General features: G+C 36.4%; 6 protein-coding genes and 1 pseudogene across 29 annotated transcripts; 4 read left to right on the forward strand and 3 right to left on the reverse strand.

Annotated features, from left to right (window-relative positions):
• Positions 1–3,005: 3,005 nt before the first annotated feature.
• On the forward strand, positions 3,006–8,446 carry LOC110708826. 11 transcript variants are annotated; one of them, XR_002508807.1, is made up of 7 exons: positions 3,006–3,685; positions 4,390–4,468; positions 4,631–4,800; positions 4,950–5,066; positions 6,234–6,325; positions 7,760–7,861; positions 8,048–8,446. XR_002508807.1 is itself a non-coding variant. In XM_021887058.1 (7 exons), the coding sequence occupies exons 3-7, from the start codon at positions 4,779–4,781 to the stop codon at positions 8,276–8,278; spliced, it is 546 nt and encodes a 181-aa protein (XP_021742750.1). In that variant the 5' UTR covers positions 3,040–3,685; positions 4,390–4,477; positions 4,631–4,778; the 3' UTR covers positions 8,279–8,446. The 11 variants fall into 11 exon arrangements, 5 of the variants coding, with proteins under 5 accessions (XP_021742750.1, XP_021742745.1, XP_021742755.1 ...); XR_002508805.1 differs by having other exon boundaries at positions 3,007–3,685; positions 4,950–5,070; XR_002508809.1 differs by having other exon boundaries at positions 3,008–3,685; positions 4,950–5,070; positions 6,234–6,278.
• A 4,900-nt stretch (positions 8,447–13,346) lies between these two features.
• LOC110707847 lies at positions 13,347–16,094 on the forward strand (annotated as a pseudogene).
• Positions 16,095–18,158: 2,064 nt separating this feature from the next.
• LOC110708874 (probable polygalacturonase At1g80170) lies at positions 18,159–29,067 on the reverse strand. 3 transcript variants are annotated; one of them, XM_021887109.1, is made up of 10 exons: positions 26,045–26,133; positions 24,933–25,111; positions 24,698–24,826; positions 24,388–24,558; positions 24,255–24,275; positions 23,781–23,988; positions 23,437–23,518; positions 23,211–23,319; positions 22,628–22,744; positions 18,161–18,943 (listed from the first exon to the last, which is right to left on the reverse strand). In XM_021887109.1, exons 2-10 carry the CDS (start codon positions 25,083–25,085, stop codon positions 18,629–18,631), a joined length of 1,305 nt encoding a protein of 434 aa, XP_021742801.1. In that variant the 5' UTR covers positions 25,086–25,111; positions 26,045–26,133; the 3' UTR covers positions 18,161–18,628. The 3 variants fall into 3 exon arrangements, with proteins under 3 accessions (XP_021742796.1, XP_021742801.1, XP_021742790.1); XM_021887104.1 differs by lacking the exon at positions 26,045–26,133 and having other exon boundaries at positions 18,159–18,943; positions 24,933–26,023; XM_021887098.1 differs by lacking the exons at positions 18,161–18,943; positions 22,628–22,744; positions 23,211–23,319; ... (3 more) ...; positions 24,388–24,558; positions 24,698–24,826 and having other exon boundaries at positions 24,995–25,111; positions 26,045–29,067.
• On the forward strand, positions 19,181–22,613 carry LOC110708868 (FT-interacting protein 1-like). The gene has a single exon (XM_021887094.1). The coding sequence runs from the start codon at positions 19,836–19,838 to the stop codon at positions 22,284–22,286; it is 2,451 nt and encodes an 816-aa protein (XP_021742786.1). The 5' UTR covers positions 19,181–19,835; the 3' UTR covers positions 22,287–22,613.
• A 783-nt stretch (positions 29,068–29,850) lies between the features above and the next one.
• On the reverse strand, positions 29,851–34,409 carry LOC110708890 (pyrrolidone-carboxylate peptidase 1-like). Of its 5 annotated transcripts, none has more exons than XM_021887129.1 (6): positions 34,069–34,404; positions 33,543–33,638; positions 32,393–32,720; positions 31,540–31,644; positions 31,373–31,420; positions 29,851–30,320 (listed from the first exon to the last, which is right to left on the reverse strand). In XM_021887129.1, the coding sequence occupies exons 3-6, from the start codon at positions 32,642–32,644 to the stop codon at positions 30,081–30,083; spliced, it is 645 nt and encodes a 214-aa protein (XP_021742821.1). In that variant the 5' UTR covers positions 32,645–32,720; positions 33,543–33,638; positions 34,069–34,404; the 3' UTR covers positions 29,851–30,080. The 5 variants fall into 5 exon arrangements, with proteins under 5 accessions (XP_021742821.1, XP_021742814.1, XP_021742827.1 ...); XM_021887122.1 differs by having other exon boundaries at positions 32,393–32,737; XM_021887135.1 differs by lacking the exon at positions 33,543–33,638 and having other exon boundaries at positions 32,393–32,650; positions 34,069–34,409.
• Positions 34,410–35,865: 1,456 nt separating this feature from the next.
• On the forward strand, positions 35,866–52,395 carry LOC110707857 (DNA (cytosine-5)-methyltransferase DRM1-like). The gene is made up of 8 exons (XM_021885922.1): positions 35,866–35,977; positions 41,900–42,639; positions 48,011–48,106; positions 48,328–48,450; positions 48,945–49,067; positions 49,654–49,753; positions 50,604–51,397; positions 51,686–52,395. Exons 1-8 carry the CDS (start codon positions 35,866–35,868, stop codon positions 52,127–52,129), a joined length of 2,532 nt encoding a protein of 843 aa, XP_021741614.1. The 3' UTR covers positions 52,130–52,395.
• Positions 52,396–61,757: 9,362 nt separating this feature from the next.
• On the reverse strand, positions 61,758–66,426 carry LOC110708941 (RNA-binding protein 48-like). 8 transcript variants are annotated; one of them, XM_021887203.1, is made up of 9 exons: positions 65,026–66,426; positions 64,740–64,795; positions 64,521–64,604; positions 63,312–63,392; positions 62,960–63,099; positions 62,725–62,833; positions 62,572–62,641; positions 62,112–62,174; positions 61,758–62,029 (listed from the first exon to the last, which is right to left on the reverse strand). In XM_021887203.1, the coding sequence occupies exons 2-9, from the start codon at positions 64,766–64,768 to the stop codon at positions 61,952–61,954; spliced, it is 654 nt and encodes a 217-aa protein (XP_021742895.1). In that variant the 5' UTR covers positions 64,769–64,795; positions 65,026–66,426; the 3' UTR covers positions 61,758–61,951. The 8 variants fall into 8 exon arrangements, with proteins under 8 accessions (XP_021742895.1, XP_021742899.1, XP_021742874.1 ...); XM_021887207.1 differs by having other exon boundaries at positions 65,099–66,425; XM_021887182.1 differs by having other exon boundaries at positions 64,723–64,795; positions 65,099–66,425.
• Between the last annotated feature and the right edge of the window lie 4,642 nt (positions 66,427–71,068).

Raw genomic sequence — 71,068 nt, forward strand, 5'->3', positions numbered from 1 at the left:
CACAGATTGGGTCACACGACGGGTGATTACCTTGCGGATCCGGAGCCATACCGTCAACTTATTCGCCGATTGGTATATCTTGCTGTGACACGGCCATATTTTACCTATTCCATGCACATTCTATCCCAGTTCATGTAGAGTCCGCGTACAGAGCATTGGGAGGCGGCCTTGCGTGTGGTACGATACTTGAAGGGTACACCCGGGCAAGGATTTTGCTACGGGCAGACAGTGATTTGACGCTTCAGGGGTGGTGTGACTCGGATTGGGCTGCTTGTCCACTCACTAGACGATCATTGATAGGTTGGCTAGTGTTCTTAGGCCAATCTCCTATTTCATGGAAGACAAAGAAGCAGCCTACAGTTTCTACGTCATCGTCAGAGGCTGAATATCGTTCTATGGCAGTAGTAACTTGTGAACTGAAGTGGTTAAAAGGTTTGTTATTGAGCTTGGGAGTACATTATCCCAAAGCTATACCATTATTTTGTGAGGGCACTTGGCAAGCGACAGTTTGATTTTCTATTGTCTTCTATCCCCACCATGCTCCAACTTTAGGGGGGGGGGGGGAGGGGTGTTATGATATATGTGAAAGATTTTATATGATTTGGTTAGGATACTTAGTTGGCAAAGATAAGTTATATGTTAAGCAGATAATATTCATAATATTCTTGCCATAATTATCTTGTACTCGATTATATATTTTGGCCAAGAGCCATGAATGAACGCTATGCAAATATTCTTGATTATTGTTTCACATCTTCCTTTTTCATAGACACGTACAGTTTCACATTTGTTTGAATAAAATGTTCTCTCTAACCTTAATCAACATACTTTGTATTATATTTTGAACTTGGTCTACTTGTACAAAGAAATATTTTCTCTAAACTTTTCTAAAATTATGTGTAAATAAATTTGTTGCAAGTTTCTAGAGGTGAGAAAATATAATATCATGCGGCGGCTGGTATTTGTAGGTCGTCATTGGGCAGAATTAAAGAGAAAACAAAGAGTGATCATTTTTTATTAAATTTGGCATTTTGTATAAATAAATACATGTTATGGAATCCTTCCAAATGGAACAGATTTTGATTTTAAAAAGAGTACGCAAATTATGATCCTACAAATTAATGAATACAGCTTTTACGTTCTGCTTTTGTAAGTTGTTTAGTTTTCAACTTTTTGTCCCAACTCTTGATCAGGGACAAAACTATACTCTGTTATCATTAGAGAAAATATAAATTTTGCTAACATATACTTAAGGTGTTGTTAATTCCATAATCTACGCATGAGTCATTAGATTTAATTTTTTTTTGCTTATTAAGAGTTGCAAAGAATAGTGATGTAGACAACGATTGTTTCATGGGCATTATCTATCTATTACGCCTCACTTGAGCTAGTTAGTTGACATCTACACTTTCAAGATTGTACTGTATGTTCGTTTTTTTTTTTGGGGTTCTATGAATTGACTTATTTATTGCAGTTATTATTTTTCTTATTGATAGGTATAACCCTCAACTTATTTTTATGACCCATCATTATAGCATCATAGTAATTGTGATTATAGTGAAATGGAAGTTGTTTTAAAGAGAACAACATGCATACATCATTGTTTTTGACTTTAGTTAACATTCTTATCTTAATACATCTCAGCTCAAACAGTAACAAAGAAACAAGAAAAGAAATAAAAACAAAGAGTGACAAAGTTAGTTCACGGATCATCGTTGAAATTGGAGTTTAGATTGTGTTAAAAAAGAGAAAGCACAAGTAAAAAGCTTCCAAGGGGGATTTATTCTAGCTTACTATTATTTGTTTTTGAGTGTTAGACATGTGAATATTCAGTACCAAAATCAAATAAGATAAATTTGTTTTCTCTCTTATAATTCTCTTTCATTTATTAATTTTATTACTTTTATTTATTTGCCTCCTTTTGTATGAATTCTATTGATGCACGTACAGTAATATAGAGAGACAAAGAGGTATTTGTCTGTTATTAATTATCTATTCTTTAGAACATAAAATCGAGGGACATTGACAGTGTTGAATGACCTACAAGTTATAGGCTGTTTTTTTCCTTAGAATTCACGGATCCAAGTTTGAGGTTCAGAAATATGTCATTCACATTCACATTTCACTAAATTTATGCTTTGAGAACATAATCTCTGTTACACTTTTGACTTGCATGATCTCTTTGCTTCTCCTGCCATAATATTTATGTGAATTTGAGCGAGGAACATCATTGGTTTTTTTGACCTTTTTTTAGGTGTAAACTGTATTTCTGATGCGCATATAGCCATATATACTTTATATGTAGTAATATGGTCCCAATCACTTGTGTTTTAAAATGAAGTCACTCTGTTTCTCATCGAAGGTCATTGATTTCAGTAAATGTATCAAGTGAAAAAGCTACATGTGAGTAGTCTAATGTATAAGGTTTGGTCGGCTACTCCACATATCAGCATTACACTTTAGCTATATGAAAAAAATGACGTCTTATATTGTTTGAATATACAGTATCATATACAATTTTTTTTGTATGTCAGTCATACGAACGATCAGATCTTTTACTTTGTTTGAAAGATAGAATGACCGTTTAGTAAAAGATAACATAATTAGGATATTATTTTAGCTCAAAATTATTACTTAGTATTTTGAGCTTAGCTTTGATTGCTTAACTCGTTACTTTTTCTAAGTTGACCTGGAGTATCATATGGGCTAATAAAGCTTATTATTACCCCTTATTTTCTACACCTATAACTAAAAAGATCACCCCATAGTGATATATCTTAGTTGATGACAATTGTGTGTGTGTGCGCGTGTGCACTTGTTTTACCTCAACTGATCAAGGATTGATTCTGGTGGTCTTAAGAACAAATTCTGTCACGAAAGTACAAAGTATAAACTACGGAGTATATGAAGTTACCTAAACCAGAAAAATGCCATGCGTTGACGTGTTTAGTACTTTAAAGTGTATGAGAATGACCTCAAAGAAAATTCAAGGTTGTACCAAAGAAATTTCGGAGTTCAAGCTCACATTGTAGCACACAAGTCATACTTGTAAAACTCTTTGTTTCAACTTGTGAACATAAAAAACTTAGCTAATTTATCTATATCTATCTATAACCTATATAAAAGTCCCAAGCACCAAGACGGTAGCAAATTTACTGTTCCTTATAAACAGCGAAATACCACATTTGCCCTCTGCTTCCTTGGCTGAATTTCCAATATCACCTGGGTTAGTTTTGTCTTTTTGGTTTTTAATGGCCTACCTCTTGCTTTGCAGCCCAGTTGCCCCTTGCCCCCATTTCTCTCTCTTTCCTGCTTTTGCTCCTCCTCATCCTCACATCTCCTGATTTTGCTTTATTTCATCTACATCCGCCATTGTTGAACAAGCTTCCAGAAATGAGTCTGCTTCTCCCTCCTCTTGGATTTTGTGCAATTTTAACAAAAAATTTCGGTTTCGATCTTGTTTTTGGGTAATTTATGAGAATTAGGGCTTTTTTATTTCGTTTTTGATCATTAGCGCATAATTAGGGTTTTTCAATTCTGTTTGCTCGAAATTGTCAACATTTTGAATAGAGAGAGAAGTTGGATGTTTTAATTCAAAGTAGCAGTTGATTCACAACATCACAAGGAATCGAACAGTCGAACTTCTTCTCTAATTGATTTTCGATCAAATTTTCCTTTTGTTAAGGTAATTAATTGAACAAAATCTTCGCTAAGCTGTTATTTTGATTAAAAAAAAAGGTAGAATTTTTGAATTTATGATAGCGATTGTTTCCAGAATTTGATCGTCTTCTACGAGAATGTTCAAGCTCAAATTATGTACAATTACGTATTTTTAGCTAGAAATTGCATAATTTTACCTCTTAATTTCACACCGAGCTGACTGATGGGTGACTGGGATAATGACTTGGGAGGAAAGTCGAACAGCTTCAGTCGCGGAGATTCATACCCGGAAGAGCATGACCGGTTCCATGGCCTCCACTCCCACTGTCTAAGCTCCACTGCTGAAGTTGAAGCTCCACACCCACACGTTTATTTCCTTGTGTGTGTTTGCCTTTTGCTCTCTTTTCTGAAAAATGTTGGCTATTGGCATAGTTCTTATCTAAGGCAGCTAAAAATGCTAGGCTTAATGCTTTCTTTTTAATATAAAATCTTGTTCAGATTTTGGTACCTGAAAACGCATGAGCAACAAATTGACTGAGAGACGTGATATGTCAAATGAAAATTGGACATTTGTTTCTGAATATTTTGAAATGAATCAGAATTTTTCGATACAGTGAATGTTCTTGTGACGGTTCTGAGTAATTTCACTAGGATTGTTTTCAATCATGTCGGTGAATAATGATTTTATTAATTATAGCCAGTTCTGAATATCAATGTGTATCATTGCAGATGAATTTTCAAGTCGTGTTGGGTTTCTTGGTCTGGGAATCATGGGTTCTCCAATGGCCCAAAATCTCATTAAGGCCGGGTGAGAATTGTATGAACTATTCCTGTATAAATTTGTCAGGGTAGAATGAAGTATTTTGTCCCCGAGCTCGAGTTTTGTAGATCAAAATGATGGATTTTATTCTTAAGTATGTAGTTATTTTGAAATGAAAATGATCTGTTTTTGTTGGTTGGCCTCCTTTAGATCATTCCAAAAAAACACGTTGGCCACCACTTCGAAGAACACTGATCCGCTTTTTGTCAAGGTTAGCATGGATGGTGCTCCCTAATTAAGGAAGGTTGATCTCAGAACTTATACCACTTATCAAGAACTTTTCTCTGGCCTTGAGAAGATGTTTAGTTGCTTCACACTAGGTTATTATCTGTTACTTGTGACAATGATCCTTATAGCTTTGCTACTGCGATTTAAAATTGCCTATGAATTAGTTTGTTTACAACATTCATTGTCTCTAAAGCCTCGTGGTATTATAAAGAAGATTTGATCGGATTTCAAATGCTTTCAGGTCAATGTGGATCAAACATGACAGAAACGAAATTGAGGGATCTCCTGCATGGATCAGAATATGTTCTCACCTACGAGGACAAGGATGGTGACTGGATGCTTGTTGGAGACGTCCCATGTGAGTAAGTTTCTTTATTTGAATTGTTCCTATACACTAATCATGACAGCATCCCAGCCACCTAAACTGAATGACTAGCTGCTAGATGAGAAGAATGTAACTTGATGATTATACTAGGGACTCAAATATTCGTTGAATGGATTATATATTTACAACTTCAAACTACTTATATAATTATTAATTAAGACTAAGCTTTAGAAAATCTGATGTTTGGTTGTAGATCTATCATATGTTACACTTGAGTCTTGAATTTATGTTGCTATCCCCGTGATTGATGTGTATTGGTTACTGTAAATGGATTTTTTGATGTAGTTATGTGGGCATGGTATAAGAGACCATGCAAATCTGTAAAAATCTAGGCATGTTTATGATGGATACCCAACCAGTTTGACACCTGTGAAGCTTGTGTAACATTTAGAGTTTGAATCCTGCTTAATCAAGTGAATCTCGAGGTCTAGCTTAAACCTCAATGGGTGCAGCAAGTGCAGATTTGTATCGAGTCCCTTCTGTAACATGTAACATGTGACACTGTACTACAATTGATTGATTACATGTTAAGTGGGTATCCCTAGAATCTGCATTCAAGATAGGTTTTTGATATGGAGTTGCATGTTTTATAACCAATCGAATGACCTCATGATTGATTCTAGCTTTCTAAGTTTTGTCATATATGTACGAATTGTTTGTATGATCAACATAAAAGTCTGCATTTGTCTTAATACGAAATCTCTAATACTAGCCTTGAAATTGGATATACTCATGCTAGATTAAATACTCATGTTATTTTATACAGTATTCTCAATAAGTATTTGTATTATTCTAAAACTAGGAGTCTAACACCTACTTGGCTAGGTTCATCTTAATTTGAGTGAGGGTGGGTATTCTATGTTAAACCGATGCGAGCAGCTTCCATTTTACCAATCCTCCAAATGCCCTGATCGCAACACCCAGTTTGTCAATCCTCCAATCGCCCTGATCGCAACACCAAGTTTGCCAATCCTCCAATCCCCTGATCACATCAAATTTAATAGCTTGGTAGCTATTGATTTGATTAGCTAGCATAAAATTTTGCTTTTCAAGTAGTTAAAACCTTGATGATTAGCTCAATTTCAAATTTAGATGAATGAATATATTTATATATTTATTGAATTTGATAATGTTATACAGGAGAATACTAAGACGAAGCATCTACAATTACAGTATAAGGCGAAGGTATACGACATTCTTCAAGGAGGAAGTACGTCACGATTTATAATCATGTATAGTGTTATTGCTACCATCATCTCCAACTTGAATTTGTGTGTTTTTATGTTGTTACTCAGCTATATGTTTAATTTTCTTTCCTGTGATATTGTGTCGTTTTAGGTGGAATTCCAAGTGTGAAGTGGTCTGGGGTTGATGGAAATGATAATGTCCTCGTTATTGATTTCTATGAATTTGGTGAATTTGAATTTTGGGATTTGGGTATTGTTTATTTATGCAATTCGACTGAGATTTTGTTGATGGGTACTGTTGGATTTCCATTTAGACGGGAAACAAATTGAATTTAGTTGTGCAATTTGATCCAAAAGTGGTCACCATGCTTAGATAATTGAATCTGGTACCCTTTTGATTTCTTAATATTTAACTTGAATTCAGCTCAATTTCCATACCATAAAAGGGGTTTCCATTTCATTGAAGGGAAGGGAGAGAGGAGGGGGGGGGGGGGGAGAGAAGCATAAGAAGCAAGAGAAAGGGGAAAGGGAGAGAATGAAGGAATGAAATTAAAGCTCTTTTAGGAGACCGTTAAAGAACATAATATCTTTTCAATGACATGACAAAAATATAAATTATTAAAAAGAGAATATCTTAATTATTAACCATGACCATATAAGACAAATGAGAGGAGCGACAGAAAAAAGGAGTGAGGGAGCAAGTAGGACGAACTGAATTATCAAGATCACAATAGAAGAGTTAGAGGGAACAAAAGGGTTAGAGTCTTAGAGAGAGATGGGGAAAATGTGTCGGTAACGATGCAAGAGAAAGAAGGGAAAGAGAGAAGGAGCACTGTCAGACCGAAATGTCACTAGCAAGTAGCAACGGCAAGCTCCATTTTCTTTCTTTTTTTTTTTTTAATTCATTTGGTTGCTTATTTTTGAGAAATTATATGATTTTTTATGTTAGAATTCCGAGTTTTCCTTTTTGAAAGTAAAATGTATACCTGTTTTGACTACCTGTCTTTAGTTCGTTTTCTCTCCTTTTTAATTGCTTTGATTTCTATGAATTTGCATCGTATGTGATTTATATTCTTAGTTTAATTAATTGGTGTAATTTACAGGATTGATTTAATTTTTCTGCTTTTCTAATTTTTTGGTGTTTATTCTGTTTTCTTTGTTTTGGTATTTATGAATTTGCATTGCTTGTGATTTATATTCTCAATTTATTAATTATTGTTAATTTATTGGATTGATTTTGTATTTATTCTTTTTGCTATTAGAATGAAAGCCATATGTTGACTTAAACCAATGTCCTATTACCAATAACAGTTTAATTGCTATTGCTGAAAACTGTCCGAATTTGACAGTCTTATTAATTGAAATGTGCCCTGAAATAGGTAATGACAGCATGCAAGCAATTACTCAGGGCTGCCCCAAACTGGAATCTATATAATGGTTCTAATTTCTGACTGAGATTCATTTTCTTATGTTGTGCAGCAAGTAGAACATAGTAATGTTAGCAAAATGGGGAAGAAAGGAAGCTGGTTTTCAGCAAGTAAGAGGGTCTTTGCTCATAGCTCTAAGGAGAATGTAGCTAATGTAAGTGAATTTCTTTCAGATTCGTTATTTGTTGTTTTTTGCAGACTCGAAACTTTTGAGTTCAGGCAATCTCTGCATTTTATTGTAAAAATAAGGGATTTAAAATTTACTCATATCAGATATAATAAAGTTAACAAAGACTAATTGCAAAATCTGGCTTGATACTTGTTCATGTTAAACTGATAGGGAATAGAGAAGAAAAATAAAGAAAGGGCTCGGGAATCTAAAATTCGAGATGGCCATTCGTTCTTGCCTTTTGTCAGAGACCCAGTAGCATTGAGAATACTTAGGTGGTTGAAAGGGGGCACCAAGTTACAAAACCTGAGCAACCAAAGGCAGAACTTCCGACTCCACCTGAGCAAAAGGCAGAACCTCCGGCTCCACCTCAGCAACCAAAGACAGAACCTCCTCATGTAACTCCAATTCGATATATTTATAGCTTCTCTGAGTTATAGAAATCCCTTCCTTTCAAATGCCAAATGACACTGATGTCTTTATAATTTTGTATTCTAATACTGTAGCTACAATCTTTTGTGGCTGAAACTATCTTGTCTAATAAACTTTTTTCACTTTGGATGATTTGCAGAATTCTCGTTTAAGTCACAAGAGCTTACACCTATCTTGTTAGCAGTCTTAGCACTTAGTAGTTAGCTTGATGCTTTAAATTGCTGCTGTTGTTGAATTGTTATGGGAGAGAGGGGGAATGAGGGGGATTGGAAAAAGGAGAAGGATAGAAAAAGAGGGTAAATGGGAGAGAGGGGGAATGAGTGAGAGAGAGGAGGGCAGAAGAAAGAAGGACCGGTAAAGAGAAGGGGGGCTAGGGAGAGAGAGTGGTCGGGAGAATGAGAATGGGCAAGCCAAAAGAGAAAGATGGCGAGCCAAGAGATGGGCTGTGACTCAGAAGAGAGTGAGGGAAAAGGGGATCGGGAGAGAGGAGCCGAAGAAGAGAACGGGAGAAAGAGGTTGGGCCAAGAGAGAGAGATAAGGGTCTAAAGAGATAGAAATAGAGAAATATATAGAGAGAGAGAGGCCGGGAGAGTGATATAGAGAGAGATAGGTTGAGGGAGAGAAACTGGGAAAAATAGAGGGGTCCGTATGTGGAAGAGAGTGAGGAGGAGATGACTGGGGGGAGAAGGAGTAAGTGCAACCTATAATTTCAAAGCCTTTTAGAGGATAGAATAGGTATAGGGACAAGGAGCAGGTTAAAAAGAAAGAGATCGAGTGAGAGAAAGCTAAGAGTTTGGACCAATAAAAGAAAGAAGGAAAAATAGGAGAACAGGTGCAACCTATAAATTTTGAAGCCATTATAAAAAAAGAGGGAGTAGATAGACAAGGTTGAAGGATAAAGGGAAAGAGAGAAATAAAGGTTTCAATGCAATAGAGGATAGAAGAGGTGAGAAACACTTAAAGAGACCATTTTTAATGTTTAATTGTGGAAAAGACTTAAAAGATATGGAGGAGGAAATGGAGAAAAATTAGGATTGTGAATTGAATAAAAAAAAATGGTGAGGGACTTTTAAGGAAGAAGAAAGAGATGCAGAACTCTTTAGAGAACCATCTTTAGTATGTAATCAAGGAGTAGTAAATAACACTTTGATTTTAAATTTTGCAAACCATAAAAGTCAATTGTTAAGATATATAAAATTTATTTTTTTTTTCTTTTTTTTTTTTGTAAAACCATAGTAATATATACCTTTAGAGAGAGACAGAGGATGGGGGGAGGAGGAGTGGGAGAGAGCAAGAGAGACTGGGGAAGGAAAGGGTGAGAAAGGGAGGAGGGTGAGAAAGGGAGGAGGGTGAGATATATAGAGAAATAAAAAGGATGGGAGAGAGAGAGGGGCCAGGAGAGAGACTGAGAGGAAATCAGGAAATGGCTAGATGAAAAAGAAAGAGGAACAATGAAAGATAGAGATGACAAGCTGTGAGAAAGAGAGGGGATGCTAGGAGAGGATAGGGCATGTCGAGAAAGGAAAGGGATCGAGAGAGAGAGATAGGCGGGGCCAGGAGAGAAAGTGAGAAAAAGAAGAAGGGTCGGGAAGGAGATGGAAGAAGAGAGGGGGAAGGGGTTGGGAGAAGAGAGAGAAAGAAAGAAAAAAGAGGGGGTTGGGAAGGAAAGAGAGTAAGAGAGAAGGAAAGAAAGAGAAATAGGGCCAAGAGAGAGAGAAGGGGGTTGAAAGAGAAAGAAATAGAGCAATAAAAAAGAAAGGGGCCGAGAGAGATAGAGTAATAAAAAGGGAGAGCGAGAGAGAGAGAGAAGGAGGTTGGAAGAAAGATGGAGATAGAAAGAATCTGGAACAGAGGGACGGGGGGGGGGGAAGAGAGGGGCTAGGGGAAAAAGAAACAGATGCAACCTATAATTTTCAAAGCTTTTTAGAGGATGTAACAGGGGCAAGAAGGAATAGGAAAGAAGAAGGAAAATGAGAGAAAGAGCTTGGGCCTATAAAAGAAGGATTAAGTAAGAGGGGAGCAAATGCGACCTAGAATTCTCAATTCCATTAAAAATGATAAGAGGGAGCAGGGGACAAGGCTAGGGGGGAGATAAAGGGAAAGAGAGAGAATATGTGTGTGTGTGTGTGTGTGTGTGAGAGAGAGAGAGAGAGAGAGAGAGAGAGAGAGAGAGAGATGTTTTAGGGCAATAGAAGAAGGAAGAGGTGAAAAGCACATTAAGAGACCATTCTTAGTGTTTAATTGTGAAAGAGACTCAGAAGCTATAGAGGAAGGGACTGGAGAGAAATTAGGAATGTGAAATGAAGAAATAAAAATCGTGAGGGACTTTTAAAAAAGAGAAAGAGATAGATGAATAACTCTTTAGAAGACCATCTTTAGTATGTAAATCAAAGATTAGTTAAATGGTACTTTTCAATAAGATTCTAAATATTATAAAACCATATATAAGTTAAGTGTTAAATGTAAAGGAAGATGGAAAGTGGTGAGGAGGGGAATTGAAAAGAGGGGGGTAGATAGCATGGATTAACTTTGTAAATTATACTATATCATTAGATAAGGAAGGAGAAGAAGCAAAGGAGGGAGAGTGATAATGGTTAGCTCTACCTTATAAACCAAGATTATACTGTTAGCTTAGCTCTCCCTTAATAAAACCAGATGAGTTAAGTGTAAAAATGTAAAGGAAGATGAAAATGGAGGGAATGGTGGGGGGTGTTTAAACACAAGTGAAGATTAACTTTATTAATTTTGCAAAATCATAAGATAGGGAAGGAGGGTGGGATGGAAGAAAGGCGAAAGAGAGCGTGATAGAGATGGTTACTTAATTGCCAATTTTATGTGCTCAGAATTCAATTAATATCATTAATGTGATACTTTGTATAAAAAGTCAAATTGATTAATAACTCATTTAGAACAAAAAAAATAACCATACTAGAGAGAGGTGAGAGAGTGAGAGAGAAAGAGAGAGAGTTTGGGAAATAAAAGTATGGAAGAGAATACTTTTTAGAGTATAATTGAGTAAGGAGATGACAATACTTTTTAGAAACTTTCAAAAATGTTCAAAATCATAAAAGATGAGTGCAAGAAAGAGAAAGCTAAATGAGATGTTTAATTGTGAGGGGCTTCTAGGAAAGAGAAAGAAATAGATGAAGAACTTTTTAGAGGATCATCTTTAGTGTGTCATTAAGGATTAGGTAAATGAGATGAAGAACTTTTTAGAAGATCTCTTTAGTATGTAATTAAGGATTAGATAAATGTTACTTTTCGAAAGGATTCTAAATATTGTAAAACCATATAAGTGAAATGATAAAATGTAAATGAAGATGGAAAATAGTGAGGAGGGTAACTCAGAATAGGGGGGTGGCAAGTATCGATTAACTTTGTAAATTTTGTTATAATATTAGATAAAGGAGGGACAAAGCAAAGGAGGGAGAGTAATAGTGATTATTTTTACAAGATCTTTTACTCCTAAACCTTTTTTAAAAATATTTGCAATCTATTTTATTTTCTTTTTCCAAAAAATTTAGTTACAAAATATCCAAAGATCTACAAGATGTCTGTTATTGTTAACACTTGGATAATTATACCTAGAAATATTTTACTTTTTTAAGGGTTTCTTTTGTTTACCTTTTTTTTTTTTTTTAATAAACCATTGTTTTTAACAAATTCCCAAACAATACTAAACAATTCTTTTACCCTTATTGTTAAGTATTAAATCATCATAACTATTAAAATGCTATTAGTCTTTTAAAACTATTTTCAATCAATTTAGCAACAATCAACTTTTATTATTGCCATTATTTATATAGTTATTATAATTAAAATATAAGAATCTACAACCTAATTAAATCTTTCCGTCACTTTAGTAATAATAATCAATTTATGTAATTATTACAAATTAAATATCACCAAATTGAGGGACAGCACACTACTATCAAGACAATGTTTTTGGGATTTTTTTTCCCCCGTTTTTTGTATGAGTTCAACTAATATATATGCTGAGTATTATTTGCTGAAGAAATGTATATGAGTATTGCCAATAAAGGATACTACAAATTACTAACACAAGTCGTGAGTAATTTGTTGAAGTTACCGTACTAATCACATATAAGGGGATTAAACAATAAAATAATAACTATCACAACTGTTTAGAAGTGATAAATCAACATATAATCAAACAATTTACAAAATAATAACAAATTACGATCACCAGAATCAAAATAATGCAATAATTTCAATTCAATCAACACACCTATATATTACATTAATTCCTTGGCAGCACAATCTATTCCATCATATTTCAACTTTGATCAACGCTAACAACTATACCTAACTTTGTTACAAATAAAACATTAGAAATAATTTGCACATATAACATCGAATAATTACACATTAATCACCGAGCATAGATCACCAAATTGGGGGACCGCGTGTGGGCCAACAACTAGTTAGACATAAATGCAAGATGAAAGTATTGAATGGTTCAAGTCTGGAGATTCTTAGATGGTCTAAAATCAATGTATAAGTTTGTGGTCAAAATGATAGACTAACAAGAAGGTTAACTGGTATTACAATAAGGGTGATAAACTGATTATTTGATGTGTTTAATGCTGAATAATCAGTAGAGATGTTGTGCAATTGGGGTTTGTAGTGCCTTTGAATTTGTTATAGTTAGAATAATCGTAAAAGGTGTGGTGGTCCTTAGTTATGTTTAGTTACTCATGTTGTCCGAAATTAGTAGTCACATTCTGATATAGTAATAATATGCGACTTTTTTGGGTTAGTGAGAGGAAGAAGATAGTATTGACCCATCTAATTAAAATAATCTTTCGTAAAATCATGTCATATCCTTGATTATGGGGATGGAGACATGTATTCAATACAGAAGGAGCTGGGTAATTTTTTCCGACAAAGGGATTGACTTCCTAGTTTCTAAGTCTCTAGTCTTATTTTTCATATGACTAAATTTCCTCTAGTTTGGCCTATAATGCATCATCATGTCCTTCATATTCTTCTATAAGACCAACAACCAAACATAGCAATGATGAAAACAATAGTTATCATCTTTGTAATCCTTCCCATTGCCCCTATCCTCATACTTGGTATAAATGGAAACTCTTTAAGTAAGGGTTCATTTCTTTCTGTAGAGAATCCAATTGATACATTAACCTCCCCAAACAGTGTTTTCTCTGCAGGGTTTTATCCTGTTGGTAACAATGCATTTTGCTTTGCTATCTGGTTCAAAAATTCTGTTGACAAAGCTGTAGTTTGGATGGCAAATCGAGATCAACCAGTGAACGGCAAATTTTCCAGGCTTAAGCTCTTGAAAGATGGCAATCTCAAACTCATGGATGCTGGCCGAATCACTTTATGGTCATCCAACACATTTGGAAGCTCAATTCTACAGCTTCTTGACACGAGTAACCTTGTTCTGAAAAACTCATCACAAGCCATCCTTTGGCAAAGCTTTAAATTTCCAACCAACACTTCACTTGCAAACCAATATCTCACCTGGGAGCTCACCTAGGTCTCCTATAGAAGCCAAACAAACTATTCTTCTGGTTTCTACAAACTTTACTTTGATAATGACAATGTTTTAAGGCTACTCTTTGATGACAGAATGGGAATATCTAGTGTTTATTGGCCTGATATTGGGCTTGTTAGCTGGGAGGCAGGTAGGATCACGTTCAATGATAGTCGAGTTGCTAATTTTGATTCCAATGGTCATTTTCAATCATTTGATGATCTGCAGTTCAATGCCATTGATTATGGGATGGGGCCTCAGAGAAGGCTCACTCTTGATTTTGATGGTAATTTGAGGATGTACAGTTTAGAAGACAATGGTCAATGGTTGGTTACATGGGAAGCTTTCATTAAGCAATGTAATGTGAATGGTTTGTGTGGACCTAACAACTTATGCAAGTATTCACCTTACTTTGGAAGGAAATGTACTTGTTTACCAGGTTTCAAGCTTAAAGATCATTCAAATTGGATGCATGGGTGTGAGCCAGAATTCGAAATTCCTAATAATATTAGCCCAGGTTGATTTCATTGGTTTCTCTAATGTAGAATTTTATGGCTATGATCTTCATCACCTACTTAACTACACGTTAGATGGCTGCCGAAACCTTTGTTTATAGTCACCGGACTGCAAGGCTTTCTTGCTCAAGTTTGATCACAACACGTTTAACTGTTACCCTAAGGTGCGTCTACTCAATGGATATAATGCACCTTATTTTCATGGCACTCTGTATCTCAAAGTTCCCAAGAACATTAGTGCTTCTATTATATCTCCAAATAGCACAACTGAAGATCAGCCAAAGCTCTATTGTGATGCAGGTGACACAACAATCCAGCTGCAAAGAGATTATCGGACAAAGGATGAAGGAGGGCTATTGAAATTCATGCTTTGGTTTGCTGTTGGAACTGTAATTGCATAAATAATTTGCGTTCTAATGGAGTGGTGCTTTCTATTTAAGGGTCAAAATGACTCAAGCAAGGTAACACAAGATTATGATGTCATATTTGGCTTCAAGAGGTTTTCCCATGATGAGTTAAGAAAGGCAACTAAAAATTTTCGAGAAGAGATTGGGAGAGGATCGTACGGAGTTGTTTACAAAGGTAAGTTGGAAGATGGAAGAGTCGCCGCAATCAAGAAGCTTGTAGATGGTAGTGATCAAGGCGTTGCAGAGTTATTAGCAGAGGTAAGCACCATAGGGAGACTCAACCACATGAACCTGATTGATATTTGGGGATATAGTGCTCAAGGAAGGCAAAGGTTGTTGGTGTTAGAGTACATGGAAAACAAATCACTAGCAGAGAAGCTATCCAAGACTTCATTGAGTTGGGAAAGGCGGTATGAGATTGCTCTGGGACTGCAAGAGGCTTAGCTTATCTGCACGAGGAATGCTTGGAGTGGATCCTACATTGCGACGTTAAGCCCCAAAACGTCTTGTTAGACGAAAATTTTCATCCAAAGGTTGCTGATTTCGGTTTGTCAAAGTTGATGAATCTAACTGGAGCAAGTCATTCTAGTTTCTCAAGGATTAGAGGAACAAGAGGGTACATGGCTCCAGAATGGATTACCAACCTATCTATAACTTCAAAGGTTGATGTTTACAGTTACGGGGTTGTTTTGTTAGAGATAGTAACAGGAGAAAATCCCGGTGTGGTTGATGTTGTGACATGGGTAAGGGAGAAAAAGATCGAGGTGCCAACGTTGGAGGCATGGGTTGAAGAAATCGCGGACCCAATGATGGAAGGCAACTACAATGCTGCTCAGATGCGAACCCTGATTTTAGTAGCTTTGCAGTGTGTTAAGGATGACAAAGATGCAAGGCCAACTATGAGTCAGGTGGTTGAGATTCTCCAAGGTGATCATTCCATACCCTAAACCTAATTATTATGTACTTAGCCATGTTATTAGTTTAGTCTATATATGTTGAGAATTTTAGTGCATCAATTTTTTTTTTTTTTGGGTTTTTGCTATGTTACATGTTAAATTATCATCACTATTACTTCTATATGAATAAGAGTTTCATTTTATAACTCTGATTATGTTTTGTCAATTAAAGGCCTAGGGTTCTAGATTAAGCCCTTAGACTCTTGCTTTGATGGCCTTACTATTAATTGAGTGTTGAGTAAAAACTATATATTGTATTCCCTCCGTCCCTTAAAGATTGTTTATCCCCAATTTTCAATTTATAAACTGATGAATGGAGTGAGTAGTAGAGTAGCTAATTGAGCAGAGCAACTCGCGAGCAGCTCGAACTCGACTCGGTCAAAGCTCGACTCGAGTAGGCTCGTGCTCGCTCGATTCAGCTCGAAACTCGATAATTGTACAAGAAAATTAATATTTTTATATTCTTCTATCTTTAAAAACAAACAATTTACCTTGAAACTTAATAAATTAAAATTAATACATTCTAGGAGAAAAATTTTATATAAAGAGAAGAAAATGTAATTAACAAACTTTTGAAATTCAAGAGACCTAAATTTTTAAACGAGTTGCTCGTGATCGACTCAGCTCGACTCGAAACTTAATGAGCACGAGTCGAGCAACTCTCTGCTCATGATCAACTCGCTCGATTATCACCCCTAGTGAGACAGTGAGTAGGTAAATTTGTTTAAGTATGTGGGGTAGTAAATAAAATATAAAATTAGTGGGTTCATTCTTACTAAAATGAAAATAGGTTAATTTTTTTTCCTATATCCAAAAAGGAATTGAAACAATCTTTAAGGAACAGATGGAGTATAAGATAAAATTATGAGTCTAACCTTATTTATAGTTTTAGTTTTGAATCCTTGCTTAGAGCGAGGCATCCATAAAAGTTGTTCTAGACACACACATGAAGATCAAGAAGAAGAGTTCAATTGCGTACTACAATAACAAGCTCAACTGATGATGGGAGTGTTAACTTCTTAAACTCATAATGTGTGACAATATGCTCTCATTTTCACCAATATAGACAACTCATATGCGCACAACATATTTGCAGCACAACAATAACAACATACGTAGTATTAGGATGTCGACTAGTATGTTAGGTAACAGTGAGCCAACTAGTAACCAAAATGAATTAGCATGGAGCCCTCTCTATGTAGGTGCTCCAAATTTCTAGGGTCCAGCATGGGCTCGGGGCTCCTCTCATTATCAATACCATACAAGAAGTAAGTAAAATACAAGCGAAGTTCTGTTTGCCTTTCTTACAAGAAATTGGTATTCTACACTTTATGGTAGGTTCTTCTTGCCAACTTGTCAATTGGAATTGACCAATTGAGGATGTAAATGCTTAGAGAGCGTTAGATGCATTCTCATTGGGGTAACAAGTGTTATATGGTTAAATCTATTAGTAATTTCGTATACAAAATTTTACTTTTGCAGTTCCTTTTGTTTTTAAGTATTCATAGTATAATTTTTTTTTTTAAAATAAAATCATTTGTGTTTTAGGGGATTTTTCTATGTGGCTCGTCACACCGTGTGGCCGGAGTTACTCGAGTTACTCGGTCAGGGGTTACTCAAGTTACTCCTGATCGAGTAACCCCCTCAAGTAACCCCTGACCGATTAACCCCTAACCGAATCCCTCAAGTAACCCCTGACCGAGTAACTCGAATAACCCCTGACTAAGTAACCCGCCACATAAAAATTTAACCTATCCAAGGGGGTAAATGTAAAATGATATAAAACTACACTTAGCGTTTTTGTCTTTAATATCAATTGTGTACAATGAACACTTTTCATTATCCTTGCATAAAGATACCAAGATGGGGGTTTCTCACTTTCTCTTTCACACTCCCAACCTCACCTAACTTCACAAGGTATATAAATTAAGAGTTTAAGTGAACTTTATTTATCATTATTTTGGAAAATATACCCCTTTTTAATAGTGTGGAAGAATGTTGGAAGTAATGAGTTTCCATTCTAATAAGTATTAAAAACTAGTTGTACTTTGCCTCCTCTTTAAGCAAAGGCATCCTACTTCACCTCCTACTCCTTTCAGTTAGACGGCCATTTTTGGCTCTTGTTAACCGAAATGAATAGCCTGACCCGACTAGCCTCGAGTCACATACCAAATGGGTGTTATCCGTTATGTGACACCATGTTTCCATACATTATGTTAAAGAATTACTAAGTATCTAGAATGCACTCCTACATTTAACATATATTTTTTGTAAAGTTGAAACTTTACATACAATACTTTATTAGACATGAATATTATCAATTACAAGTTTACAACTGTTACAACATGTATTGTTATAAGTTTATAACTCTCACAACCCTTGATAAATATAAGATAAATATAAGGGTTTTGTGTAGAGGTGTCAAAACCACACCCAATCCGACTTGATATGAAACCGACCGGAACAATTATCTGAATTAAATTTGAACTCGCGTGGACACAATAATTTAGCATGACTCAACTTTAAAAATTGACCCGACCCGACCTCATCAGACCCGATACGATCATCCGAATTGACACCTCCAGTTTTGTGAATTAATTTGGGGAAACATAGAAGGTTGTACATAAATTGTGCTACGGTTGCACAGGGTACTTCAAATTCTTAAGGAATAAAATACTTAAATTACACAATCTTTCTATAACAACAAATAATCATTTATCAATAAGATATTTCTATTGCATCATTACAATCCAAATTAGAAAAAAGAAAATAGGAAAAGTTAAAATTTTAGACCTGAAAACCAAGTCTGAAGTGACACCCTTCCCTAAAGTACGTATTCTACATCATTTAAAATTCCATTTGAGTATTTAATAAACTCAATACTTAAGTGTTATACTTTGTACCTATAATATGATGCAAAATCACAGCTCTGTATGAACTAAGTGATCTTCTATTGATTCCCCAAGATGGGAAATTCTCATGTCATCAGGACTGGAATAATCTTTGTCACTGGAGGTAAGGCAATCAGCAGGGGGGTTGATTGTTCCGAAGCCAAAACCAGTGACAGAGTTGCAATATGTCTCTGTTGTGCCTTCTGTCCGGTGCAAGTCAATGTTCGTGAGGACAATGTTCTTGCAAGGAACTGTGTCGCTGCAAGCAAACTTCATGGCTTGCTTGCTCTTCGTAGTTCCAGTAATATTCCGGTACATCACCTGACTTATTTGCACAGCAGTCGACTGAAAAGGAAGAAAAAGAGAAATCAAGAAAAGATTAGGTAATTGATAATGTGATCGCAATGAGAAAGGGGAAAGGTAAGAAAGAAAGACAGAAAGAAAGAAAGAAAAGGAAAGACACATCATTAGACTACTACTGCCATTGGAATGGCTACCTTTTTGCCCTTTAATAAAATGAAGAAAGAAGCAAACAAGCAAAATTTCCCATTCCCTGGAATAGCTAAAAAGGTTTTACCATTGTTAAATTAATCAATATCTAAGAGCTTAAATTAGTAGCACGTGGATTCTTGACCAAACCGCTGTTCTGTTCACTTATCAGAGCAGGACTGCTGTCTTAGTAGAGAGGGAAGGGTAACACTACAGCCCTTGAGATTCTTTGCTTAAGCTTGCCTTTTCTTAGGCATAACTTCCTTGCTTGTGAATTGAGTTACAGATTTCTTGGGCAGAACTGATTCCTTTATAGCTTCTTTCAGGTGCAACAAGAGAGTAAAAAGACCATGAAGCTGGAGCTTAGAATCATACACACCCATAATCTAACACACAAAGAACCAGCTAGAACACTACTAAAAGTTAGTTTTCATTGCCGGAGAAGCCAAACCAAATATCTCCCAGAATATACCAACCTCACTTACAGCCAGTTGCTACACTTCCATCTAAATGAAATCAAATCCCACTGCAAACCATCCATAGAAGACATCTACAAAAGAAGTAAACCCACAGCAGATAATAACTGTGTAGGGAAAAAAATCATCTTATGTTCCACAGTAGAAACTCATTCTAAATCGTTGCCTTTGTAAGACCATAAAAACCCATCCACTACTTCCTTTGTTTCAGAGTAAACTAACCTAACACCAAAAACAAACCATCTCCCAATCCCAAAAAACTTCCAACAGCTATGATCCGCATCAAACAACGAGGCTCTGTCGGCCACGAACAACGAGGATCCATCGGCCAAGAACAACGAGGATCCGTCAGCCATGACAATGACTACAAGCTAAAAGAAGCTAACCCTCAGCTGGGAGAGCGGTGGCCCAATGGAGGAGGCTATGGTGGACGAGCATGGATGAATAGTGGAGAGAGGTTCAGTAGTACTTATGATCTTGTTGAGCAAACATACTACCTTTATGTTCGAGTGGTGAAAGCAAAAGATCTTCCCCAGAGTGGTGTCACTGGAAGCTGTGATCCTTATGTAGAAGTCAAGCTAGGGAACTATAAAGGGCGAACCAAGCATTTAGAGAATAAAAGGAATCCAGAGTGGAATCAGGTTTTTGCTTTCTCAAAGGACCGCATCCAAGCATCTACATTGGAAGTCTTTTTAAAGGAGCGAGAGATGGTGGGGAGGGATGAGTACATAGGGAGGGTGGTGTTTGACCTAAGTGAGGTCCCAACCAGGGTCCCACCTGATAGCCCATTGGCACCTCAATGGTACAGGCTGGAAGATCGAAGAGGACAGGGGAAGGTAATGGGGGAGGTAATGCTGGCTGTTTGGATGGGCACGCAAGCTGATGAAGCCTTTCCAGAGGCATGGCACACAGAAACAGCTTTTGTTCAGGGAGAAGGGTTATTTAGCATTCGTTCAAAAGTTTACATGACCCCGAAATTATGGTACCTGAGAGTGAATGTGATTGAAGCTCAGGATGTGATTTCAAATGATAGAAGCAGAGCTCCAGAGCTTCTTGTGAAAATACAAGTTGGCAACCAAGTTTTGCGGACTAAGATAAGTCCACCAAACACCATGAATCCGCTTTGGAATGAGGATCTGGTTTTTGTAGTTGCCGAGCCCTTTGAGGAGCAGCTAGTCCTCACTGTTGAGGATCGTGTTCATCCAGCAAAAGATGATGTGCTAGGCAAGATAATACTACCAGTCAACATCTTTGAGAAGCGGCTAGACCACAGAACAGTTCATTCTCGTTGGTTCAACCTTGAGAAATTCGGATTTGGAGTCTTGGAATCTGACAGGAGGATGGAACAGAAATTTTCCAGCAGGATGCACCTCAGAGTCTGCCTTGAGGGTGGGTACCATGTATTGGATGAGTCAACAATGTATGTCAGTGACACGCGCCCAACATCACGTCAACTTTGGAAGCCACCAGTCGGAATTTTGGAAATGGGTCTTTTAGGTGCTCAAGGTCTTCTTCCCATGAAGACAAAGGATGGCAGAAGCACCACAGATGCATACTGTGTGGCAAAATATGGTCAGAAATGGGTTCGGACCAGAACGATTCTGGATTCTTTTGCTCCTAAATGGAATGAGCAATACACATGGGAAGTTTATGACCCATGTACAGTAATAACATTGGGAGTGTTTGACAATTGCCACTTAGGCGGATCTGAGAAGCAGGGTACTGCTGGTAGTTCAGTCAGAGATTCAAGAATTGGAAAGGTAAGAATCAGACTATCCACACTTGAGTCTCATCGTGTTTATGCAAATTCCTATCCTCTCCTTGTTCTGCATCCAGGTGGGGTGAAGAAGATGGGAGAACTCCAGCTAGCAGTTAGATTCACCAGCTTATCCTTGGCCAACATGATTTACATGTATGGCCATCCCTTACTCCCTAAAATGCATTACCTCCACCCTTTCACAGTAAACCAAATAGACAGCCTTAGATTCCAAGCCATGAACATAGTGGCAGCCAGACTAGGCAGAGCTGAACCGCCATTAAGAAAGGAGGTGGTGGAATACATGTTAGATGTGGATTCCCACCTGTGGAGTATGCGAAGAAGCAAAGCTAATTTCTTCAGAATTATGGCAATTTTGTCAGGCACAATATCAATAAGCCGGTGGTTTGGTGATGTTTGCCATTGGAAAAACCCTATTACTACAGTCCTAGTTCACATTCTCTTCTTAATATTGATATGGTACCCAGAGTTGATACTACCAACGATGTGCCTCTACATGTTTTTCATTGGTCTATGGAACTACAGGTTCCGCCCACGTAACCCACCACATATGGATATCAAACTTTCATGGGCAGAAGCAGTACATCCAGATGAACTTGATGAAGAATTTGACACATTTCCTACTTCAAGGCCACATGAAATCATTAGGATGAGGTATGATCGGCTTAGAAGTGTGGCTGGAAGAATTCAGACAGTGGTGGGTGACTTAGCGACTCAAGGGGAGAGATTCCAATCCCTGCTAAGCTGGCGGGATCCAAGAGCGACTAGCTTATATATAATGTTCTCCCTTTCTGCAGCTGTGCTTCTTTATGTGACTCCATTCAGAGTAATTGCTCTAGTAGCAGGACTGTACACCCTGAGGCACCCGAAGTTCAGAAGCAAGCTGCCTTCTGTTCCTAACAACTTTTTCAAGAGATTGCCTTCTCGAGCTGACAGCTTGCTCTAAGCAATAGGTGCTAGTCAATTGATTGACACATCTGTAGTTTCAATGTCTTTTTCATTTTTACTTCTTATCAAAGTTTTATATATTTTCCGAATATAAAAAGTATGTTTCACGTTTCTAAGTTATATTGCATATATTTTTTTTTCTCTTAACAAAAGAGGCAAAACCTTAGCCCTACTTCTGAAAATGACGTCTAGGATTATCTAATATTCTGTTTTTTAGACAAGAAACGAGGAAGAACTTTGTTTTTTGTATGGAAGACACTTGAGACCAGTTTACGTAAACAGGAAACACACCATATTTCTAACTGAACAGCAAATAAAAACTGGACACCTTAAATATACCTGGTTTCCACAAGGATTGGGAGAGTCACAATAGAATTGATCGATAATTATAGGATTTGCAACGTCTTCCATCATCACATTTTCAAAGCGTATTGCTTTGACATAACCAGATCCTCCCTGCATGAAGAAGGCAAGGAGAGAGATTCAAGTTCTGATAATTTAAACTCAAAGGAAGAATCAAAAAGTAGATTTAAAAAATAATAGTACCAGAGCTTGTACAAAAATTTTAATTTTAAAGTAAATTCAATTTTTAGAGCAAGGATTCATAAAACAATTAAAAACTTGAGAGAGAAGGAATGCATGCAGTCCTACTTCTACCGTGTACACGCAGCAATGTCATGTTACACCAACACAGTAAGTCAGCTCTTTGAGATGATCGTTTTCTTAATTATCTGTTCCATTATTCTGTTCTCAAATTTACCAGAAGGGATGGCACATCAAGAACTTACCTTGTTCCCCATCAAAGCCATTTCTTTTTTTTATTATTTGAGAAGGGAACTGGGAGGGGGGGGGGGGGGGGTGGGGGGGTTGGCGGTGGGGTGTGAAGGGAGTTGGAAATGACATCTGATTTTTAAATGCTTACCTGCCAAGTCTTAATTCTGAGTCCATTACTTGCACCCTTTATAAATGCACCACTCAGGACAACTTTTGTGACAATGCCAGTTGAATTATCCTTGCCCAGGCTTCCTATGCTGCAGTAGCAAATCAGATTAGTGAAATACAGAATATGCCAAGATTTAAGAGGTCACATCACAGAGGCAATGATTAACTTGTTAGAACTTAGAACATCTAATAATTGAAAGAAATACCTAATTCCATGTCCAGGACCGCAATAAATCTTCTTCATCTTGATAGCTGAACTGGCATTGACGATTGAAACACAATCATCCCCTAGTGTACAAGTGTCAGCGAAAATTTAGCTAGTTAGCAGTCTTAGCATGCCTGAATCAAATAACGTTTTTTGGTGCATATTTAACATAGTGCACACTTTCTTTTTTTTATTTAATGTAGGTTACAGAGCACTCTTTGAGTCTTAAACTAAAGGACACAATACAATATGATCCTCTTATTATCCCAAGTATTCATTTGTAAAAGGTTCAGATTATGTTAGCAGCAACATTTAAGGACGGAGCAGCTCAAAGTTGCAAAATACCTGTTCCGATTTTACAGTCGAGGAGAGCAACATTTGTTGATTCAGTGATATGTATTCCATCAGTGTTAGGACTGTCTTCTGGGGAAGAAACTAGCACATTGGATACTCGCACAGAATTGGAACGGGCAATAACAAAGTGCATTTGTTGGCTGTTCTGGATAGTCAGACCCTTTACCCTTATAGCAGAGCTTGAATCTATTGTCAGTGCCTTCAGCAGAAAAATAAAATAAAAAATACAAAAAACAAAAAACTTATCAGCTTGTTGCATCCTTTAGATTCCGATAATTATGATCTACAAATAACTTGCTTAACAAAACCGCAAGTTCAACAACCCCATCATACAACATGACAATCAAATCTAGATTTTTCCAGAATCACATAAATAGAGTATTGTAGAACCAACCCACAATCCGTGCAAAATAAATAATTAAATATGCATATAGTTCCAACATAAAGCCGATAAGGGATACGTACTGTTGGTGCTCCTTTGCATGGCTGCAGGATCAAGGAAAATTGACAAAACAGACAGATGGATTAGTACATACTTATCAATACAATCAAATTTATCAGTCGGTAATACAAAAATCAGATGATGACAACGAGTTACATTGGTCTTGTTCTTTTTGCAGGATGCAGACCACCATTTACTGCCAGATCCATCAATCACCCCTTTGCCTTGGAAAATAACACTTGTTAAGTTGTGAAAATTCAACCAAGTCCGGGAAAATTTTGGATCCCAGTCCTTGGGCTCTCCTGGTGCAACTATTGTACCATCAACCTGCACACCAAGTACACAACAGTAGCCAAAAAAAACTCTCATCAGAAATAGTTACATTCTATGGGGTTCACATCAACGTAGCAGATATCACAGCTAGATTGGAGCGTTGACATATTGACATTTCTGGATAAAAACTTACCTGGATAACTAATCTGCCTGCACACGGTCCTTCAAATTTTGTTGCGTTGACAAGATAACGACGCCCTTCAGGAACTAAGAGGACTGCTTTTTGTGAAGAACAAGCCTGCTTCCATGCACTAACAAAGGCCTGAAAATATTTTCATAGAAAATACAAGTTTAGCAGCATTGTCAGAACTTACACATGCAGGTATAAGATTTATTAATCAATAAAGTTCATGCTGCATCAGGATTACCTGGGTATCATCAGAATTTCCATCTCCATTAGCACCAAAGCTATCGACATTCACAAGAACATGTCCAGCATTCGTACTGGTCCATGAAGGCATTTCAAAAGCTTCTATCTCATCTTCTTCATATATGTCGAAGCTTTCGAGTTCTCCAAGCATAGCAATTTTGTCATGTACCTCATATTCTGCAGTCCCATGAGCTGTTATTAATAAGCTAAGGAAAAGAACATAGAATAATTCCATAATTTGTGAGTTTTTGCAGGATTAGAAAATTAGAGTAGAATAATTTAGGAGCAGACACTGGGTTTGCATTTATATGCAAGATTAGCATTCAAAATGAAGAGATTTATGAAAATCTGGCTTGGCTTGAAAGTAGATGAAGAGCCAACACTTTCTCCATGCCTACACTTCAAGTATAAGTGAAAAATCTTTTACATATCTTTGCTTTACTCTTAAACCAGTAGACCTTAGTTTCACCAGTCAAAAAAGCTCATGAACTCCTCCAACTAGCAGACTAGCACCATATATGCATTTCTATCATAGACCTTCCAATAATAGATTTAAAAATTGTAATTTCAAACTTTCCCATATTACCCGTAATAAAATCATTAGCTAATTTTTTAAGAAAGAGAACATTGGTGTAGTGGAAATGTATAACTATAAATAATAACAAAAAAAATTCATAAATAAAATAATAACAACAATGATGGTATTGTAGCTTGAATCCTTATAAATAACCCAATAAAATGAGGCCTATAAATTAGGGACGAAAGGAGAAATAGTTTTTGGCATCATCAAGCAGACCACCCAACAACTGTAAAGATCTGAGTGATACAAAAGGATCAGACACGCCATAAAACCAGAAATAGATAAATCAAGAATAAGTTATGGTCAACTATATAATTAATCTGAACTCTTCCGTACTAGAACAGCTTCTAGATGATACTTTCCAGGCTACCCAAGTCTTTCCCTTTCTAGAAGGATAGTTGGCCCAGGCTCATCAAAATGCAGGTAATTATTTCATATAAATGCAGCTCAAAAATAAAATATTCAAATCCTGTACTTTTTAAAATATGAACATCTTGCAATAAGATTCATGGCCTATTCTGTGACATTACCACAATTCAAACGATAAAGCTGTGACCAATCTCCCTAACCAAATGTCTTGCCATTCCAATCTCTCTGTATTGCATGGACAATTCAGAATCTCCAACTTCATGATAAAAGTTTGAAACTTGCAGACACGCTGCAGAATTTTCGGGTTCAAGCTCCATCAAACGTTTTGCAACCCTTTGTCCAACAACTTTATTCTTGTGCATCCTGCAACTTCTCAGCAGTGAACTCCACATGAAAGAATCATCCTTTACAAAAGACAACTTCAACAATTCTTCCGCTTCATATACCAACCCCGCACGTCCTAAGAGATCAACCATGCATGAATAATGCCTTTGATCTGGTTCAATACCATGGGGTGATTTCATGGACTCAAAAACCCGTCTTCCTTCCTCTACTAAACCTGAATGATTACACCCTGTCAAAACACACAAGAATGTCACCCTATCTGGTTCCAAACCCTTTCGGAACATCATTTTGAGCAATTTTAGGCATTCTCTTCCTAATCCATTCCGGGCATACCCATTTATAATTGATGTAAAGGAGACAACATTGGGTGAACGTAAACCCTCAAATATGCTGTGTGAATGATCAACCTGGCCTAATTTGGAATATACATCAATTAGTGAACATGAAACCACAATATGAGATTCTAATCCATTTTTTATAGCAAGAGAATGAAGCAATGTGCAGCTTGTTAAGCTCACAAAAGAAGATCCTGACAATGCTTTCAGTGCAGTGGACAAGGAGAATTCATCAAATTCAATCCCCTCATCAACCATGAATTTAAACAACTCGACCACCTCTTCAGCACAAGTACAATGTAACATAGATGTCAAAAGAGCATTGCAGCACTCCCTAGTTTTATAAAAGCATTCCTCATATATATTAAATGAACTCTCAATCTCGTAACATTTTCCATACATATCAATAAGAGCAGACTGAACATGGATGCTTCCACAATCAAAACCTAACTTTAGAGCAAAACAATGCAACTGTCTTCCCACAACGAGATTCCTACTTTTGCTGCACGAATTCAAGAGCGCAACAAGTGAACGAACAGATGGTTTCATACTCCAGTACTGCATCCGCACAAAACATTCAAGTGCATCAAACAACACCCCACTATTAGCATATGCAGAAACAATTGAATTCCACGAAATCACAGCATTATAAGGAATAACTTCAAATGATTTCAGAGCATCAATCAGAGTCCCACAAGCTGAGTAAAAATCCACCAATGCATTAGCAACAAACCGATTCGATTCAACCAGCCCAGCCTTGAGAGCATGACAGTGCAACTGTTCTCCTTGAATTACAAAGTTTCCATTACAACAGCCCTGAAGCAAATAACAAACCATAAGATCTTTCAACACAACCCCATCAAATTTCACTCTTGAATACTGCCTTATAACCTCATCCCACAAACCCAATTTACAAAATCCACGAAAAACCGAATTCCAAACACCATCATTCCTTTCAGGCATCTCATCCAAAAATTTCAACCCATCATCAACAAACCCTGATTGCATATATAGGTCCACAATTGAACCCCCAATATACAAATTCCCACAAAACCCAAGTGAAATCACTCTACAATGTACTTGAATTCCCTCAAAATAAAACCCATTATTGCTACAAATGCTCATGACAGAGGAACATGTTGATGGGCTTTCACTAAAACCCTGAAATACCATTTCAGAATACAATTCAAACGCTTTTACTGGCATTCCATAGCGTTTGTACCCAGAAATTAGCAAGTTCCAAGAAACAACATCTCTCAGAGACATTTCATCGAACAGTTGGTGAGCAGAGGCTAAAGACCCTGATCTGATGTGATTGTCAATAGCACGATTGTTTAAGAAGATAAGCTCAGAAATGTCAGTCTTATAGTAGGAATCAAGATGCAAGCGCCGGAAAATTGCAGGGACTTTCCGGCATAAAACTCCCAATAATTTGGGCATTTAATTTATAAAATTAACAGATATGAGTAACATGCGAACATGACACACCAATACACACGATAATAGCATTAACTTAAAAGGATTAGGAATTCTTTTTCCTTTTAAGGCTCTAAAACAATCTTTAATTAACCTCTTATTATCAAGAACTTATTAAAATGGAGGAAAACATGTGTACTTTTATTTTTTCTTGTTTAATTCCTAGTGGTAACAAGGTGTGAATATTACTACTCTGTATACAAAGTATCTCATTTTGTCCTAAAATACTTATAATGTTCCCTAGAAAAAAAATACTAGTAAAGTTGCTAGATCTAAATATTTTTTAGGGATGTTTTTACCATTATTATGTATAATTACGTATTTTAGTAAGGTACTATGGGTATGGTAAAACATACTTCGATTTTTCTTTTTTTTTTAAATAACGAAAATACATACTTCGTACTTTTTATTGGAACTAGAACAAGATGTCACTTAATACGTTTTTTGTTTTGGTACATTAGTCACATTTAATATTAAATACAATTATAACGAGATTTTGGGGGGCTAGTATTTTAGTTGATTGCCAAGTATATCATCATATATCGAACATTAAACATAAACCAAACTTTTTTAAGAAAATCGATTTGTAATTTTATCAAGCAATCCTATTTTGAAATAAATGATAGTATATTAATTCTCATTCTAAGGGTTTAATCAGTGGAACCCAACCAAAGAGTGTAAGGCACAATGAGGTACTTAAGTTCTAGGAGGAGGGCCCGTTTTTGTCTTCTTGGGTGCCTTAACTCTTTGTTTTAGAGCACTTAAATAGCCTCAATCTATCATTTACTCTCACAACATGTTTGGTGAGTGGTCATAAATTGTGAGAATGATAATGAGTTTGTATATGATTTTCCAAAGAAATTCTGCCAGAAAAATGTGCTTTTAGTCTTTTTTTTGTTTTTTTAACAAATTTTCATTACCACATAATACCACCTCTAAAATGCTTTATTAATGGATTGTATAGAATTTTGTGAAGGAAATGAGGTATTTGGGAAATGACAAGCATTAGCATAGATATTGACATGAAATCTTTTTCTTACTTATAAAATCATTAATATTATCACCAATTATTACCAATAACCAAACGAGTTGTCATTGTTTTCAAAATTTACCATGTAACCATATGCATTAGATTGAGCATGGAAAAACCTTAAAAGGTCCCCTACTCCCATGGTCACAATACTGACTATGACTATTGTATGTAGTTTATAAAACACAACAATGCCATAAAGGATAAAATTGCTTGTTTCGCTACAACGATTGATCTATTGATGTTGATTTCTTAAGAATTAAGTTAGGAATAAACATCACTTTCTTTTCTATAACTCCTAACACCATAGCACAAACACAAGCAACCTATTTGACCAACAAACCTTATCTTTCTATCTCTCAATTGGCCTTCCCCTTTATTTTTGGGTGCCGGTGCATTTGGATAACATCTTAAACTAGCCAAACATTAACAGTAGTGAAAGGTAATACACGCACGAAAACTTCTAATTAAGTCTTGTATTAAGGGTTAAAAACAAGTAAGATTAACAAGTCTTGTATTCAACAAGTGTATTTGTATGTGACAGGTTTTAGCACTGTGATGTCCGTGAACATTATTATTGCCATCCTTTTCACATAAAAGTCTCCCTTTAACGGAGTCCATTCATTTCACAATATGAGAACATTTGTGAATAAAATAAGCCCAATGTTCACAAATATGAGTAAATTTGCAATTCTGTATATGCAAGTTTTTTGCAAACTAAAACCTGTTCTAAGTGTTTGTGAAACAAAGAATGTTAACTTTTAAGGACAAATAGTTGCACTTTTGCCCATCAAGTAATTCAACTGATTTTGATGCAAGATCCTTTGATCAATGTAAAGAGGAACTTCAGTTCCATTGCTAACAAGCAGCAAGCGAGGCACAGAATAATTATCACATAGTATTACAGTTCTTTTGCTGAATCAACATGAACATGGGCACACTAGTATACAACATTAATCCAAGCCTAACTAAAAAAAAATCTCTTTTCTAGGAGCTTTTTATCAATGAGTATCAGCAAGTAGCGGCAATAGCCCCGAGGAGGGAGGTAATGAAACGCATCTGTGTTTCTTTATCGATCTTAGAGAAAAGGGGAACATGCACAAAAAGAGATTTGTGGCCTCTAGCTTCTGCAAACCGGAGAGAGTGATAGTACACGTAATTACATACAAAACAACCAGCATCATCTGAGTTCATTACGTTGAAGCCTTTCTTCTTTAGGAAACTAAGAATAGAATCCGCTGAGCATGTAGTCTTCATAGTAGTCATCATCCAATGCAAGGAAACAAATAAGACGTGTTAGGGGAAAGTTTTCATGCAACTTAAACTTTGATATAAATGGATTGTGTCAATCATATATCCTACGATATCGTACTATCTACCTTAGATAGTTAGCAAGTGGTACTTAAAGCATGTCTACATCATTTGCGTTTTGTGACTCTCTCTACAACTAAATAAAAAGTATAAATATCCAACAATATCCAATGTTGCTCAGCCCAGCATTTCTGTCCGCCCTGAGGACTGATCCATAGTACATGATGCATGGATTGACCATCTATACACAAGGGCACAAAGGCCACTATTTCTGAACTATGAAAAAAGGGCCTAAATTTAAGAGATCGTAAGGAGCCCCATTTATATTACCTGAACCCAAGGTTTTCATGTACCCACATACCATGTTCCCCTCCTGCAGTCCTCTGTGATTCAAAGGGTGATCACAAGGCAAGGTCAAGTTCTAGTAATAGATCAATACTTAAAAGTATCTTCATCTTTCACATTGCAACAGTAATTTTTAATAATAAACCTGATAAACAAGCTTTGAAGCTTTCACATAGCAATATGAAATCAAACTGCCTAGGATGAAAAAAAGTTAGCTCATCTTTTTCCAGCTAATCCTTAAAACAACCTTTTTCTTTCTAATGGCATATAACATGAACCACGAGGAAATATGAACACATATCAAAACCAGATTACCACATTAGAAAAATAAAATAAAAATGTGACAAAGCATATTAATATATTAATATTTTGTTTGGATTGAAGGAAATGGAGGGAAAAGAAGGGAAGGAAAATGGAGGGATGGATTATCTTTCATTTGGATAACAAATAAAGAAGGAAGGAATTGGAGGGGAGAGAAATGGAAGGATTAAATTGTAAGAAATTAATCTCTCCAACAATGGAGAGATTTAGAAGGAAAACTCATCTTTCTTCCCTCCCCTTCCTTTCTCTTCCCTCCCCCTTACCTCCCTCCCCTTCTTTTCTTTCCCATTTCTTTATCCAAACACGCCGTAAATGTTGGCAATTACCTGTCTCGTATTAGATATTTCTCCATCTTCAGGGACTATCGGTACTTGCTGAAAAGAAGAAAGGATAATGATTTATAACTTGAATATAAACAAAGCTACATAGCTTATAACAGAAGAGGGGTGAGGGAGGAGAAGGGAGGGGGAAAGAAAAAAAAAGTCTTATCAACCTGTGGTTGCCACCCGAGCTCATCAGGACAGCGAAATGTTGCTTCATTGAATGCTTGACATTCAAGTGCAAACTTTTGGGCACCACTATTCACTCCCAAATGAACCTGGAGACAGCAGCCAATAAGTCAATGACATGATATATCCAAGTCAATACAGGGATAGTGTGTTCAAAAACAGGGGACTAATAAGCAAACCACCATTGAAAAGAATTCACTACCATAATAACAGGCCATTCGCGCTGAAGTGATTATAGGAATTACACGAACAAGTACCTATTTACTTTACATTGTCACAAAACTTCTGATGACAAGTTTGTGACCCAGGAAGCAGGACATGATGCCAAACTAAGACAGAGGAACAGGTGATTCTCACTAACATTAGGGATGAGTTGACAATTTTGTTTCAAAACTTGTATTATAACGGCATCATGAGTGAGATTCCATAATTTATTGCTATTATGGCCTTTCTACAACAACTTGACGAGTAATTTTCCTTCATCCCACTTTGAAAAATAAAGCAAGTCACAAATATCAGGGTAGACAATACTTTTTGGATGGAATAAAAAAAATTCTAGTCACTCATTGTCTCCATTTCTTGGGTTGCTATAATTTTTTTTTTGTATGTGAAAAAGACAAAATAACTTTAATAAGCACGAAGATATCATCCTCACAACACAATTAGACAATCGAATGTCAGCAACAACATACTCATGAATGTCATGATATACCAATTACAGAATCCAAAATTTTGGCTTTGCTTCTGTTATTCAATGTAGCTGCATAAATTATACTGCAAAGTTTATGAGGTAACCCAATATAGCTGCATAGAAAGTTTATGCAAATGAAGACTCACCCACACAACTGATTCATTGTCCGGATTTGAGGCACCTTTCTCAAACAATTCATAAAGTGCTGGTCTCGCCCCCTCGCCAGCTGTCTCAAGTATCGTGCAACTTGCAAGTTGCACCCCTGTCGGAAGGCCATTTTTCGAGACATACTCATTCAAATTACTGACAATGGTTTCCGTCGGATTCTCTGTCACTCCTTGAAATTTCTTGAAACCAGTAACATGAAATGTGATATTCTTAGGTCCTTCGGATCCCATGTCCACCTTGCGAGCACAGCAAAAATTCCCAATTCTTAATCGAGTATGAAGTTCCCAGAAAACCTACAGGAGAAATCTTAAAGAAGCAAAGTTCTATAAGATTAATAATAATGAGAAACCAATGAAAACACACTTGGTGAACATAGTAAACAAGCATGCTTTAGCTAATACAGGTGACCTTGTCAAAATCAGGGTAAAGACTGAACAAATTGGTACTGTTTCACACTCTCTTCAACCTATTTGACAGTCATAATATTGACTCTCACGGCCACACTATTCTAATCTTAATCACTTTACTCTCCTACACAACTCAGAGCTTAATAAACATTATTCAGGAGGATTCATATGTAGTAAGCAAATGAGCCTGATTTAATGTTGTGATCTGGATGTCAAACAACTGAAGTTTACTAAAACAGACATGGAGGACACCATGTCATGAAAATCGCCGATAGGAAACCAGATTGAACGCACAAAAGGAACTTGGTTGTTCCAATTTGCTATAATAACAAGCTAAGTTAATCAATCAATCCTTGCACTCGACTTAAATGAAACACACGCCCCTTTATTTAATTTTCATTCCCTCCTTAGCAAAATTGTAATAATATCAAGTATCAACCACCACCATAATAATCAGAAGCTAATCATTTTTCTCATACATATTATAGCAATCACAGCAATATTATACTAGTCCATTCAACCACAAATTAAGACTAATACAACAAGCACTTGAAATAATATTGTAGCATCAATAACTCAATTCAGTACAGCCTCAATAGCGAAAAGCCGAAAAGAGCAGCATGCAAGGTGAAGGGAACACATCCTTAGAACTGTACAGATAACTATACTCAATTACTCATAAACAATGAACATCATCTCGAAACTCGGAAATTCTACCAACCTGATCCATATCATACATCAACCTGATCCACATCATACAAGAGCTTATATGGATCCGGCAAATAACATGGCACATCCGGCAAACTCATATCTTACCCTACATAAAGTACAAATTGCAATGATTTTACCATAATTGTAAAGCAAAGATCTTAAAAAAAAAAAAAAAAAAAACACATCAAGATATAAATCAAACCCAGGAACAAATTCATATTACACAACATACCAATCATACTTCACAATATACCAATCATACTTTAGGCAATAGCAGAAGATTATCTAAACAAAAGCACCCACAAAAATACAAAATCATACTTCAAAAAACAAAATCCCAATAAAATGATCAATAATTCAGACTATATCAAACCATTAAAATGAAAAATTCTACGCAATTCACTCTCATTAACATCGAAATAGTTGTACATAATAAAAATTATAATTGACATATCATCTCGATTAAATTTACAAACTTTCTCAAAAAACAAGAAGCTGAAAATTGAAAAATAATAAAACGGTATAATTATTCTTACAAGATTAAAGTTTGAGTAATAATTGAAAATTTCTTGATTCTGACAATTCCAGCCCCTACAAACTTTTCTGTTGGAATGAAGAATCGAATTAATAAAATTTGAAGGTCGAAAGGCCTTATCGGATTTTTATGGTTTTATAAAATTCGCAGTTTAGACCACTATCAGCAGTGAGGAAAAAAAAAAACCTCTCAATCTCTCTCTACCCACTTTCTCACTCCTCCCATACAATTTCTCTCATCAAATGTTTTTTTCACTACATCAATGGGGAGAAAAAAAAACCTCTCATCACTTTTTCCTCCACTATTTACTATACCCCACCATAATACACATCATCTTTTTATTTTATCTTTATTTTGAAATAATGTTTATACTACATATTTAATTTTCCAATACAATTAAAATATGTGAAAATAATTTATTTTTTAATTACGTTTAAAAATAATTTAATAAAAATGTATAATTTAATAACAATTTATAAGTTTTATATTTACTTTTCAATTACGTTTAAAAATAATAAAATAAAAAATTATAATTTTTATATTTATTTTTCAATTACGTTTCAATTATAACTTAATAAGATTGTTATTTATTTGTCAATTACGTTTTAATTATAATTAATAATATTTTTTTTATTTTTCAATTACGTTTTATTTATAATTTAACATTTGAATACCAATAAAACTACTACTTTTTTTAAATTAACACTACTACTACTACTAGTAATAATAATAATTATTATAATAATAATAAAAATAATAATAATAATAATAATAATAATAATAATACTAAATAATAACTGAGGGTTTTTTTTTTACGAATAATAATAATAATAAAAATGATGAAAATAACTCAAAGAAATTGGGAAAAGAAGGAAATTTGTAGTATTTATGGGTTTTTTGAAAGTATATCAAAATATATCAAAATGCATGTCTATTTATAGAGAAAAAAAAAATCTATCCGTTGGTGAATTTTGTTTTTTTTTTTTATAATTACAACGGTTATATTTACCTTACAAAAATATAACCGTTGTAATAAAAGCAAAAAAATCTGATTGGTTGGAAGGACAAAGCCTGACGCGTGTCGCATCCCCATTGGCTGGGTCTGACGCGCGTCAGGCCAGCTGCCCCCTTATTTTTTTTTCCCTTTTCGCCCCTCAAAACGGCGTCGTTTCGCCCTTCTTTAAGGCAAAACGACGTCGTTTTGCAAGCCAGAAAGGAAAAAAAAAAGGGAAAGCAGCGTGTACATGTGGGGCCCACCGGTTACTGTTCACGAGTATTTCCCCTCAACTCTTGTGCGTTTTCCATAGCTCTCAACGGTGAGGGTTTTTTCCCTCACTAACGTAATGCTCGGGTATTTTTTTTACACCTTTATTTTTACTCGTGAGGGTTTTTTTTCTCACTGCCGGGAGTGCTCTTATGAGTAGGAGACCCCTCAATTTATCAAATTTTGCGGGAGTTGCCCTCATGCTTAAGTAGACCGGCGCACCACTAGTACTCCCCCCGTTTCATTGAAAATTATATAGTGCACTACGGTGTACCATACTTATGGTACATCTGATGTTAAATGACGTGTTTTTAACATTTTATTTGCAAGCTGTTAATTTGTTATTTAAAAGGAAAAGGAAAAAAAAATAAATAAATAAATAGACAATCTCTTCCACAATTCATGGGATTTCAACTTGATATTCTCCATTTTTACATAACTTCCAAAATTAAATTTCACCATATTTCAATTTCGAATTAAGAGAAAACAAAGTTTATAGGGAATTTTGTAAAGAGAGAAATACTGAGCAAAATAATGTCGTACCAATCAGAATCACGCCTTGATTTTAATTCTTTATTTGTTGATAATGCTCAAGATAATAATGATATTGACAAGGGTGATGAATATGAGGACATTGTAGGAGAAGGTAATTTAATTTTATTTGTTATGAATTTAATTTCAGAATTTTGCTTATTAGGTTGATTATATTTCGTTATTATTTTGCACGATTATGGTATAAATACCATTGTGTTTTTTTTTCCCATTGATATTTATGAATTTGAGATATACAAAGGTTGATGATGTTGTTCTTTATATTTTTTTTTTTCAAAGGTTGAAGATGATGTTCTTTATATAAATATATATATATATATATATATATATATATATATATATATATATATATATATATATATATTTTCAAGGTTGAAGATGATGTTCTTTATAAAGTGTACTTATGTTCATTGTTATAATTATTGAACAATCACATGAATGTTCTTTATTTTTATCCCTTATGTTCTTTGATTGGATGTTCTTTGATTTATCATGTTTGTACTTTGATTTATCCGGTATGTTCTTTGAATTATTATAACATTAATTTTAAATACTATATCAATTATTAATTCTATATTTTTTAAAATATTAATTATTATTAACTATGTATTTTTTTTAAAATCAGAATCATGAAGGTTGATGACGATATTCTTTTGAGATCTCCTCAATTGATGATTGTTTTTCAGATCTAAAGAACATCCGTAATTTTACTAAAGAATATGATAATATTATGTAATGAACATAACTTATATATATATTATACCTACCACGATCCAAAGACAAAATTCAAAGAACATTTCACAATAAGCAATAAATATTATATGACAATAGAAGTACATTGCAATTACAATCAAGGAACATGGACATTTAAAATAATCTATCAAAAGATCTAATATAATAAAAATCATTATATGATATAATTATGGACATAAGGAAAGAATATAGTTTTAAAAATTAATTGTACATTACAAACAACTATAAAGTACATCATGTTTTCTAATAAAGAACATTATTAAATCACATATAGAACATCACAAGAAATATAAACCGAACCTACAATGACTATTATAACTATATATATATATATATATATATATATGAAAATTTGGACGTAATAAATAATTTGAAAGCTGAAATTTTGAAAATGAAATTTAAAATTTTGAATTTTGAAATTTAAAAACAAAATCTTAAATTAATTTTGGGAGAAATAAATTTAGAGAATAAAAAAAATATGAGAAACTGCATTTTTGGAGAGAGATCGAAACTGATTTTGGAAAATGATAATTTTTGAAAATATTTTTATCCGTTAATGTGAGTCATGGGTAGATCTTTTCCCGTAATTAAATATTTATGCTGAGAAAACCTCGCGTTCTTCTTTTCTAACTTGATGTTCTTTAGAATATGCATGTTTATTATTTACTAACATGAATACATGATGTTCTTTCCGCTTTTTTCAAGCTTATTTGGTGCCTGCGTTTTATGAAAAAGAGGATGTCGTTTTTACCCGAGTGTATCATGCGCATGGTACACCCAGGTGTACAGATCATGAATTACCATTTCATAATGTTTTTATTTACGTAAATCGATGCAACCTTTTGTTAATCTTTGATCGCAAATATCTTTAATCTCACATTAGGGAAAATTTTAAAAGTTAGATATTAATATTGTACTCACCAAGACTCAAACTAGACTCCATATGACTATATTTATTCTTATAAATTGAGAGAACTTTAGAAGATTATCTCTTATTTTTAAAAGTCAAAATATTTCAAATGAGAAAATTGTGAAACGGAAGAAGTAAAAAGTTTAGAGTACTTTATTCGTTTCAAAATGATTTACATTCTTTTTTTTTTTTTTGAGTGTTTCAAAATAATTTATTCACTTTTTATTTTAATTCCACACATATCTCTTTATTTTTTTCATATTATTCTCATTATAATTTTAATAAATGGTCTTAATCCAAAGCTTTATGGTACCAACCAAAAGATAGATGGTCCCAAATTCCCAATGTATTTTAATTGTCCCAATGTAATTTTTTTCAAAAAAAAAAAAAGGTTCCAAATTCCAATGGATTTATTCTAAGAATTTTCCCTTTTTGTAATTTAAACAAAAGATTCCAAATGATTTGAACGTATTGAACGGAGGGAGTAAATAAAGTGTGAATGATGTCATTTCATAGTATCGAACTGCTTTAACGTGATGATCCCACGTTTAGCAATTTTACATACTCGACAAAGTCTGAACCGGGCCCTCCGATGAAGGGTGGTCTTATATTAGCCTATATAGCACAATCACATAAGATTGATCATTTTAAACTTTATACGGTCATAAATGTATGTTGGAAATCATGAAAAAATTAAAACATCCAAATCAAGCATAAAGTAAATAACTAAAATAGTCATATTCTTAACATACATGAGGGCAATTTCAGACTTCTGTTTATTTCATAGTTATTTATTTATTTGTTGTGTTCGGTGAAGGTAAGAGGTTAACAATTACTCATTGCACCCTAAACACCTCTGTTTTCTGTTGTACTCTAATAAAATCATATCCATCTTATGATTTATCACAATACGTAATATATATAAATTTATTCACGTGGGTCTTGTTTAAAATTTTATATGAACGATAAAAAATATTAAATAAAGTCCACGGGATATAGTGAAAAGGCATTTATTGTTGTTATCTTTAAAAAATCTATCCACTTTATGTGTTGTATCTACAAAATAAGAATTTTCTGGCAATTACCACCAACCATTTTTCTCGTTTTACTAACAATGACTAAGATCATCCACAATGGCTAGCTACATGCCTTTGTAGCTTTGGGTTACCACATCATTATTACTCAAACTACATCATTTAAGCTACAATGTCCACAATAAGAGCATCCACAATGGTAGTATAAAAGGACTTGCTTGCAATTTATAAATAGTTGGAGCTACATGCTCACCATTGTAGAGCTACATGCTCACCTTGTAGCTCCATGGAGCTACAAGGTTTTGCTCCACCCAATACACTTACATTGATTTGTTTAATATTTGTATGTATTTGCTTTATGTTTATTTTTTTATTTTTGGTTTATTATTATTATTCCCAATTACAAAAATAAATAGCTAACCATTGTGAAGGTTATAGCTTAGATGTTGTAGCTTATTTTAACAAAAAAAATAATGATGTGGCAATTGCTAGCTACAAACACATGTAGCTAACTATTGTAGATACTCTAACAATCTACTTCCTTTTGTAATATTAGTATGTCCCACATGGTCACATGTTATTTAATTAATACATAAAATGTAACGAACAAATCAATTTATATGCCTTGGGTGGAGTGAAACTACATAGCTTTGTAGAGCTATATAGTTTCACACCAAAGCTAAAAGCTTTGTAGCTCCACAATGGCTAGCTTATAGCTCCAAGTATTTAAAAATTGCAAGCAAGTCCTTATGCACAACCATTATAGATGCTCTTACAAATTTTATTCTTTTTTATGTATTTCACCACCCTCATTTTATAAAAACACAAAAAAATTCTCACTAGATTAATCAACCATTCAAGTGTGACATCATGGTAAGCCCCATAAACAACCTTCCCTTCATTTTTCCTTATTTTCCTTCCTTCGTCACTCAATTTTCCCTTCTATGTTTTTTCACTTCAACTCTCTTTCTTCTTTAATTCTCATTAGCTAGTGATGCTCACCCACAAAAATTCTTCCACGAAATTATTAATTCTCATTAGATTCTTCACTAGTCCTCTTTCCTTTTCAAAAAATAAAATTTGAAATTTCCACAACCCCTACTTCTAGTATATGGATCATAGAATTTGCATCTTGAATTCTCCCTAATCTATGAAGTGGGCAGAAAAACCCGGTACCCACACTTATAGATCTTGCACCTAGATATTAGTATCTTGCAAAATACCAAAAAACAATAATGAAATTGCAACTTTAATTTTGTTCAACATTAGGTAAAATTCACAAAATATGAATTAATTTCGCTCAATACTATCACCATAATCAAATCCCCAAATTGATAACAAAATCCTAATTTCAATTCGAAAAACCCCCAATTAAGTTGTTAAAAATATTAACTATTTATACACACCTCTCTCCATGGTTGCATTGTATTATTGATGCAAGAACGATGAATAATGAAATCCTAACTTTAGTTTTCAATAAATTGAATTGAGTTTTTGCCCAAAATTAGAGTGGAAATGAAGAAGACAGAAGAAATATCGAAAGACGAAGAAAAGGAGGAAAATATTAAAGAAAGATTGTTTTATGGGGCCCACCATGATGTCACACACATGAGTGGTTGGTTAATCTAGTGGGAACGTTTAGCTGGAGTTAGGAGTGTTTCCAAAATAAATTGATTCATACTAATCAGCTAATGTGAACTACGCCCTCCGTCCCCTAATTTTTTCCCCATTGCAAAAATATGGGTCAAACTTTTAAAACTTTGACCATAAATTCTCGTTAATCTATAAGTTATAATATATTCATGTGGGATTTTGTTAGAATCGTCTCATTGTAAAGTTTATTAAAATCAATTTTTTATAATTTTTACGCGTATAAAAATGAAGATATATACGTTTGAAAACGTGTCTTGAAAATCGTGAAAAGTCAAATGAAGCAAAAAATAAGGGACAGAGGGAGTGCTATTTAGCAAATTAGATGATTGGTTTTGTTAAATCCTCTAATAATGCTTAATAAGCTTTTTTGGCTCAAAACATAGATATAACCAAACACAACCTTAGTGTTTTAATAATAAAATGTAGGTGCTAAGATACTATATATATATATATATATATATATATATATATATATATATATATATATATATATTTCCTCCGTTCCTTTTTAGATGACACAGTTTGACTTTTACACTATTCACAAACAACACTTTGACTAACTTTTGTAATTTGTAGCTATGATAAAACATAATCATGTGAGATCTTGTTTGAATCGTCTTAATGTATATTTTATTAATATCCACTTTTTATAATTTTACAATGTTGATATTGGGAGATATAACTTGTGAAAATTGTGCGTTGGCAAACGTGATAAAAGAAACGTGTCATTTAATTAGGAACGGAGGAAGTATATATATAAAATTGTACTCACTCCGTTTTTTTAAAGTGTTACAGTCACCAAATGTGGTCTTACATTCATTACTTTATTTTAATAAACTCAACCCCACTATCTTTCTTTTACAATTTTTTAATACTATCCCGCTTACTTCTTATTTATTTAAGTCAATTAAATTGCTTAAAACAATGTGTCGATCAAAGTAAACACTTAAAAAACGGAAGAAGTAGGTGGTTATTAATCAAAGTATCACAACCGGGAAAGGAGGTCTTGATCAAATCAGTGGCCCAAAGTAATCTCGACTTATATGATGAGTAATTTTAGGATTCCGGATGAAATTATTAATGACATTCATAGGTTACTAGCTCGATTGTGGGGTTCTATTACATTGGCAAAAATGGGAGGACTTATGCAAGACGAAAAATCAAGGGGGGATGGGATTTTGTGATTTACGGGTTTTCAACCAAGCTTTGTTGGTGAAACGATGTTGGAGACTTCATCGCAACCAAGGTTCACTCCTACACTCTATATTGAAAGCTAAATATTTTTAAAATTGCGATGTGTTGGAGGCAAACCGGGGTTATGACCCTAGTTACACTTGGAGAAGCATGTGGGGCGCCAAATTTCTTCTCCTTGACGGGTTAAAATGAAGGGTTGGGAATGGCTGCGATATTTCAGTTTAGGACAATGCTTGGTTGCGAGGTAACTCTGCTATAAGCGTGCCTTCTCCGCTGCCTCATAGTAATTTGACTTTGAGAGTGGTAGCTTTAATTGATCATGTTAGTCGGTCTAGGCGTGTGGATGTGATTCAAGAGAATTTTAGTGCTGCTGATCAGGCCTTGATCCTTCTTTTTCCTTTATCTGACCGCTCCCTTAGAGACGTGATGTATTGATGGCCATCTAAAAATGGGGAATTTAATGTACGTTCAGCTTATTGGCTTGGTAAGCATGGCTTGTCAATGGCACAATCGGCTGATGATGTGTGGAAAATAATATGGAATATGAAAGGACCTCCCAAGCTTGCCCATTTCCTTTGGAAGGCGTGTAAGGGATTCCTGGCGATACGAGAAAGACTCCATTATCGTCATATGCTTAAGGATAAGACTTGTTTGATTTGTGGGAATGGGGATGAGTCTATTATAAATGCTACATTTGAGTGTAAGGCGGCTGTTGAGATATGGGCAGCTAGCAGTTATAACTCTATTGTTTCACATACTCCTTCTCTGAATTTTGGGAATCGATTGGTGTGGCTAGTGTCGAAGGTCTCGAGTGAGGAGTTGAGATCAATGGCCACTCGAATATGGGCGGCTTGGTGGTGTCAGAACAAGTTTGTCTTTGAGCAAAAGAGTGTGTGTGCTATGAGTGTTGTAGCTAGAATTTTTATGGGGCAGAGTTCGCATAACTTGCCCTTAGTGAGTGCGTGGCAATATTCGAATGTGGGTGTCATTAAAATCAACTGTGATGCCTATGTTGGGAGTGTGACTAGTGACGATGGGGGCAGGATAGTAGCTGCAGCAGTTCGCCAGGAGAAGGTGGGCTGGCCTTCTGATCTAGCTGAAGCTACTGCTTGCAAGTTCGGGCTCCAAGTGGCGTTTAGGCTGGGGTACTCAAATGTGCAATTGGAGAGCGATGCATCCAAAATTGTTCAAGGAATTAGGAGGAAGGCATGGGTTTTAATCCTTTGTATATGCTGATTGATGATATTTGTTCTCTCTCTCAATTTTTTGTTGGTTTCTTGGTGTCTCATGTAAAGCGTGCGGGTAATACTTTGGCTCACATGTAGCACGGTGGGACTCGAGAGGTTGTAATGAATTTATTTGCCTAGGTCCTTTCCCCCAAAGTCTTTTAACTTTGGCGGAAATTGACCTCTGTTTTGATATCCTGCAGGAGTTTGAAAAAAAATTGCTTAAAACAATGTGACGATCAAAGTATAACACTTTAAAAAACGGAAGAAGTAGGTGGTTATTAATTAAACGAGAAGAGTAGTTGGTGTTTATTGCTCCAAAATCCCCAAAATAAAGAAATAATTCAACATGCATACGCAACCTATATAAACACAATCACGTGAGATTCATTTTAAATTTATATGAACGGTCAGAAACGTACGCTAAAAATTGTGAAGAGGCATCTGAAGCAAACATAAAGCACATGACTAAGATAATAATATTTGAGACATATATGAGGGCAATTTCATGTTATGGTTTATTTCATACTCACTTTCTTTTCTTTTATTTGCAACACTATCCTTTAGACACGCTTTTTAGGAGCTGATTAGATTGGGTAAATAAACGATTTCTATCAAAATAATTTTGACACCAAGAATGGAGAAGGGTTAGATATTACATGTATAAATTATTTTGATTACTTTTGTTCGCTTTAATTACATAATTACTTCCTCAAAGTGTGTATTGAAAGTGCGTTGCAAATAAAATAAACGCATGTGGAAACTTTAACTATTCATTATGTTCAATGAAGGTAAGAGGTAACAATGACCTATAGCACTCTAAAAAATCTACCGCAATCTCAACAAATATGCTCAACACCTCAGCTCATGTTGTCCAATCTAATATAATCATACTCATCTTATCTGTCATATTTATAATTTTAAAAAGGTAAAATTGGTCACAACAGCACCAACTATTACAAAGGTGCGTGTAGCAACACAACCTTTCGATGGTGCATTCTACATCACAAACTATGCACTTGGGTGCACATAACAACATAAATGATACCGAAAAACTAAGATTTTGCCGGAAAACTGATGATTTAATATGTTTTTTTTTTTAATTTTTTTTATTCTCATGATATTAATTTATTACACTATCACTCCATTTACCTTTTTCCTGCATATTCGTATCACTCTCAACCTCCACCATTACTGTGATTCCTGTTTAAAGTTTACAGAGTGCTTCTTTGATAATTGTGGGTTTAAGGACGACGAATGGTAATCTCTCACCGAATTTTAAGATACAAAAGTTACTTTGTGATACCAAGCCCCCAAAAATATTGCAAACATAATTGTGCTTAATTAATTGCTTTCCTGTTTATTTACTCTTCAAATTTCTATTTTCACTCTTCAACTTAAGTTCAAGGATTTGTTTTGCCAAATCAGATTTCTATTTCACCTACTAATACTGCCTTCTCAGAGACCAAACCATCCATCCAATTAAAAAATTTGCAATTATCAACCTAAAAATAAGAATTTTCTTCTCAATTACCCACAATAAATCAAAACTCAATTACTCCCTACATTTCATATTAATTGCAACACTTTCCTTTTACATCTGTTTCATATTAATTGCAACACTTCTATATTTGGAAAGGACCCACCATTATTTTGTAATTTCCTCAACATGTTTTCTACTCCCAATGGACTTTTTCCTCAATGAGAATTCCAGTTTTTCGGTATCATTTATGTTGCTATGTGCATCAAAGTGCATAGTTTGTGATGCAGAATACACCCTCATCGAAAGGTTATGCTGCTACACGCACCTTTGTAATAGTTGGTGTTGTTGCGGCCAATTTGTCCTTTAAAAAATTATCATAACTACGTAATATATACAAATACATTCACATGAATTTCATTTGAAATATTATATAAATGGTAAAAAAAAAGGGCACATGATATTGTGAAAATGGCACTCATTGCGTAATAAAGAAATATAAATCCTATCCACTTTATCTGTCAAATCTACAAAATAATCAACTTACCTTGCAGCTTATATACACACTATCACATGAGATTCATTTAAATTTTATACGAAGGATCAGAAACGTATATGTGAAGACTGTGAAAAAGCAAACTGAATGAATAAGATAATGCAGAATACTTCCTTAAATTTTAATAAATTACTTGTGTTACCCCCAGTGGCGGACTGGGCCTTGTGCCTGGTGGGTCAAATGACTCACCAGGGCCCAAAAAAATTTTAAGTTTTTTTTTAAAAAATAAAAAAATAAAACCGACACTTCCTCAAGCCCTAGCCCACTGCCTCCTCAGCTGCTCTTCCCTCTTCGCCTCTTGACTTCCTCTTCGCTTCATCTTCACCAGACTGCCTCCACCCAGCCAGTCAGCCACCCTCCAGTCGCCTGCTCTGCCTCTGCTGCTTGCCTGCTTCAGTGCAAGGCTGGAAATGGAGCAGGAGAAGGTCTCACTTACCTCTTATTTCTCTTATCTTTATGCTTTTAATTACTGCTACTGTTCTTTTCAACGAGTTCAGAATTCACGAGTATCAACCCCAAGATCATAACCCTCATCTTCAAAATACCCATAATTCATCTCCAGGTTTGTTGTGTATAATCACTAATTTTCTTCAATTTCTTGCTTTTTTAGTGGTGAATTTTTGTGGGTTTGTTGAAATTCTGTGTTTTGAGTGATGGGTTTGTTGAATTTGTTAAAATGGTGGCTGAATTTTGGTGGGTTTCTTGTGTTTTGTAGTGTTGGATAACTTGTGTTTGTGTTTATGTTTTGCCCTAAAGGTGAATTTTTCTGAATTGGGTGTTGCAGTTGCGTTGGACGGATTCACTACATGTAGCTCTACTGTAGAGTACAATGGAGGAGAAGTGGGGTGGTTGTATTTTGTACTGTTTGAATATTTGGATGTATTTTTTAGTACTATTATTTGGTTGTTTGGTAAAAAAATTTTTTTACATATTTGATTATCGATTGTGACTCACCAGTCGGAAAATCCTGGGTCCGCCACTGGTTACCCCATTATTTTTTTTCTAATGACTTTTAATTTTCTCAACACACCCCACTTACACAATATTAATTACATTCATTGCTCCTTTCTAACACTATGTGTTAGTGAAAATCATGCATTTTTTTTTCCAAAAAAAGAGAGAGATCATTCTAGACATAAATAAGGTAATTTCAGAAATTTTCTATTTTAGGTATTATGAAATTGACAATACTATCCCTCAAAAAAAGAGTTTTCAAAACTCGACTATGTGAATTGACCAAAATGCCCCTCTAAAGTCTAACCCATGTCCATATATTTGATCTTTCCCTCCTTCCCCCTCTACATTGTTGTATTTAGGCCATATTGGCGCATCAGAAACAGTGTCCCTTGACTACCTTCCTCCACTTCTTCTCTACTCTTTTGGTGCTTACAATCTGCTGTTTATTTTGCTCACATTTCTCTGCTTTCTCTCTCCTTTTTTCTGACGTTTTTCTCTGCCAACTTTTTCTCTTCATTTGCCTTTTTCTCTTCAAGAATTTCCCTCACCATAATCATACTAAACCCATAATCAATTTCAGGTATTCTTCTCTTTTCTCTGCATTTGCCCTTTTTCATTTCATTCTTACACCATGAGATTATACGTTTGATTTTTTGTTTTATTTTTGAAATTTGTAAAACGCCAACTCTGATAACTACCATGTTTCGTTTGATTTTTTATTTTTAATTTTTGTTTGATGGGTTTGTTGAAGTTTCTGTTTGATGGAATGGTGAAAATTCGAAGTTTCAGATATGGGGTTTTTCCCCTCGATTTTTGGGTTGAAGTTTATGTCCTCGTATTTTCCTTGTTTTTTAGAACTCTTTGGTGATTTTTGGGTTGAATTATGAGATTTCTCTTAAACCCTTCAACCTTTTCTGTGCTGGGGTTTAAAGGGTTGAAGTATTTATTTATTTATTTGGTTAATTGTCTCCCATTTCATGAAACGCCAATGATCATGATATATTTTTTATGATTTTTTGAGGTGTTTTTTTTCGAAATGTTTGTGAAAGAAGGGTAAAAATCAGTATTTTTATATTTTGCCGTCTCTTGAAATTTCCAGTTGTATTTCTGTGTTGGAGCATATAATGCTGCATAAACCCTTGGCCTTTAACACTATTTTGGTGTAATTTTGTTTTATTTTTGGGGAAATATGCTTCATGTTTTGTATCTTCAATCTTAAAATGCAACTTTTTTAAAAAAAAAATCTTTGGATTTGATTGTAATTCTTCTGTAAAATTTTGCATCTTCATGTTTTACGGGACATAATGTTTGTTACTTGTGCTATGCCTAGATTTGACCAAGATTCAAGTGTGAAATTTATGTGTAGTACATAGGATACTTGGTGAAATCCATAATATAGTAAGTGGGTTTGAACTTTATGGAACGGAGGTAGTAGATATTATTGGCGTTTTAATTATTTGCTAGTTAAATAATAAGCTATATTGATTTCATTGGAATTACCAAACTTGCTCTAATTGAGCCATAGAAGCATATATTAATAGATATTGTATCGTTATGTACTTGTGTTGATGGGCTATGTTTTGAACTTACTTTTGTTTTTCAGATGAGTATAATGAGTGCTCTTAACTTAATAATTTGTATGACTTTTCTACTGAAATTTTCTAATGTTTGGACTTACAGTTGATATGGAGCCTCGGAATTTGTACGAGAAGTCGGGCAAAGGGAAACAACTTATGAGATTTGTGCGTGTTCCTCCTCAAAATTACTATTTGCTTATTTGTTTGTTGGGTTTTCTTGCTGATGAGTTTTGTGAGACTTTGTTCCATGATAATTTTCCATGTTCTTTATTAATATGTTTGTATGCATCTTCAAGTTCCAATTTCGTGACAGTGGATTATGAACTTTAACAATTGTTTTTGTAGTCGCGCACTCACGCATCCTGTTCTTAGTATTTGGCAATACTTGGGATAAAAGAAGATTGACTTAAATGTGTTGGACTTTACTATTTGCTGATCATCAATCTTACCCAAACTAAATACATTGCTTAGACAATTATATTCTAGAAAAAGGTTGATCTACTATACTAATTGAGATTGATAGTTCTATTGCTCAACCTTTTTCTGTATCCTTATTTTTCTTTTGTGCTCTACTGCTCTTTTACTTTCTTTTTTTTTAATTAATTTTTTTTTTTTTTTTTTTTTTTTTTTTTTAATGTGCCTATGGTCTGTCCACACAATCTTCTTCAGAGCTTTATGTTTCAAATTCATGTTTTTATTTAAACAGACTAAGAAGGATATGTCTAACATTAGAAAATGGGGATTCCGTAGTTAATCATGTGTTCTTTTCTCAATATGTTATCCCCAGGATCCTGATATATACAGTCCAATAAACTATGAAGCTGATTTGGATACCGATGATGAGCTTGAATTGCAGTTTTTGCAGGCCACACTTGATGATAAAGCAAGTAGTTTACTTAGAACCTTTATTGGTAACTTGTTGCATTTTAAGCTAGACATAATGGGTTCATATTTTATCTTAGTTGAATTGTTTATATAATAATCTAAGTAAGAAGCAGTAAAGCGCGATAGCAATATATTTGTTAAAGAACACAATTCTAATGGATTTGGTTTGTAAAACTGGTACTAACTAATGTGTTTCTTGTCCTATGATGAAATATAAAGGACATAGCTTATGAGCAGGTTTCTCCTGTTGACTGCGTAGACAATGCCTCATCATCTGGTTCTTCCAGTTACAACTCCAAGAAAGTTGACCATTTTGTTTCGATGGGCTTTGAGGAGAAATTGGTGATCCGAGCAATCAAGGAAAACGGTGATGCATGCTCATTTTAATACTACTTTCATTTGCCCCCTTTTTGTATGGTTTTTTTTTTTTTTTTTTTTTTTTTTTTTTTTTTTTTTTTTTTTTTTTTCCTGGATGGGATGAATCCTCCATCCTTGTATTGCATGGTTTGACTGAAGCTTAATTTGCTATATAACCTTCAAGGTGAGGACAATGATGAAGCAATACTCAACAGTTTATTGACATACCCGGTAAGTTAAAATCCATTGATCATAGAATTTGATTATAAATGGCATTTGTGGTAATTGACAACAGTTCTGAAATTGGAATCACAGGTGCTATATTGCCTAAAGGTTGCTTTTAATGTTTGACAGTGCCTGTTTACTATGTTTAGAAGCTCGATTAGTTTGTCAGTATAATGCTATATACCTGAATAATGATTACAGGATTCATAGTCATAGAATAGCCATTGACTTGGTTATGGGATTCTTAAATGCAGGTTCTTGAAGACTCCCTTGGAGAAGATATTGGTTCTTCTTCCAAGCCGAAGTCACCCACTCATATAAATGAGGACTTTTTAGATGATTTTTCGGACTGTGATAGTTCTTGTGGAGAGGCAGAGGTATATAGTTGAACAGTTGTCTGGAAATCAGGAATCCATATAATTGTTTTGTGCTATTTGTAGTCCTACAATTTAGTTGTTATGTTTAAGATTGTTGCTCATAGTCTTTGTTAGCCCTTTGTGTATCCTCAAAAAGTAATAGTATCAATGCTTTTAAATTGCTCGTGTAATATGTCATAAGGTATATTGGGGCACTCAAACTGTAGCTTCTTGAGATGTGACCTCGGCCTTGTTCCATTTGAGCATCGCCGTTAAATAATTTTTTCAACCAACTTTTCTTTGCATGTTTGGTGGAAACTATAAAATGAAACTCATAGATGTCTTCAGTAATAGTTTTGTGAACTTGAATCTGGTTTCTTCAATTTGCTAATTTATAATAGTTCTGAATGTGTGAAATAACTTGATTCAGTGTTCAGACCAAAGAAAATTTTTCTTTCTACTAGGTCCAATCAACCAAAGGTTATTCTCCACAAGTTTATCTGTTTCATACTTTTCTTCCAAGCCCTAGTTTTGATAAGTAAAGCTATTAATTGTCGTGCCTTTTGATTTAAAGATTTGAAAGTTTGATAGTTGTTTTGTCTTGTAGGGAAAAGAAAGAGATGCTGATTACAAAAACAAGACCATATCAATAATGGTTGATATGGGTTACAACCTTGAGGATGTTCTAATTTCTGTAGAGAGATGTGGTTAGTGAACTATAGTATAATTTTGATGTCTTGTTTGAGATTGGTTTTTGGAATATATCTTATTTTTGCTTATTATCTTTTTACTGGATCATCACAATTAAAGATTACATTTTAACTAGGTTTTTTTTTTTTTTTTTTTTTTTTTTTGTCTTCATTTGATAGACACACTTTGACGTTTTAGGCAAATTTAATTGACCTTAAAAAATTGACCTTTTATATATAATTTTATAGTGTGGTAATAATCCCTTCGCAACATGAATTTCTTCTCACTTCCTGTTTAGGGTTGTTTCATAAAGTTCTTCCTACTTTTACTTTATTCCAATTTTGCCAACAAAAACAATTATTTAACCACAACTAGCACCACTTTTTGGTCACTTTTCTTATTACACTTGATCTTTTTTTTTATAAGTAATCATATGTACCTAATTACATTACTTTATTTATTTATATGTAATTACATTACGTTATTTCTACAGTAATTGGAAAAAAAAGAGCAGTAGTGGAATATTTATCTTATTATAGTTAGTGAGTAGTGATGCAACTTTCTTATCATTGTTAGTGGATTGGTCCAGGTGATGAAAATTTTTATATGCATGTGTGCACCCAAGGTTATTTTTTTCTCATTTGATACTTAATTGAGCAATAACCAGCAAAATGAACAAAAAATACCTTTGGGTGCACCTTGCACCTGAGTGTATATAAGAATCTCTCATGAAATGAAGTAAAAGAATTATGGATGAAAGGAAATTGTGATGACTCTATAGGGAAAGTGCATCAATCAAAGAGAGAAGGATGAAGTACTTAACATGTACATCATTTATGTCATTAATTAGAGCTACTTTTTATTCAGGTTATGATGCGTCCATTGAAGAATTGGCCGATTTTATCTGTGCTGCTGAAATGGCGAAAGTTGCTGATGCAACAGAATTCCCTGACCGTAGTCGAAAACTTGAGAAACCTCAGATGGACAGAAAAAGAAAATCTGTTCAGGTCATCCAGAGGCCTAAAAAGAAACCAGTACCAGAAAGAATGATGGAGGAAAGAAATTTCAAACAGATGATTGGGTTTGGGCTTCCAGGGTACCCTCCTGTTAGAACCAGTAGGATACTACCTGATGAGGCTTTAGGTCCCCCGTTCTTTTTTTATGAGAATGTGGCTTGTACTCCCAAGGGGGTTTGGGAACAAATCTCCCGGTTCCTGTACGACATTGAACCTGAGTTTGTGGACTCCATACATTTTTCTGCAGCTGCAAGGAAAAGAGGGTACATTCATAACCTTCCCATCACGAACCGACAGCCTTTACTTCCAATTCCACCAAAGACAATTCATGAAGCAATACCTGAAGCAAAGAAGTGGTGGCCTTCATGGGATAAGAGAACAAAGCTGAATTGTCTTTTAACTTGCATTGGAAGTGCTCAATTGACTGAGAGAATTAGGAAGAGGGTTGAATCTGGCGAACCTTCTGAAACTGATAAAAAGTTTGTTATCGAGCAATGCAAGAAATGGAACTTGGTGTGGGTTGGAAAGAACAGAGTGGCAGTCCTTGAACCTGAAGACATGGAGATGTTGCTTGGATTCCCAAGATTTTACACCAGAGGTGTTTGCCGGACTGACAGATACAAAACCCTGGGTAACTCCTTTCAGGTCAGCAAATTTTTTTCAGCTTCACAGTTTTATCAGTAAACTTATATTTTGAAGTACAGTTTCTCTCTCAAATTTTTTTTAAGCCTTCCATCGTAACTTAGGTGCTTAAAACTAAACTTTTAGGAACTTAGAATCAAACATATTCTTTACTTCTAGGGTAAATCAAGGTGCATTCATCATCTTCTAACTCTTGAATATGGGCCCTACAGGAATTATGTGTCATCTTTCTTGTATATGCTCAGGATAATACCTGTATTACTCTAGTAAAGCTTTGAGTATTTGTTTCAGATCGACACTGTTGCCTACCAACTCTCAGTTTTGAAACCGATGTATCCAAGTGGCATGAATGTTCTTTCGCTTTTCTCTGGCATTGGTGGAGCAGAAATTGCCCTCTACAGACTTGGGATCCCGTTGAAGAATGTTGTGTCAGTGGAGATTTCCAATGTGAGCCGGGAGATACTCAGGCAGTGGTGGTCAGAGACAGAGCAAGAGGGTAGACTTATCCATGTTGATGATGTTCAAACAATTGATAATGAAATGATGGATCAGTGGATTGAAGAGCTCAATGGATTTGATCTTGTGATAGGTGGAAGCCCGTGCAACAACTTGGCTGGTGGCAACCGGAGGACCAGAGATGGGCTCCAGGGAGAACACTCCTCTCTCTTCTATCATTACTACCGCATCCTCGAGTATGTCAGAATGTCAATGAAAAGAAGAGCAGCTTTCCTATAGTTAGCAGCTTAACAACCAGCTTATATCCCTGTCAAATTCACTGGCTTACAAATAGAAAATCTGAGAACTTTTGTAGGCTTAACAATACACCAAATTACAAACTTATTCAATTTATTATGCATGCTATTGCATTGGCATTATACAACAGAAACAGGTAAAATACTGCCTCGAGGACCTGATTCAATCTCAGTGTTTAGTTGATTTCTTAGAGATCTTACTCTAAATATTTGGAAACAATTTTTCTTGTATTATTACTTGAGACAGCAAGTCAGCAACAGAAACTGGTGATTATTTTGCATATTGATTCTGCAGCTGTTTACATTAATATTTTGTTCATGATTCTGTTGTATTCTAAAGGTTAGCCCAAAGTTTGCTCATGAACTTGATTGGAAAAACAAACGGTTAGCTAAGAGAGTAATTTTCAATTCAGCAACTTTTTGGTGCAGCAAGCCACACCGTGTGACAAGGGTTACCTTTTTGTTAGGGGTTACCCGAGTTATTCAGTCAGTAGTTATTTGAGTTACTCGGTCAGGGATTACTTGAGGGGTTCACTCGGTCAAGGGTTACTTGAGAGGTTACTCGATCAGGGGTTACTCAAGTTACTCTGTCAAGGGTTACACAAGTTACTCGGTCATGGGTTACTCGAGTTACTCGGTCAGGGGTTACTCGAATTGCTCGGTCAAGGGTTAGTTAAGGAGTTCGGTTAGGGGTTACTCGAGTAATTCGGTCAGGGGTTACTCGAGGGGTTCGGTCTGGGGTTACTTGAGGGGTTACTCGGTCAAGAGTAACTCAAGTAACCCATGACCGAGTAACTTGAGTAAACCCGACAACTCGAGTAACCCCTGACCGAGTAACTCAAGTAACCCCTGCAGCACGGCACAACAGGCCGCATACAAAAAATTGTGTTTTCCATTTAAGCCATAAAAAGCTACCAAATCTATTAACTTATACTAAAAGCAAATCCTTCCCTGACACATGTCATTACCTTGTAAAAAAATTTCCCGCCTTTTTTTGCCTCTCTCTCTCTCTCTCTTTTTTTTTTTTTTTTTTTTTTTTAATTTTTTTATTTTATTTTGCAAAATCTTTAAGTAAACTATTTATACCTTATGATATTTTCTTTTCCGTTTGACAATCATATTCCATATATATCCAAATAAAATATTTTTGAATATCTTTTATATGCTTTATATTTTGTAATATTATTGTCAAAAATATTTAACAACCGTGCATTGCACAGGATTTTAACCTAGTTTAGCTGATATATAAAATTACTTTTCTTAAAGCTTATCATGTTCTAGTCTAGCTACAAGTATTTTAATTTAATGAAAACATGCCTGTCAAGCTTTCATCAACTTGAAGCTTCCTCTCATGCACATTTATGAACCTGTTACATTGTTTTCTCCATTGATATGAAGTTAAGACATTGTTTTAATCAACTCTTGGCAATAGATACAGCATCAGTTGAAGTTTTAAGATGAAAAGCCGTTTGAAGCTAAGTGTAGGACTAGACTCGAGCAAAATAAAAAAAAAAAAACTTACATCATTTATATTCTTGTGCTCCTTACATAATAACTAATTTTCATTATACATGCTCTCATCAAGGTGAAATTAATTACTTGCATGCACCATGATGTACCTAGGAATAATAGGTTCACCTGAAATATAATGAGATGAACTTACACGAGATGCCAAAGGCAGAGTAATGAAAAGGGATTTGTTAAACATCGCCCGCAAATTACCATATAAAGCCCACAAATATGACTTGGTGTGACTTTATTGCCCTTTTCCTTTTAAAAAAAAAACACTCTCTACTTCTCTCTAAAAAAAATCAGAAAATCTACCTCTCTTAACAAAATTAATAACGACAATGTCGAGGCGGCAAGGGAAAGAGGTGGCGGCGGCGACGGTGGAGGAAAGGCGGCGACCTGGTGGCAAGGTAATTATTTAATTATTTTTTTAAAAAAAAAAAAAAAAAGAAGACGGTGGCGCGTGGTGGGGCGTCAGGTCCGGCAGCCAAAGCCGGTGGGTGGCGTCTGGCTTGGAAGCCCAGCCACCGGAGCAGGCGTTCAAACCAGAAGCCAGCCCATTGGCTATGGCGTCCAGATCAGGCACCTGTGCCAATGGGTGGGCGTCCAGTTCAGGCGCCTGCCCACTGGCTACGGCTGCCGGAGCTAGCGCCACCGCCAGTGGGTGGGCGTCCTGGCCAGGCGCCCGCCCTTTTTTTTTTTTTTTTTTTTTGTTTTTGTTTTTTTTTGTTTTTTTGGTTTTGTTTTTTTTTTGTTTTTTTGTTTTTTTTTGTTTTTGTTTTTTCTGATTTTTTTTTGTTTTTTTTTGTTTTTGTTTTTTTTTTTATTTTGCAAAATCAGAAATTTAGTTTTATTTAAAATAATTTTGTTTTATGTCTAATTTTTTTTTGTTAATGTGTTTTTTTTTTTTTTTTAAATATTTATCAACTTTATGTGTTTTTTTTATAAATCGTGTATATTTTATTTTTATAAAATCAGATTTTTTTTTTTGTGTTCATGTTTTATTTTTTTTATGTTTGATGTTTAAACATTTTTGATGCCTTAATTGATGTAGTATGTGGAAATTGTTTGTGTTAATTTGTAATTGTTTTTTTTATTTAAAATATGTAATACATTAGGGTATTATGTGTGTATTTGTGTATGTGTAATATATTTGTTTTTATTTTTTATGTTTAATTATTTGAAATAATTTTTATTTTTTTGGAAATCATAAATTTTGTAATATATTAGGGTATTATGTGTGTATTTGTGTATGCCGTATAATATTTTTCTATGTTTAATTAGTTGAAATAATTTGAAATTTTTATTTTGTGTCCTATTTAGTTATTATGTCTTTGATTTTTTATAATCTTTATTAATTTTATGTTTATAAACATGACGATATGTTGGAAGTGTTGGTATTTTGTATCTGTAGGTAGTTATTTATTTTTCTAAAAAACTTTTGTATGTTTATATATTTTTAAATTTTTTGTAAAATTCACTGGGTCGTCATGGTGCGGGGAAGAATGTAGAGCTTCTTAATAGAAGTTATTCAGTGGAGAGGTCGGGGCATAGACATGTTAGATCCCGTGGTATTTCGGCCTCGGCTCGTAGAGAACGGATCCACCGTCGGGATAAGGATGACGATGACGATGATGATGCTGAGGAGGGTGACCAGGAGGAGGAGCAGGAGGAGGGCGCATATGAGGAGGATGAGGATGTGGACGATGGGAGTGGACCGTATGATGATTACGGTCCATTCAGTCAGAGGGTTGATGACATGTACGAGACACATAGGGTGGAGGTGCGTAAGGGTAGGGGTGGTAGATTTGTTAGTAGATATGGCACATCATCTGCGTCCACTGTATCTGGGGCAAGCAGGAAACGGTCGAGGGCCGTTAATGATTCTTGGGTTGTTAGGAGTGAGGTGCCCGGTGGGCCTGTTGACGGGAGTGTGATTCCTAGCTTTCTAGGACACATAGCTGCCCTTATTTGGGAGGACCAGGAGAGGCCTTCAGTTACGGGGTTGTTGAAATGTCATACCCGGGAAAAGACTTATAGTTTTTTGCGTACATGGGCTGAGGCTTGGCCGGCGGAGAGCGAGATGTTCGAGCGACTGGAGGGCACTGGGGTGAATCACGTTCCTGCCACCATGCACGATAAGATTGACAGTACGCTGATCACGGCTTTCGTTGAGCGATGGCAGCCGGATACAAACTCTTTCCACCTTCCGTTCGGTGAGATGACGATCATGTTACATGACGTCGAGGACATTCTGGGGATTCGTGTTGAGGGTAAACGACTTTGTGCTGTGGCTGATGCGGATCAGGCAGATTTGCTGGCGGAGTTGTTGGCGGTGGACAGGGCTGCACTGTACACCGAGGCGCTTGGTGTTTGGGAACACGGCGGTGTGAAGATCGCATCCGTGTTGCAGCGGTGTTTGTACCCCAGTGCACGTAGGACGCACGACGCACAGCTGAGTGCTTATGTTTTTCTACTCCTCGGATGTACCTTGTTTCCGGATAAGAGCGGCGGAAACAAGCTCAGGCCACGCGACATAGTAGAGGCGTGTGACCCCGACAGTGTAGGCCAGTTTTCCTGGGGATCGGCTACGTTGGCGTATTTGTATCGCCAACTAGGATTTGCGAGTCGGGCTGACGCGGCAGGTATCAATGGGTGTCTGACTCTATTGCAAACCTGGATATACGAGTACTTTTCTGCATTGCGACCACATCGTGACCCGGTTCCTATTGATGAGGGGATGCCGCGTGCTTGTGCGTGGAGTCCGCGCTCGGAGAAGAAGTCCGTTGACCGCCTCCGATCGATACGGTTATTTCTTGACAGGTTGTCCCCCTTAGAGGTAACGTTTATAAATTGTTTCTACATTTTATTATATGCACATATTATATTCATGTTATTAAATTTTAAAACAATGTGCAGGTGAACTGGATGCCTTTCGGCTCGAACCCTAGTGTTATGGTACCCAGGACCCTGTACACGGGACTCATTCAGTATCGTGAGATCGTCGAGGCGTACATGCCCCAGCGTTGTCTTCGCCAGCTTGGATTTGTCCAAGTTGTCCCTCCTCCCCCGGCATGCCCGACGAAGGCGGTCCGACCTGCATCGTCGAGGGACTACGTCGTGCGATGGCCAGATATCATGACTGGGACGTGGGACCAGTTTCCGATGGTGGCCCGCTTATGGACTGCGGAGTTGCAGCGGCCGCCCTCTGGGGTTCCTCCCATGTGTGACCACTACTACATGGAATGGTTCAACCGGTATTCGCACCCGAGGTTGATCGCAGATCTCGACCACAGCGATGATGATTATGTGCCACCGCCTACTGCCATGGAAGCGGTATGTCTCATAAAATATTTATCGTTGTTTTTTAATTAAGTTTTATATGTTGTTATTGTATTTCATCTTTTATTTTTTGTTGTATGCAGTGGATGGGAAAGATAATGCAGGACGTACAGAAACTCTCTCTGGAGAAGGACAACATGAGTGCAACAGTGAGAGTTGCTGTTGATAGTCTGGAACAGACCCTTGCGCATTGGGAGTCGGCGTCGAGGAGGGATTACTGATGGTTTTGTCATTTTATTTATAGAGCACTTTAAATATTATCGTTTTAATTTATTAAATTGGACATTATGTTTTAAGTTTGTAACATTTTAGATTGTTCTTTTAGCTTTCAACTTTGACATATTATCATTGCTGTTTTTAAATTTTGACATAACCGTTCGTGGATCCGCGCAACTTACCCATGCAACATATAGAATGCAGTAAGCAATACAATATAAAAAATTAATGTTCTCATTAAAAGAGCAACGTACAAATAAGGTTACATAGGAAGAATGTAAACATGAAAAACTAAAATGCAGCTAGGGTGTTCCATTCGTGGATCCGGTCATGATATAGCGCATCCCAACCCTCTACGCTCGCTGTGCGAATGGTGTACCACCGAGGTATAATCGGTGGCACTGGAAAATCGGATGACATGTCTAGTCGGATGAAATGTCTGTATGACGACCCAAGAAATGCAATAGCTGCCTCTCTGACCAGTGTGGATACAGTCTCACGCGAACGCCAAGGGAGAACCGTGGTACAAGGATAATAAGCTTGACTATGCAATCCCAGCCCGAAATGCATGACCGCGTTCTTGTAAATGTTTGCAACGGCAAACAGATCTAGGGGCGCGTCAAAATAATGATTTTGACCGCAAGGTCAACCTCCCCACCGGATACGCCGCAGAGCGCCATCCAAGTCATCCTGGTACACATGACGATAAACATTTCGGTTAGAGGCAATTTCACTGTACATCAACTGACGCACCAAACCATAGTTGTCTTCGCCCATTTGAAAAACATCAGCCACGACCCGGAATCCGCAGTTACCATCTCCGACTACATCATTCCACCCTTCCAAGTACAGCATGATGATCGCAGGTATCCTGTCCTTGTACAGAAACTGATCAACATCGTTTCTTCCTATTCACCATATAATTAAACACAGTTAAGAAGGCAGGAGTAACCTTATAAACAATGTGCAATGTAAAAAACCAAAACGTACCAGTTCTCAGGGGCATATTCACAGACGATGAAGATTGACTACGACTAGATGACGATGTCCGACCACGAGCACGACCACGACCAAGACCACGGATATACTCAAACGCACTCCTGTTCTGCCGTTGCCGATCTCGAGGACGGTCAACTCCTTCGGGTTCCTCAAAATCTAAGGTAGACGTGTGGAACATGTCATGAAGTACATGAGTAGCGTCACGAATAATAGAAGGATGGCTGGAGGACACTCGGTCGTACATCGAACGAAACTGCTCCAACTCCTCCTGTTCACGGTCGGTCGTTTGAGTATCTGCATGCTCACCAATAACGAGCATTTGCCAGAATGAATGAACCTGATCAACATGTAACGACGCCCTTTCTTCTGTAATAACGCGGTGAATGGTGCATGCGCAAGGTAATCCATGAGTTACTGAAATAGCACACCCGCACCGAGCATACACTTCGTCAGCTAAGTCCCTCATCCTGTTCAGCTTAGTGAGAATCAACCCCAAGCAGTAGTGCGACACACGACCATGGAGAGTCTTAAATATGAAATGGCTATACATCGTACCATGTCGTCGTCTGGAGTCCTCTAGAGAGTTCCTGATGCCGTTCTTCTGAGTTTCAATTGACTTGTTAAGTCTATCGAACAGTGTATCCAAAGCAGCGGTCGATGAATCAATCCAGTCCTTGGTAGCTCTATGAGCGCTCTCAACTCTACCTGTTGTAGTGTTCCCGAAATGAAGTATCTGGTTTATCCAATATTTGACAAACTTTTCCCTGTGAGGGACCCATTGCTGCATCACATAGTCCACCAGTGCCGGACACCACTGGTACGAATCCCTGAAGTTAGCCAATTCTCGCTCGTACGCTTCCTCTGTGGTAGCCTGTAGGATCTTCCGCCACTTACCATTCACCAATCTCTCTGCCATTTCCAAATTCTTGTTGAAAAGGTTGTAGGCATTCACTTTCACGCAGTTGTTGATGTGCCATGTGCACAATAAGTGCTTCGATTTTGGAAACAGCTCTGCTATGGGGGCAAAGAGACCTCCCTCACAGTCGCTGACGATGGCTGCTGGATGAACATTAGGCCCGATGTAGTTTCTCAGCTTCTCCAAGACCCAATAATAACTTGGAGCCGTCTCATCCTTGATGATTGGATGACCAATCAGATTGTTCTGGTTCGTTGGAGTCATCCCCATGATCTCAACCAGTGGGAACTTGTACTTGTTTGTCTTGTACGTTGAGTTGATCAAAATCACAAATGGCCAAGACTTGATCATATCAGCACAATCAGGATGCACAAGGAAAAGATGAGTCACCTCCGCTGTATCTTCATCAGAATCAAACCAGAACAGGTAACCACGTGATTGTGCCTGGTGTAGCAGCTGCTGTATAGGGTTCCTTCCCTCTGACCGTTCAAACCTGAGTTGTTGTCTGACGTTGTAGATGTGTCTTCGGTTTGGATGGTCTTCTGGAAATTTCTCTAACACAGATGCTTAGCAGGCTTGACTTGAGCATCACTCATTTCTTTCACAACTAGTTTCGCAACAGGACTTAAGCCGCTCAGCTGTCGATGACCCTCTTCATATACTATCATCTCATGGTTGTGATACCCCCATTTAGAGTAACCAATCACTTCCCAACCGTCACGACTCCGTAGTTGTCGGACCTTTACTCCGAACTCACACCCACAACCTTTCCGTTTTGTATGAAACCGAGTGGCTGTACGAAAATCTCTTTCTTCTCTTTTGCGATAACGGTCACATCTCAAAATGCGATCCATTCTACCATCCCGTTGAGATTTATGAGTTACTACTACCAAGAAAAATCCAGCTACAATTGCAACCTGTTTTGCCCAATCATTCGCTTGTTGAGCTTCTTCGAATGGACCATCATGTCCAAATATCCCACTGTAATCATTTCCGTCTCCATCATAATCTTGCATCAATTATATATTATAATAAATACATTTAACGGATAATACATTTAATTTCTATATTTACACATAATTAACACAAAAAAAAAACATAATTATGTATAATATTATTCATACACATACAAATTTTAAATACAATCATTTATAAAAGTCACATAAACAATTAAATATTTTGGTATACATTAACACAAATCTACTCACTACATACATAAACACATTAAATAATTAAACATAATTTAAAAAAAAACACCGTTTTGAATTTTCAATTTGAAATAAATTAAAAAAAAAAAAAACCATTTCCAATTTTTTTTTTGATACAATTTCGAATTGTCAAACTTAATTTTAAAAAAAAACCTTTCTCAACAATCAAACTTAATTTTTAAAAAAACCCAATTCGAATTTTCAAACTAAATTTAAAAAAATACCATTTCGAATTTTCAAACTTAATTTTAAAAAAACCCATTTTGAATTTTTTAAAAAAATCATTTTTGATTTTAAAAAAAAAATAATTAAAAACAACAAAATCAAAAAAGGAAAAAAAAAAAAAAAAGAAATATAGGTGACGTCTGCCAGGGCCACCACAGCCACTGGACTGGCGCCTGACAGGGCCGCCTCAGCCAGTGGAGTGGCGCCTGGCCAGGACGCCAGTTTGGTGGTCTGAGCGTCTGGGCTGGACGCCGGTGTGGTGGTTCTGGCGTCTGGCTTGGACGTCCATGCTACGGTTAGGGCGTCCATCCTAGGCGCCGGAGCCACTCCTACGGTAAACCGTGAATTTTAACGGTGACTTACCTCGTTTTCCGTCGACGACGACGTACCTCCGGCGTCCCCCGCATCTCCGGCCTGCCCTCCGGTCTCCCCCGACGAGCCAGTACGGCTCCACATTTTTTAAATCGAGATTTGTTCAATTTTAGAAAATGGGCATAATTGTCACACCAAGTCATATTTGTGGGCTTTATATGGTAATTTGCGGGCGATATTTAGCGATTCACAATGAAAAATGTGTTTTGCCAGATACGGAGTAGATAAAACTCACTATTCCTTGGTAGACCCGACAATCCTGACCCAGATACGATAACCTGACCCGACTCATGACCCGAAACTGGCCCGACCCGAAGATAGAGTTGAACCGATCCTGACCCGACCCGAAATTGACCCGAATTGTTTGACCCAAACAAACTCGATACTCAAAATTGACCCGAACAGACCCAATACTCGAAATGTCTCGAACTAAAATTACCTTATAATTGAACTAAAAATGTCTGGTGCCAAAAATAATTTAAATTGTTATCTTCAACTGTAGCCACACTCATAAACCGAATTGATAGTTCTTATTATAAGTTTATAACAATAATAAAAAAATAAAATTATTGATTTGAATTAGATCCACAAATTAAATGGAACAACCCGAACATGACCCGATCTGATTTTGCCCCGACCCGAATATGACCCGAATATACTTGACCCGAAAATGACCCGACCCAACCCATACCCGACTCGAATGTTAACTAGCCGGAAATGACCCGACCCGAAATTGACCCGACCCGTACCCAACCCGAACGACCCATTTGCCAGGTCTACTCCTTGGGCTTTGGTACTAAATTTTATCAACCAATAAACCAGGATTCAAAAATATAGATGAACTAGGAAATTTCTCATTAAAAAATGTCATTACATGCATAAACCAAAATTTACACAGCCTAACATCCACCAAGTCATTACTCAGTAAAAAACCAGCATTTCAGAATATCAGAGGACTGTCTAATTTACAGGAGACTCGACCAATTGACAAACTGCATAAGACTGAAAAAGAGGGCAGTCATATCCTCCTTCTATTATCTACTCGCATTTTCTTTGAAGCCTGGCCAGATTGCATATTTGAAGAAGTTGATTCTATCTGAAACAAGGGCATAGGAAGATTAGACAACCAGCTCTTGGGGCAAATTTAGCAAGACAAATTAGAGTTGCAGAATCCTCACCTTATCGAGCTTCTCTCTCACCCTTCTAACCGTTTCATTCATTGACTGGGATGGGAAATAATCCTAACAATGATACAAAATATACATCCAAGGTTATACATTTATTAATCAAGAAAAGATCATCTCAATAATTTCTAATACTACAATAAATGAACGAATGAAGTAGTCACAAAGAAATACAAGTAATAATGTGAGGAAGGTGACGCGAAGAAAAAAAAAAGGTAAAATCCATTAGATCCCAGGTTTTATTTAGAAGGGGGTGTTGGAGTCAAAGAAGATTATTAATAACAAAATGAAAGCAGTTTATCACTTCAAATATGTTGCCAAATCGGCACAAGGGTATAATGCAGACACTAGAGCAAAAGGTACAAGAAGTGGAAATGAATATCACTAGTCTAGTTTCAATTTATTCTCATGTGTTCATATCTTTAAAAGAATATTGTTAGTGTAGATTAATTACCTGATCAGAGGACACCCTGGTGATTAACGAAGGATCTACCTTAGAAAGTTGATCCATTTCTTTGGGGTAACTACATGAAATTAGATTGAAATAAACTCCAATGACCTATCGAAATTGCATCAATGGAATACATAACTAAGTAAAATAGCATACCATCCTTGCTTTACGTCCAATTGTTGAGATACTTGTGAGGGAGATCCGTGTAACAAGGGAGGGTTACTAACACCTATACTTTGCATTTCATTACCTCTAGATCTTCCTGCTGGAATTTCACCAAATAATATAGATTTCAAATTTAATAAATATAAATGAAAAGAAAAAGAAAAAAAAAAAACCTCAAAATACTTTGGGACTTATTAAGTTAATTCTAAAATGAGTGATTACTTACACTTCAATCGTCCCAGAACCTCCTTTCTCCTGCCTTCCAACTTCTCTTTTGTGTCAGACAGAGTCTCGTACTCAGTAGCATATGACACCTGCAGCCGATTTCCAAGGAAAACAGACTCATCTAGTTTTCTTTTTGCAAACCTAAACATTGTAGCAAGCAACCGTGATTACTAACTTCATTCCTTCATCAATTGTGGTATGGAGTATAGAATATAATAATGTGAACAATTTAGTATCTTCATGCACAAAGTTTAATATTCGATATTCCCTTAATTCAATCAAATAATAGCAAATTTTGCCCACCCAAATTGCTATTTTAAGCTTGGAACACAAAAGCAAGCCAACATAATTACCTGGCGTTGCTGATCATATGAAATTTGATCCAGTAGACATCGGTAAATGCCTCACACTCTTCCGCATCCATAGGTTTACAACTGCATTGCATATATTTAGAATTTAGGTAATTGGCTAATAGCTTACCAAACAACTAGGCCAAATCTTTCCACTTAACAAGGTTGGCTATAAGGACACTACATACCCAAATAGCATCTGAAATTTATACATAAAAGATCCAATCAAGTTCCAAGTTGCATACTGGTTGTTGGTCATAAATGATATGAGTGACAGATACTAGAGCTACAATAATATCTAGGTGCACGCAGAAAACCCTTCAAACCCCATTGTATTGACATACTAGACAAAGTTCTAGTCCAAAGAAGAACAGCAAGGATAAAGCAGTTGTATAATTATCTTTGGGGGGGGTGGGGGGGTGTGTGTGCGCTAATTTCACAAATATTTCAACTTCCACCAAGGCACCAAAGCTAGTCCTTTTGGAAGTCAATGTTTAATAGTTAAGCATGTTGCTTCATCCTCATTCTATTTCTTATGTAGAAATGAAGCTGGTAACTTCAATGACTGAAAGACATCAGTAGAACCCTTCAAAGTAGGCTAATCTAAAACCCAAATACAAATGGTATAAGTTCAAAGTCACCCAAAGAACTCTTAATACCAAAAAAGGGCTCTTTCAATAACATACTTAAGCTATGCAGGTAATATACTACGAGTAACTATCAATAATTATCCCTACTACATAATGAGTGTAGCTGCAAGCCTTCCTAGAATTCTACTCCCTAATCTCACCAAGTAATTACCTCAATGATCGATAACAAAAGCAAGTACGAGTATTCTCCTATTCCACTAATCTCGTGAACTAAAAATAAAACCATAGGAGCCAACTATGCTATCATGTGACATTAACTTCTCTTTCAAATCCAAAACACCCATGTTTGAATGTTTGACCCTTGGAGATATAATTCACACACTTCAATAGATCAAAAACCTGAAAACTGTAAGCTTACGAGTTTGAATCTCAGCATTGTCAAATTTCATAAAATTCAAGTGCCATACATTTCAATTATACTACCACTAGTCCACTACTATTCATTAAAAGGTAGTTAATCGCATTTCACATTGAAAATTAGAATCAAGGAACCTAATTAAACTCACAATGTCAACAATTTAAAAAAAAACACAATCATAATAAAAATAAAAGGGAAGCATACTCTTCAACTTCTCCATATGTTGCAAAAAGTTGTTTTAGTTCATCACCACATCCCAGTGCTGGTACATTCCTCACAATCAAGTACCTTTAGCAATTGGGTGATTCCCCAAATTAAAAAAATATATATCAAATTTAGAGGAAAATTTCATCAAATTTCAAAATTATATTGCAACATTAATTAATTAAAAAAAAAAAAAACAAACTTTGATTCATCACAGACAGTATATACACGAACAGCAGGAGGCTCATCTTTGTATCGTGGCATTTTCTTGCTCCCTGAAAAAAAAAAAAAAAAAAAAAAAAAAAAAAAAAAAAAAACCAGAAAATCCCATCAATCAATTTAAGAACAAAAGGTACAGAAATTAAGCTTTTTATAGATTATAAACAGGATTATTAATTTGAAGAAAAATAGAAAGAGGATTTAAATAATTGATTTGAAGAGCATACTTCGAATTGAAATAAAAAGAGGTGATTTAGTGTGAAAATCTAACGAAACAAGGATAAACCTAATCAAGAATGTAATGGCGGTGGAATACAATGAAGCTTCTTACAAATGAAGAATCTCTCATGGTTACTTACTTTGAGTTTTCCTCTGCTTTTCTATGAACAACACATGTGATTTGGCGACTTTCTTTATGTTTGTGTGTGCGACGTCGTTTTAATCCTGTAAGATTTTTACATTTTTCATTTTTCTTTTAAGCCCTCTTTGGTTGGGTATAAAATGTTTTCAATGGAAAACGATTTTCACGAAAAACCTTTTCCGTTAGAAGATGTAATTTTGCTACACATTTTCCCTTGTTTGGTTATATGTAAATTGATTTTTCTTTTAAGCATCTTCAAAAAATTTAAACAAAATAAAACTAATAGGTAAAACACACTCTACCATCAACTAACATCGATATGTAAAACACGTAACTTCAACACATAATCAACCCGTCACATACTTCATATCACTTAATTCCCTCTTTTCAACCATTTCTCTTCGCTTATCGATATCTAACACATAAACATTTGAAAAAATTAATCTCAACTTTCACCGGTTCACTCAAAATAATCTCAATCTTTGAATTATTTTTAAATAATCTGAACTTTGAGGGTTATTCACTCAAAATAGTTCCACGTGACTGGTAACTTGCTAAAGAGGTTTTTTTTTTTTTGTTTAAGATACATGTGTCATCACATGATTATTTGGAAAAACATAAACAATATTAATAAACTTAAAAAAAAATAAAAAAAAATAAACCAACCCCATCCACCACCAACTTTCCGGCAGCCACCTCCTCCCACCGCCCAAGTACCCCGTTCCCTGCCCCTAACCGCCGCCGCGTCCAGAACTCTTCTCCTTCGCGCCGACTCCGGCGATGTCACTCCCCCTACCCTCTAAACCACCAAAACCCCGACTCGAAAACCCCCTCACTCAAATCTGAAACACCTAAAAAAACGCAACTCCACCGCACAAACCCCCCAATCGGCCCTCTCCCACCTCGCTAGGGTTTCGAGGGTGGGGGATGGCCGGCGGGACTGGGCATTATTAAAGGTTCGAGTTAAGATAATGGTGGTTTTGGGGTCGGGATTAGGTGATTTAGGGGGTATGGGAGGGGAGCGCCGGCGCCAGCACGCCGGAGGAAAGGTCTGGGCACCGACGCGGGGGATTTCCAGCGGCGACTGAGTTGGGGGGTTCCGAGGAGGTCATGGTTGGTGGTGGGGATAGTGGTTGTGGGTGGGGCTGGGTTTTTGTTTAATTATTTAAGTATTTCCTTTTTTAAAAATTTATTTAAGTTTTATTTAATTTTTATTTTACAATCATTCATGTAGTGACACGTGCCACTGTAACCTGCTATAATAAATTGGTGACCGGTTGGGACCATTTTGAGCGAATAACCCCATAGTTCGGATTATTTAAAAATAATCTAACGAGCGAACCAGGGAAAGTTGAGATTATTTTTAGCAATTTTTCCTAAACATTTAAGGTAAACATAATAAAATTGACCCAAACCTTAATATGATGGGGCTCAATTGTCCTTAAAAAAATAAAAAAAAATAAATAAATAAAAAAACAAAACAAAAATGATGGGCTTAATTTAAAGGCCTCAACATGTTTTTTTTCTTTCTCTCAATCCATCGCATTCAAGAGAGTTGTGGAAAACCAACCTAACCCCCATAAACACCACTCCATATCATCTAATCATCGAATCACATTTCCATAAACATTGTCGGTTTATAAAAGAGAAAATACATATTAATATGGCATATTAACATGCGTTGTTTATATGGGGTCGCAGAAGTCATTTCATTTTGTAAAGTAAGGGTTTCCTCGCAATTTTCACTGCAACCTTTGCTAACAGACTAACGACCATCAACCCTTACTCAAAACCGCGTTTTGAAATAATTTTGGTTGTTACTCCGTTATGTAGACCCCTTTCATCAAAACTATGTTACCCTTCCTCCCTGAGAAGTGAGTGCAGTCAAACTGTTGTGCGACAGCGGAAGCAAAGGTCGAAAACAAACAAGAAAACAATAAAGAAATTCAATGCAAACAATAAGAACAACACCAAGAATTTACGTGGTTCACTATCGATGTGATAGCTACGTCCACGGGCACCGAGATCGAATGATTTCACTATAAACTGCAAAGATTACAAAGATGATTCTTGTATTTCTCAAGAACGGCTTTCACTCTGTCTCTCTTACCCTAATACTGATATTTGGGAGTTTTTATATTAATCCCTAACATAAAAGATACTTGGGCAAAAAGATAACATAAAAGATAACTTTAAATCGTAAAATCCGCGTTCCGTATTTTTCCTTCTCCGCCCGGTCAGACCGGGCAAGGTCTGCCCGATCGGGCGCGAGAAGAAAACTCCATACGAATGCTTCAACGTATCTAACCCCCACCGCCCGGTCAGACCGGGCAAGGTCTGCCCGATCAGGCGAAGGCTCGCCCGGTCGGGCGAAGGCTCGCCCGGTCGGGCGCGAGAGCAGCTTCTTCAACGAATTTGCCAGGCACCTCTTCTTCTTCCGCCCGGTCAGACCGGGCAATGTCCGCCCGATCGGGCGGACAAAGCTACGAAGTACGAGTCACCTAATATACTTATCAACAATCTCCACCTTGACGAGAACTCGTAGTCAGCAAACGACCCCATCAAGACATAGTGAAAAAACATCTCAAGCCAAACCCGATGCAGGACTCATGCATAAGCCATACATCCCGATAAGTCTTCAACCAAGACCCATCACATACTCGTCTCCAAGTATAACAACTCATAATGCTCCACCTGCATCACAAGCCCCGGGCAAGCTCCACCTTAAGGCCAACACACCTACACCAGGAGCTCCCCAACTTCGCCCCTCAGGGCCTACTACATCACGTAGTAATCAATATTTAGCAAGTCTAAGCAATGTTTAAACTTGCTAAACGGAACAGGCTTAGTGAAGAAATCAGCCGGGTTGTCAGCAGTCCCAATCTTCTTCACCTTAATCCTCTTGTCAGTACGTAAGAAATGATACCTGACATCAATGTGCTTCGTCCGATCATGGTGTACTTGATCTTTAGCTAAGCAAATCGCACTTAGACTATCACAATACACTGTAGCAAAATCCTGTGCAATACCCAGTTCACCTACTAGGCCTTTGAGCCAAATAGACTCCTTAGCTGCAGAAGTTAAAGCCATATACTCAGCTTCAGTAGTTGACAACGTAACTGATGACTGCAATGTAGACTTCCAACTAACCACAGAACCACCCAAAGTGAACACATAACCAGTCACAGACCTCCTGGTATCCACATCAGCTGCATAATCAGAATCACTGTACCCAGTGACCAAGCATTCCCTACCATTCCCGTACACAAGACCAATATCAGTTGTCCCTCTCAGGTAGCGAAAAATCCTTTTCACCCCTTGCCAGTGTTCCCTCCCAGGTCGAGCCATAAACCTGCTTACAACACTAACAGCATGCGCAATATCCGGCCTAGTACAGACCATAGCATACATCAAACAACCAACCGCGTTTGCATATGGAACTCTAGACATATAAGACAACTCCTCCTCTGATTGAGGTGACATAGACAAAGACAACTTACAACTAACAGTAGTTGGCGTACTTATAGGCTTCGATTTTTCCATCCCAAAACGAGACAAAATCTTTTCAATGTAGCTTTTCTGAGTCAAGAAAAGCTTACCTCTAGCCCGATCCCTGTAGATCTCCATACCCAAAATCTTCCTAGCTGCACCCAAGTCTTTCATGTCAAACTCCGAGTTAAGCATCTCCTTTAATCTAGCAATATCAGATTTATTCTTTGTGGCAACCAACATGTCATCAACATATAACAAAAGATAAATCATGGAACCATTATCCAGCTTACTATGATACACACAGCAATCATATGAATTCCTGTCAAAACCTTGTGAAACCATAAAAGAATCAAACCTTTTGTACCACTGTCGGGGGGATTGCTTAAGTCCATACAATGACTTTAGCAATCTGCAGGCATAGTGTTCCTTTCCAGGAACTTCGAATCCTTCGGGCTGCTTCATCAGAATCTCCTCCTCCAAATCGCCATGAAGGAAAGCCGTTTTAACATCCAACTGCTCCAGCTCAAGATCAAAATGTGCTACAATTGACAATAACACACGGATAGAAGTATGTCGAACCACAGGTGAGAATATCTCAACAAAATCAACCCCTTCTACCTGACTGAACCCCTTAGCAACTAGCCTAGCCTTAAAACGTATTTGCTCAGTTTCCGACAACCCTTCTTTCTTCTTGTAAATCCATTTACAACCCACAAGCTTCCTCCCTTCCGGTACCTTTACCAGTTCCCACACTCTGTTCTTGTAAAGAGACTGCATCTCTTCACCCATTGCGGCAAGCCATTGCGCAGACTCACTACAACTAATTGCTTGTTTATATGTGGCAGGTTCAAATGACTCTACATCATCAGCTACACTCAATGCATAACCTGTCATCGCATCAACACAGCAATTTCTTCCCTCCATCTCTTCAATCAATCTAACAGGCTTCTTGATAACTCGTTTAGGCATCTCAAGAATGGTGTCAGGTTGACTAGATGACCCCTGATTAGATTGCTCCACCTCATCCCCAGAGTTAGAATGAGTAGGAGTAATCTCAGGTTCAGGAGTACCCGGCACTGGAACATCAGCATCATCATCAATATATTGTACCCGAGGTAAATCAGCAATGGTAGACTGATGTACCTCAAGTACCCCATCTGTCTGTAATAAATTGTCTCCTTCCCTTCTCAAATCTGAAATCTCTGCATTTTTAATTGAATACATGGTGTTTTCATCGAAAGTAACATCCCTACTAAGAATGACCCGACCCTCCGAAGGTGAAAAAATTCTAAACCCCTTCACACCATCCCCGTACCCAACAAAACACCCCTTCTTGGCTCGTGGATCCAGCTTACCCTCAATAACATGATAATAAGCAACACAACCAAAAATCTTCAAATTCGAAAAATTAGGCAACTTACCACTCCAGATCTCAAACGGAATTTTGGAATCAATTCCAGAATGAGGACCCCTATTAATGACATAACAAGCTGTTAACACAGCTTCACTCCAGTACCTCCTCCCAAGCCCTGCATTAGAGAGCATGCATCGAACTCTCTCTAGCAGTGTCTGATTAACCCGTTCTGCTACACCGTTCTGCTGTGGTGTCTTCCTGACAGTATGATGCCGACCTATACCCTCATCTGCACAGAACTGATTAAACTCGTCTTTGCAAAACTCTAGCCCATTGTCCGTTCGTAGCTTCTTGATCTTCCTTCCTTGTCGATTTTCCACCAAAGCTTTCCATTGCTTGAAAACTTTGAAGGCCTCATCCTTTGACTTAAGCAACCTAAGCCATGTGTATCGGGACTTGTCGTCAACAAATGACACAAAATAGTGGTAACCTCCCATACCTTCAACTCTAGATGGACCCCAGCAATCTGAATGGATGTAATCGAGCACTGCATCAGTAATGTGAGCACCCTTGCTGAACTTTGACCTGTGTTTCTTACCAAACACACAATGCTCACAAAATTCAAGGTTGGCAACCTTGACCCCGGATAGAAGACCCCTCTTGGACAATAGCTGCATCCCCTTCTCCCCCATATGACCAAGCCTCATGTGCCAAATCTTAGTCATCTCCTGGTGAGATACAGATGCGCAAACCGCAGAACTAGGCAGTGTAACACCCTCAAAAACATAGAGGGTGTTCCTTTTGATACCCTTAAGTACCAACTCAGAACCTCTGAAAATACACAACTCCCCATCTGAAAACACACCATTGTACCCCAAGTCATCCAGGGTACCCAATGAAATCAGATTCTTTCCTAAAGCAGGAACATGCCGTACATTAGTCAAAGTTAACCTCCGCCCATCAACAGTCCTCAACCTCATGGAACCAATACCTGTGACCTTACATGGAGCATTGTTACCGACTATAACCATGCCCCCATTGCGAGGTTCATATGTATCAAACCAATCTCGACGTGGACACATATGGAACGAACACCCTGAATCTAGAACCCAGTTATCAGTT

This window comes from Chenopodium quinoa, unplaced genomic scaffold, assembly GCF_001683475.1.
Source record: "Chenopodium quinoa cultivar QQ74 unplaced genomic scaffold, ASM168347v1, whole genome shotgun sequence".
NCBI lineage: Eukaryota > Viridiplantae > Streptophyta > Magnoliopsida > Caryophyllales > Amaranthaceae > Chenopodium > Chenopodium quinoa.

Bases quoted from the DNA above. Each gene is read 5' to 3' on its own strand.
- LOC110708826 (XM_021887058.1), top strand. From the start codon at position 4,779: ATGTTTAGTTGCTTCACACTAG. The intron at 6,304-7,759 runs GTACGTCACGAT...TATGTTGTGCAG, and splicing joins CGACATTCTTCAAGGAGGAA to CAAGTAGAACATAGTAATGT. The intron at 7,862-8,047 runs GTAAGTGAATTT...TTAAACTGATAG, and splicing joins CTAAGGAGAATGTAGCTAAT to GGAATAGAGAAGAAAAATAA.
- LOC110708868 (XM_021887094.1), top strand. From the start codon at position 19,836: ATGATCCGCATCAAACAACGAGGCTCTGTCGGCCACGAACAACGAGGA.
- LOC110708874 (XM_021887098.1), bottom strand. From the start codon at position 28,003: ATGCCCAAATTATTGGGAGTTTTATGCCGGAAAGTCCCTGCAATTTTC.
- LOC110708890 (XM_021887135.1), bottom strand. From the start codon at position 32,644: ATGGGATCCGAAGGACCTAAGAATATCACATTTCATGTTACTGGTTTC. The intron at 31,645-32,392 runs GTGAGTCTTCAT...TGCTGTCTCCAG, and splicing joins ACAATGAATCAGTTGTGTGG to GTTCATTTGGGAGTGAATAG. The intron at 30,321-31,372 runs GTAATTGCCAAC...ACTACTATGAAG, and splicing joins AAATATCTAATACGAGACAG to ACTACATGCTCAGCGGATTC.
- LOC110707857 (XM_021885922.1), top strand. From the start codon at position 35,866: ATGTCGTACCAATCAGAATCACGCCTTGATTTTAATTCTTTATTTGTT. The intron at 42,640-48,010 runs GTTTTAATCCTT...TGTTATCCCCAG, and splicing joins GAATTAGGAGGAAGGCATGG to GATCCTGATATATACAGTCC. The intron at 49,068-49,653 runs GTATATAGTTGA...TTTGTCTTGTAG, and splicing joins GTTCTTGTGGAGAGGCAGAG to GGAAAAGAAAGAGATGCTGA.
- LOC110708941 (XM_021887170.1), bottom strand. The intron at 64,605-64,739 runs GTCTGTGATGAA...CAATTGCTAAAG, and splicing joins CTGCTGTTCGTGTATATACT to GTACTTGATTGTGAGGAATG. The intron at 62,834-62,959 runs GTAAGTAATCAC...GTGAAATTCCAG, and splicing joins GGTTCTGGGACGATTGAAGT to CAGGAAGATCTAGAGGTAAT.